We start from the raw sequence: 64,351 nt of genomic DNA on the forward strand, positions 1-64,351 counted from the left end.
TTAAAAATCACTTTCAGTTGTTTTTTTTAAGCAGTTGTATTTTCTCCATGGATGTCTTTTTTCGATTTCATTTTCATTTATTTCGTTACTCTTCGTAAAGCAATAACCATGGTTTGAACAGCTCCTCAACTCACTTCCACATAGTTCCTTGACACGTTCAAATTCAGCAGTCAGGCAGAGCTCTCGTTTGAGAAACAAAAAAAGCAAATAGGTGAGTTTCTCAACAAATAACAAAAGATGGATTTAGAAAATGTAAGATTTTTATTTCAATGCAATTCCAATCGAGCGACGAATCCAAAAAATTGGACAACAATGGCAGGTGTACCTAATGTAAAGTCCGACGCGTGTTTATTTTGTTTCCCGGGTGGGTTGTGGGGGGCGGGAATTGTTTTTTTTTTTTACTATCAGGGCGGGAGGAAGGATAGTTAGCGTCACAAGTAGTCGTCAAGTGTGGCACGAAGAATGAGGCGGCCACTAGAAGCGACGAGCTAACCTCAGGTTTTCCCGATCCCGGGTTCGGTGCCAGTCTGGCGACGGTGATGTTTGGAGAAAGGCGGGAGGAGCTGGAGGAGGAAGAGGAGGAGGAAGACTAGACTGTCCGGCAGACAGGTGCGCCTCTTCCTCCTCCTCCATACTACAGCGAGTATTCCTCCTGTCAGGTGCAGGCAGCCGCAGCCATGGATCCCCGCAAGGAGAAGGCGCGAAAAACCATGAAAGCCAAAACGACTAAGCGGAAAGATAAGAAGCACCGGAGCGGCGTGTTCACCCGTCGGAAATCTCTTCGTTCTTTCAGTCATTTCATGGGCAGGATTCTTAAAACTTTGAGCACTTTGGCGCACTTCGGCGAGGGACGACCGCCGGAGCCCGGGGAGGAGGACGACGACGGCGGCTTCGGTCGAAACGACACCGGCGGCTTTAAAGACGAAGCCCTTGCGGGCGTCCCGAAGGACAGCGTCGTGAAGAAGAGCGCCACGCTGTCGTCCCACGGTTCCGTCAAGGAGCGGCTGTCGTGGTGCTACGGCGACAAAACCCCCGGCGCTCTGGGGCTCAAGAACCACGGGAACACCTGCTTCATGAATGCCGTGGTGCAGTGCCTCAGCAATACCGACCTGCTGGCAGAGTACCTCGGACTGGAGCAGTACAAGCCGAACGAGTCGGCCCGGAGGGTGAACGGCGAGGCCGCCAGGGGTGAGGTGACCGAGCAGCTGGCGTCGCTGGTTCGAGCCCTGTGGACGCTGGAGTACACGCCGCAGCTCTCCGTAGATTTTAAGGTGACTAGTGTGTCTCTAATTCTTATTTTCACACGTTCGAACTTTTCACACAATCGTAGTTTGCGTTGTGTATTTTTTTATTATATTATATATTATCCTCCATCTTTAGTATGCGGAGTAGGTACGAGACTCCACAGGTGCGTAGGGCTGGAAGGGGAGTGACTAATGGGCGTGGTCAAAGCCGGAAGTAACCAGTATCACCTTCAACTTGTGATGCATTCCCGACATTTTTTAAAATCGGGATTTTCCGACTCGGATTGGAACCGTGTTCAGCCTAATGTAAACAAAGATGGCTGAACACGAGAAATGTTTTTTGTTTAGTTCCCCAAAACATTTTATTCGCTTGCCAATCTACTTTCATCATTTTCTTAATCATGAAAATAAACATATCTTTCAGCATTTTATACAATTAGCCCAATAATTTGATTGGTTATTAATGATCCCAAGCACTCTTAGCCATGGTTCCAAAAGCGCTTCGTGGCATTTTATACTTAAAAATACAGAGAAGTGTACTATCCCACTAGAAACATGTCGCTTATTAGGATTTAATTTCCCATCAGACTACAGTATGTGTGTACGTTAATAGTGCTTACACTTGAATATTAATTGGAGTCAGTTGTCAGGGCAGTCAGCGATACAGGCACAGCAGGGCCTGAGGGCCTGCGGCTGTAAAAAGCTCGCCTACGTCGTGTGTCATTAACTTGCCATTAAGTGATTAATCGGCCATTTCATGTGCCCGTGTAAACCAAGGCCAGTCAAACGGAAACAGTGGGCCTCTAGACAGCTAAGCAACTGTCATAATTTAATGTCAAGTTTGTGCCTTAATGGCTGTTGCACATCTTCAGGGTATTCCAAGTAAATATTATTAACAGGTAAAGTTGATTTACTCAATTGCAGGCATACTTGACGGAAGTAATTTTTTTTTAAAGGCGTACAGTATTAGGATGCTAAATATAAGATTATTATTAAAACCTAATGCATTGTGACCGCCAGTGTCGTTTCTGGCATGGCCATCGCAGCATGGGAGGAAAAAAAATGTAGGATAGGTGCTGCTGTTTTTGTTAGCTTGAGATTTTAAAGGGGACGACAAAAGTGTCTACGCATGAGACAATTACAGCTCCTTTGTTTTTCTTCACGTGGAGGGGTTGAGGGAGGCATTTATTTGTTTAAATAAGCACCAAACAGCAAATTGAGGCTCAGTGTCTATTAGAGCGATGGTCACTACCTGAGGAAAGAGGCAAGGGTCATTAGGGGCCCCAAAGCACTGGGCTCCCCTGTAGATTAATTCCACTCTGTACAGAAAATGAGACAGTTCTAATCTTAAAGGTAGGTGCATTCCGTCGCAACTCTCAAGTTAGCCACCAGACCATAAAAGTCTTCACAGAAGCAAAAAAAGTACTAATTGGCTATGACCTGACAAAATTGTGCATTTAACGGCACTGCAGGGATACAGTGTGCTGGAAAAACATCTATCCATCCATCCATCCATCCATCCATCCATCCATCCATCCATCCATCCATCCATCCATCCATCCATCCATAAACCCATTTTCCTGAGTTTTCGATGAATATCCATCCATCCCATCAATTTTCTGCATTATTAATCAACTTCGAATCGAGGCAATTTTTTTGTTGTTGTTATTGTGAACTTCCTCTGCCCCATTTACTTGTTCAGAAGTACAGTACATAGGTCATGTTACAACGGCGACGCTTGGTCACATGATGCTGTTCACGTGATGTTTTATGACGGAACTAGTTTGCATCGCTGTGACTAATTTACACGAGTGTGTCGTTTTGGCCTGACTCACCTGCGCGGCTCACCGGCACGAGGTGGTTAGACGACATTCCTCGGCAGTAATGTGGCGAGAGAAGACACTCGCACTTATCAACTCCAGCACTCTCGGCACATAAGACAACGGGACTTTTTCAAACTCAAGGCCGTTTAAGAGGTAACGCAACGGAATGCTCGTCTTTGTTCGGGCTCTGAGAGTGCACCCCCCCAGCCCATCTCCCTCTGGGATTATTGGATGACAGAAAACCAGTTCTCGCACCAAAACAGAATCGCTTCGGTGTGGGAAGAAGAATATGTCGGATATACGCTGGACACTCCTTCATTGTACACAATTGGTTCCACCAGAGCCAGATGTTCTCTGGATTTTAGATTTAATAATCCTCAACAATGGAGGTGTTCCATGGTAAACATGTTCACGATTATATACAACTACAGGCATGATTTTAACATTTTCCTTTTTTTTTTTCTTCCCCCCAGCACTTATATTCTCCATTAAACAGGTATCTGACAATATACACATTTTAAATGTGTTGGACTTTTTTTTGTGGTTCTGAGGAGTTGCTGTCTGATGAGCAATTGTGAAAATGTCTTCATTTCTTCCTCTGTCACCTTGGTGGTGCACCTCATTTAAAGCACTGTGACAAAATGGTGCTTACTGTGACTCACTTCCATTACCTCCTGCTCTTAATGCCTGAATGGGGGCAGCCACTTGATCTTCTCATTACGCCAGGCTACAATAAAGGATGATCAAGGATGTGGAAGATTTCCCCAGATGGAATTGTCCTCTTATTCCAAGAATGAAATGATTTCACTTGCGCCTGGTGCATGACTCATGTTTTGCCCCACACTAAGATAGATATTTTGGCTTGATCGCTGGGGCACCCGCTGGGGTCTTTCCTCTATGGTTTAAGAAAACATGTCCTTCATTTCCCCTTTCTTGCCTGGCCTCGCCCATTTTCACGGACACAGTGATTTGTGTGTGTGTGTCTGCTCACACGCACTGAGTCAAGCTGGAGGGAGCAAAAGAAGCCTGCCTAGAAGATGAGGACGAGGCGGGAGGGGGGCATGCTGAGATGTCTCCAGTGGTGTACACTAAGAGGAGGCGAGCTTGTAAATAAAAATGCTGGTCCTCCCTGTCCTGTCTCCATAGTAAAGAAAGTTCAGGCATCCGTGAAAGCTGCTTGTTAGCGGAACATCCCTCCCGAATTCCTCAAGTGTAAAATGTATGCGCTAAAACTGCTCTTGATTTGGAGGCAACACGGTTTGAGAATTCCTCAGCCACTGTTCTCCAGCCACCATCTTTGGACTCTTGTTTCAGACTTGTACCTCAAAGATCCTAAATGGTCAACTTTCACACAGTCCATTCATTAATAGGACTTGAAAACACAGCTCGTAGCTTAACACCGGCAGGCACAAAGATTTTTTTTTTAACAACACAGGCACTTCTTGTGAGTGTTTCTTTGGCGAGAGGGTGCGCGGATTCATCTTTTTCACGCTTGAAGGCCCGCGGCTCGTCCGGGCTCGAGGAGCTCAGGCGAGGAGATGAAGAGAGGTGTTTGAAGTGGTCTCCTTTGTTTGGGGAGGAGGGTATGGGAGGTGTGTGACATTGACGCGGGCTAACACTGATGGATTGTTTGTCTCATCCTGCCTCCCCTCTCCTTCAAGGACCTCTCATGACTCAAGATGTTTACAATGTTTGCACACGCTAATCTTGGTGGTGGATATGAGCCACCTGCTCTGTGAAGCCTGATTGTTTATTTTTTTTTGTTTTCTTTTTTCTTTTGTAATGGAACAGAACAGATGGTGCTGTGAGAATTTTTAGCAATATAATTACTTACTTTCAATTTGTTAAGTACATGTTGCAAAAAGCTGCTGGTATGAATGATGTGTGAAATAATTTGTACTAGTGGTGAGCAAGTCTGCCCAGCAGTCACAAGGTTCTGGGTTCAAATCTCTGCTTGTCACTGCGTGGCTCTAATTCAAGCATGCTTTCTTCCTCCCGCATTCCAAAAACATGCATGCTAGGTCAGTTAAAGACCACTGGCGGGAATACGAACAATTTATCTACACAGAGAACCGCAGCATACTTGCAATTCAGTTTTATTTTTTACTATTTTTATTCTTTCCCCCTCCCCTATTTTCCTCCCAATTACCAAAATTTTTGGGCATATTCCTTTTACTGTTTAAATTAAACTATTATTATATATTAAACTATCTCACTAGCTAGCTATCTAACCTAGCAAGTGAGCTAACAAGCTAGGGAGATAGCTACCTTGTGGTATGAATAATTTTGGGCTTGTTACACTACATACACTCCAGTATATTATATCTATATTGATATCTCTAATACTAATCCAGAAGCCAACAAATTTGTGCATCCATTGTGTGTCAGTGTGATGTTGTACTGTATATACAGTATATACAGTATATACGATATAACCATAAACAGCTCTGACATGGTATGGGGTGATCCCTTCTGAGGTGTTATTAGTTGTAACAGAGATGGATGACGACTAGTTGTGTAAATAGTCAATGTCAGAATGACATTTTGGGTAGAAGTCCCATTTTCTGTTGTTGAGACTATTAAAAAAAAAAAAAGGCAAATATTTCTTCATTTGTGTGCACATTGTGTTAGAGATGGCAGTGTGAACTCTCAATGAACCAAGCACCAAATTGCAAGTGAGGAAAATGATGAGGGCACTAAACAGAACTCTCCCCTTCCCTCTCCCTACACTGGTGATGGCGCTCTCATCTCACGTGTTCCCATCGGGTTTGTATTAATTTGACGAAAAAAAAACGATTCCATCTTCCATCTGTTTTGCCCGTTTTCAATACGGCTAATAAAAGTCACACGGTGTTCTATCACAGGCACACCAGATGGTCTCGCTTAGCCTGGCAGCTACTGTGACTCAACACCCGATGAGTCCGGCCGGGATTTGAGTTTGTCTGAGCAGCCGAAAAACAAAAGATTGTACACGACCACACTGTGATTCCATCCTCTCATTGGATCATCCAAAAATGTAGTTGTGTTGGGTTAACATAATCTCAATTTCATTCCATTTCATTCCCCTTTTTGAATAATTTCAAGGACCACAGTAGCTCGACAAAAAAATAATCATTTACTCTCTCTCTTGTTTAATGCAATTGGATTTGAGATTTCTTTTTGTTTTTGGTTTGTAGTTGAATGACATTGAAGACAATTTTGAGTCCCATCAGTTGTTTGTTTTCTTTCCTTACTGTATTTTTCCCCTTACCTTTTTCCAAGTTCATGTCAATTCCAGGAGAATGCCACATTCTCAAATAATCACTGTCGCTTACCTGGAGTTAGCTTTTTAACCAAAAGTCCGGAAATCACGATACTCCAAAGTATAGGTCGGTCTCTGCTTGAAACAACATTGATTGACTTGCTCATGATGTTTTTTGTTTTCCAGAGCATTGTAGCCAAATACGGCTCTCAGTTTCGGGGCAACTCGCAACATGATGCCCTGGAGTTCCTTCTCTGGCTTTTGGACAGAGTTCATGAAGATGCCAAAAACCCAAACAACAACAGTAGCAGCAGCAGTAGCAGCAACGCCAAAGCCAACGTCAAGGTGAGTCCCATTTGAAATCCAAATTGTGTTTGTATGAAATGCTTTTGCAATAACATGAAAGAGGAAGTGTCTTCTGTTGTTTCTTTATGCTGGCCATGTCTGGGGAATTTCTATCTCTTAACCTTGAACTTTAAGACTAGCTCAACCTAATGTAGCAAATGAGTAGGCCAGACACATCCTGACATTGTTTGAGACCTTTTTACCACGATATGAGCCGGTTATATATATAATAATATTTATCTTTTGTGGCACCACGCTGTCGATTGGAGATGAGGTCAATGTGATTTTATACATTGACAAGTGGGCTTGTCGGTGGGGGGGTAAAAAAAAAAAAAAAAAACAACAGACTCGGAGCACACTTGAGAAGCATTGCGTCTCGTTAATACAGGCTAGTTTTTTTTTTTTTTTCCTATTCATGGCATCCATTCTGCCTGAGAGCATTCTTTGTGCCAAATAAACATCTTAAGGCCGCGGCTCTCATTGGGCTGCGAATGAATGGCTTTTCATAGTTGGGATCATCTCTTATTCCCCCCCCCCCCCCCCCCTTAATGTTGATCCGCTTTGAAACAGATTTTATTGTATCATACAATAGTCTCATTGTCAGATTTCTTTTGATAATCGGACAATGTTCGGACTCCAGTTTTGGACCCTCATTCTGAGTGCTATGGATAAACATTAGCAATGTGCCTGTAACCTTTATTTGCTACACGCTAGGGCTAGCTGGGTTGTTGACTAAATATTTTCAAATATGATGAGCTAAGGGATGTGCATTTGCTAGAAATGAATGAAACCGCTCGAAATAATTCTCATTTATTTTTACAACGTAAAATTTTCAAGTAAATTGGTAGAGTTGCATGGTGCAGAAAAGGGATTAAAATAGTTTTTTATACTGCATATAAAACTATTTTATTTTATTTTTTTACCAAGAAGCTTTCTCCTGTAAAATGCAAACGCTTTCACTCGGATTAGAACACATAAAATTGATTCCATTCTTTAGGTATTTCTCTGGGGATGTGAGCCAATAATTGTGTTTCAATTTCCCTAGTTAAATTGTCCTGGTGAGCAAGACTGGTTACAAACGTGTTTATCTGCCTTCTATCGACGGCTGACCGGTCCGGGTAGGCGTTACGCGACCTCTCTGCCAAAGCGCGCCGGGATGGTTTCCAGCCGAGCCCCAATGCGATGAGCCGTTCAGCGAAAAGATAAATGGGGCCATGGATGTCATGATTGATTTGAAACCTCACTAGGGTGACTCAGATAGGCTGTGATTTTGTCGTGATCGATATCTATAATTTTCTCATATTGTCACTGCTCACTGTTGACATTTTAATTCACTACCCCATCACCATCCATCAAAGACACGCTATCATCACACCACGACTGAAAGGAGGATTGCCACTGATGTGTGTCGCTTCAGCATTAGGCTGTGCACGCATTACACGTCTTGCACCCGGTGCCACCAGTTTCACAACTCGGGCACAGCGATGTTATGTAACAAACACAAAGACAAGGCCTTCCAGTGGGATCTCGCTAAACCGGCTGGCTTTCCCTCCCTTTGTTTGCCTAGCACCGCATTTGTAGCATTCTTCGGCAGGCTCAAGTCAGACAACAACCCAGTTACGGTTTTGTTGTTTCTCTAAATTGGAAAAAAAAGCTTGATTGGATGAATATCAAGTGATTTTTGAAGTAATTTCTCCATGATACAAATGTTTTTTTTTTTAATTTTTTTATCAGTGACGTAAAAAAATGATGCAAGTAAAACATAAAATTGACTCCTGCGCTGACAGCTTCTGATGGATTCCTACTTCTTTGACACTGATTGCTAAAGCTAAGAAGGGTTTAATTGCGGTTTAGTCACAAATGTTTTGAATGTTTTTCCAACAAAGGTCGCATATAGAAAAGTCTCGGTCGGATGCCTTTGTTTCATGGGTAATGTAAGACGGCGTACACCCTTGTGCAACCACATTATTTCAGTTGCTTTCCCCTCTCAAAAAGAATAAACAAACGTAGTACCGCCACCTACTGGACTGGAATGGGACTGAAAGTTGTTATGTCAGGATGTTTTTAATCAAACAAGTCAGACATGTTTGGCCTTGACTGATGTCTGCTCTGTACTTTGTGTTATTTCCCGCTTTAAAAAAGACATCTGACTCAACTGCAACCTTGAAAGCCTGAAATGGTTCTTGGAAAAAAAGGGGTGGAGGGGAAAATTATGGCAAAAATATCCTGATATTTTTCAGAGAACAGAGCACAAAATGTTTGCTTTTATTTGACAGCCAGCGGCCACAATGTGAGCACAGAGACGAGTTACATTCAGCCTCAGGTCCAGCGTGAGTTCTATTTCAAATGAGCGCATTTGAAAACTGCTCCATCTCATCCCACCGACAGCTCTGTGGTTTGCCGGTGCGACACCACACCAGCGTCCTGGCATTATGTATGCATCATTCCGTTTTAAATGTCGATAGTGCTTTGGCCCTTTTATGCCGCGGGGGGGGGGGGGGGGACTGTGACGGGAGGAAGTGGCAACTGCGGGGACTTTGAAATCGGGTCAGTGAAAAAAAAAAAAAACGCCGTTGAGGCAGCCAGCCAACGAGGCCTTTTATCGACATGGACAGAAATAGTGAGTTTGATAGCTCTCCATGAGAGTTTGCCACGTGTTCTCCGGGGGAGGGAACGACGAGAAGGCAAATGTCGATGAATAAGACAAGTCAGCTGACAAGCGGCATTGTTATGGATATACCACCGCTAACGCTTGAACTCTGTCAATGTACCGAAAAAAAAACGGTCGATTCGCAAACAAACTGTGAAATGGAGCGTATTTAATACTAACAAAATTGTAGCTTTAAAAAAATACTATCCTTCTTTTTTTAATGTGCCAAAATGTGGCATTATTGACCTGGAAAACCTCTAGATGTGTCCTTATTAAGGCAATCACTGCAAGTCCTTTGAAGATAGACACTTGACGTCTATTGCCGTCAATGGCAGCGAACGTGTTAAAAAGCCCCGTACCTTGATTTTGACTGCCGACGGCGCTCTTGCTATAAAATGCGCTCCATCCATCATGCGAACTAATGCCCAGCCGCCAATGTCTTGGACAGGTTAAGTCAAAGAAGCATAAACCTGCCTCACTTGGCTAGTGAATTGATTTGAACAACTTGTGGCATTTGCTAGATGCCACACATTCCTGCAGATGGAGATTGAGAACAGTTTAGACTTAGAGAAACAACCAAGAAATTCTTTTTATTTTTTTTTCCTGCCCACCCTCACTTTCAAAAGACTTCTAATAAATGAACATTTCAAACCGCCGTTCATATTTACAACACGAGTGACACGGAAGAGCGATAGAAGCCAACGTTTAGAAAGTGATTTGATCTCCTTTTTTTATTTTTTTTATCATGGTTGGAATGGACAGGTCACGTAATTCCCCTCCCCAGTGCCCTCCTAGCCTCTTCTTAAGGGATTAAACCAGGACAAGTCTGAAAGAAACTTTCAAATAGCATTTGAGCTTTGTGATATTCTTCCCGGCGTACATTTCTGCCCTCTGGCTTCATCCAAGATTCACTTAGCTTATTCAAGTATCTTTTTTTTTTGGGTGTAATGTCTTGACTTATCAGCCAGTGAGGGATGACTGACTGAGTGCTTCTCTTCAGACCATCAACTTTGCCGCTTACGGCTCTACAGGATGGAAGCAAATGTGGGCTTTCCTTTTTTTTTGTCGAATGTGGTCAAATGGCAACACGGCTGGCAGATATGAAAAATTGAATATGTCTACTCAGATGAAAAGAGAGATGGAGCAATTTGGCTAGCAACAATCCCCAAAATTGATATTTTTAGGACAGATTGTTCTAGCTGTGAGATGGTATTGGCCTTTTCTTTCTGTCAATCCTGCAGATGTAATTACTCTTAACATGGTTAAAATAAATGACTGGTTAAATTGTTCCCTTGAACATCTAATGAGAAAGACACCAACTAAGCGTCATTAAGCATCACTGACTGGTGTAACGGCCATTGGTCTGCATTATTTAATTGCTGTCTCCTTGGGTTTCTGTTCAATTAACAAGATCATCTCTCTGGCAAGGTTTGTTGTTCAAGCGCAAAAAGTGGTTTTTCAAAGTGAATTAACTTAGACAAATTTCTCTCCCCGGGAAATGATGAAAGATGACTGAAAAAGAATGTTTAATTGGCAACATACTTCTGGTATGTGTAAAAGATATTACATTCTCATGTGGTAATAATTATTCGTCTGGTAAATTTGTTGTTGATGTGGCTGCAGGTCTGTATTATTTTTATTTTATTATTTTTATACAACGTATTTTTCTGTGAATGACTGCTGATCACAACAGTCTCAAGGTTGTGTGTTTGAATTTGGGGCTGAAGCTTTTTTTTTTTTCTTTTTTTTTCTGATTTTAGCTTGTGCACTTTATAAGAATAATTTCGAAAACGTTTGTGCAATAGCAGAACCGGTCCTGCTGGTGTGCTTACTGACTGCTTCCAAGATGCAGACTGGTTTTCCCATGCTCATGTTTCTAGATTTGTCTTCCTTAAATGATTTTTTGATGCTTGTGGACAGGTGGGACTTTTCTTTTTTTTTTTTTTGTTGTTGCCATTTTGTATAATGGTGACACGTTTCTGTCGATTTAACTATTGTACTGATGGAAGTCAGGCGCAACTCATGAAAGGTCATCCCAACTGACCCCCTTGAGTTACATCGGTCATCTTGAGAGGCTAATCAATCTATTCGCCCGTCAGTTTGTTTGGTCCTGAATCACTGCCGCGGGCTGGCAAGGAGCCGATCCACATTGGGCCAATTCTGGCACTCGTCAGCCACTCTTGTCTGAGGCTGCCTAATTTCTCTTGCCTTTTTGTTTTTTTGCCCCAGACAGACATCTCCATGGCAACAACCAGAGTGGCAGGTCTCACTGCACTCTACGCTGAAATGAAACTGGCACACATTTCACCAAGGATTGGAGACATGCACCTTTTTGTCTCAGCAAGGCGCAGTCTATAAATATGTTTGTTGTGTGTCGGACTAGTCAAGTCGAGCAAAGGTTTCAAATGCTTGCGCTTTCCATCATTATCTCGGCGGACATCTCGTTCCTCTAAGCTCCTCGTGAATAGCAGCGGCCGTCCGCAATTGAAAGGATTGTTGTGAGTCAGCCGCTTTGCTGCCCCGACAGCGTTTTGTTTCAATGGATGGAGAGCGACCTCACAAGACCTCTGGTTGTTTGCAAATAATGAAGGATTTCGAAACATTACGTCATAGAGTTATTTCTCCCGCTGTTCAAAATAAAGTTTTGCTATACAATGCTACTTGCACAGTACAGCACCCATAAAATGGATGCAGATCTGGGCTTTGTTTTGGTCTGGTCCAGGTCAGTGTGCTTCTCATTTTTGTTGTGCCATCCCTCAATAAACAACCTGACTTCTCGCCAAACTCCCACGCACTCACAAGTGAGCAGCACAGGCACGGTGAGTAGTGTCCCGCTTGAACGCCCGCTACAGGGAATCAGCTGGGATTTGATAAGAGCATATGTTCTTGTGTTAGGAAAAAGAGTGTCGACATCCCCGGAGAAAGCCATCACTCTGCTGGCGCTTTGTAAATCTTCAGTCAGAACAAGCTCACTTCTTTGTTGATGTCTTGGATTAGTACGTGGATCACAGCAGAATGAAACCTGCACCGAAGTTGGTCAGAAATCAGTGGTTTTAATGAAATAATTACTGCACAAACCTCAATCAGGAACTTGAGGACTGTGAGTCAGTGTGGCCAGAATATTTTCTGTCTTGTACTCAGCTCACTGCCAGCCACTTTTTATTGCAACGGGCAGTTCTTATGCTAAGCTAACAGCGTAGCAAGCTAGGCAGGAAAGATTGTTATCATCTCGTCACGATTCTTACGTCTCATCTTTTGAGATGTCTCAGTCGAGATAGAGACTTTGCGAATAGGTTTGAAATAACTCAATAATTCATGTCTGTTATATCAGCGAGGTCGTCACTGGAGATGTCCTAGAAAAACTATGGTTCAACTATGACTCATGGATTGGATAGATATGTGATATACTGATAACCCTGATGGTCTCAGTCGCTTCACTTCATTTCTTATTCTTTGATACTGCGAGAACTTGAGGTAAGTTGACCGCTCACTTGACTTCACGCAGGAACGGGATTCCAAACGGTGACGTTAAATGCCCCGGAAATGTCGGTGGAATTCCCGACACCTCTGAGGTCCAACTTTTAAAAATCTTTTGTTCTCTTTGTCTTCAGGGACCCAGCTCACTGGAGGACCTGACCAACACGCAGCAGCCCAGAGGCCGCCATAGCTTTGTCCAAGAACATTTTCAGGCCCAGTACAGGTGGGAACATCCGAGCGTTTCTTCCGCTGCCCTCTATTGGACGTAAAGACACAGACAGCACTTAATGTTGATTCCAAAATGTCTACTCACAAACACAGCAGACTAGCTTATTGTTTTTTGTTCCTTTGTACAGTATTTGCACAAAGGTTATTTGTGTTTACCTCACCACCAAAGAAGGGATGCTGAACTTTGTCTTTTCGGATTTCTCATCTGTCTTTACCTGCTGCCTTTGAGTTTAATTGTCTGCGGGATTGTTAATGATGCTGATATTACATTTATTTATATATACAAATAAAAATCACGTAAAAATGTCGAATCGACTACTAAGAAAACAAACAAACACGGCGTCGAGCGGTAATTACCTCCTGGTTTCCTATTGGTTTGTACAAGTTGCTTGATTCTGAAATCCTAAAAATCAATCATTCACCTTCCCGAAAAATTGAAACCCCTTTAAAGATGAGATATTACCTTTATCCGACACTACAGCGGAATTGTGCACATCAGTATTTTTTTTGGTTTGTTTTAATGTTCTTTCTGGGGACCGTTTTTGAATCACAGCAGTGAAGAGCTGTCAACTATTTTAAGAACGTATTTTAAAAAAAAGTTTCCTTTTCAAGTAAAAATTTGCCATTGATTGGAGACGTTTAAGAAAAAAATCCAACAAGTCATTTTTCAGTAAATAAGGGTTCAAGGGTTTTCTTATTCAGCTCTTCAGAAACAAAAAAGGAGAAGTTTTTGTACTGTCAACGTAGCCTTGAGTGGCAAGCAACGAGATTGAAATGCAAGAGTCACATTTGAGCCGGGGAAAGAAAACCTCCTGATTATGTATCCTATACCTTGTAAACAATCAATCATCAAATGAAGCAGTGAAAGGAACAACACACAAAAAAAAAAAAAAACATCCAGAGTGGGTTTGTAATCACTTGTTTGATTGACAGCTCTCGTTAAGTCCACAGCGGTGGTGAGTCGGTACTCTAACAGTTGGACATTCTGTCACTGATTAGCTGGTTTAGCGTCACGGCTAACAAGCTTATCGTGTAACTGCAAGACTGGAAATATTGAGAAAGACAAAGCAAAACGATGTTTTCCCTCCTACTTGATCGAAAGGGTTTCTTAACGACCAGCCTACAGTTTTTGAATAGATTCTCCCATTGTACCTTTTTTATCACAGTATAGCTGTGCATTAGAATTTGAGTGTTCTGGAGAGAATGAGGCCACATCTGAAGCATTTACATAATTCAACTAAAAAGCTGTTGTAAACCACAGTGGGAGCTTTTCAAAAAGCCATTACAGATTATTAATGAGCCGTTAGTTTGAAAAAAAAAAAAAAAGTCCAAGCACAATAATAAACAATCTATTCCATACGATCGCCATCGTAGGCTAACTCCTCGGCTAATTCCTTATGTAAACTAGCTACTTGTTAGACTTGACAAAGTGTTTGATGGATTTCCCCCATTGATAATGTAGCTTGTGTATGTTATTGGTGCCAAAAAGCCATGAATTAAAAGATCAGTGGGCGTGGCAGCCTCACTAACTTTCATGTTGCCTAGCAACTGAAAACAATTCAAGGCTCCATCCATTCTATGTGATGCTTATCCTCACCAATGTCACTTGTTTTTCATTTCATCTTCAATCATATTGCCGTCAACATATCTCGCTGCTGTGATCGTCAGTCGCAGGTGGCCATTTTTGTGATTTTTTTTTTTATTTCCCGGGTTTTGTTTGCGTCGTATTTGTTGACCCGCAACTGTCACTCAGTCGCTTCCGTCAGTTCACTTGGTCTCCCTTCCTCTCATCTTCCTTCTCCGGTCCTTTCATATCTTCCGTAGATGCTCCTCAGAGGGAGTCAGCCGAGTTGTCTGATCTGAATAAATGTTTGCGATTAGAGCCCGCGCTGTCTTGCGTGTGGGGATGCAAACGTGGGAGTCGCCCGTGTCTCCAGCACGCTTTGTGTTTGAAAGCATCTTTGTCGGGGCCTCGCTCTTCCTTTCTGTCAGTCACTCTGACTTTGTGGCGTAGACTGTTTTTAATGGCCTGTTGTCTTCGAGACATCATCCTAGCTAGTTTATATAATGTGTACGATGGATGGCCTTATATAATGCATGTTGGATGAAAGGTGCTCGTATATCTAGTATAAAAAAAAAAACATCTCAAAGGTTGAGTTATTCATTTATTTTTTTATGACTTAAATAGTTGTCAGTTTCCCTGTGCCAAATGAAACAGAACCCAAATAAGATAAGATGAGATAGTTGCAAGTTATACAAGTCGTTTCCTGTCCCTCGTTCCATTTGAGTTATAATAAATAATCTTAATTTGTAATGAACCCATAGTAATTCATTCAGAAAGTTTGCCTTCACTGATTACGGTGAATCTTTTGAGTAAAAGTTGAATGATGTTAATGATTAAGTGTGTGCGTGTTGCTTCCCACGGGTGTAATGATCTTAACTGTGTCAGTGTCCTTTTTGTGTTTTTCCTCTTTGCTCAGTCGTTTGTCAACTTGGCTGTCCCATGCTCGACCCCCGCGGTCATATTTAATGTAGAACCCCCCCCCCCTCTCGCTGGGGCTCCCTGCACTTTGTGTTGTCGCTCCCTTTGTGTCTTTTCTCACTCGCTTTTATTTTCCTATCAATTTCAGAGGCTAATGCTGCCCTCATCATCCTTTTTTTTTTTTTGTTGAAGTTCCGGTATTCTTAGACTAAAAATATGAATATTTTAGTAGGTCAAAGTCAAATCCTTTTTGCTATTTCTTTTGTTTGTCTCTCCCCAGGTCATCTCTGACTTGCCCTCATTGCCTTAAGCAGAGCAACACCTTCGACCCCTTTTTATGTATCTCCCTTCCCATCCCTCTGCGACAAACCAGGTACGACCCGCTGTAAATCCTTACGTTCAAGGTATGTCTATTTTTTGATCCGCAAAATAATTCCTGAGAGCAATTTGTGGTCATCCACCACTTGTGTATTTTGATTTATAAATTTGTGTTTATGTATTATTGCTGACTTCCGTGTCCTCACTAGTCATGTGCATACAAAAAGATACATTTCATATGGGATTGGGCGCTTGGACGTGAAGTATGAATCCAGTCTAACACCCTCGTTCTTCCCTCTCTGTATAATTTTATCCGAGAGTGAGCGAGTCATTCTCATTTTCTATGACAGGCCATGTTGACAAAAGATACAAAGCTGACTAATAGAATGTAGCAAATCTTTCGACTGTCCAATAAATACTTTCTTTCACACCAGACTGGGAGCGACAGAATTGTGTTTCCTTTGACAACAACACAGCGAGCTCACAGCCAAGTTGCTGCGATTCCATGCTTCTGCTGCAGCAGTATTTAAGTCAAAGGCCTGCTGAGTTTGAGCTCCCAAAAGCATGAGCAGACTAGCAGCAGGACACTGATGCCTGTATGCTGCCGATAATACCAATCATACAATTCCAAAAATACACGGAATTAAACTTTACCGCTTAGTGGAAATAGGAGCTTTGGATGAACTGGAAAGAAAACTTTCCAAATGTCCACAAATAACATACTCAAGACATGGATTTGTGTATATTTGTGTGTAGATGGATGGATGGATGGATGGATGGATGGATGGATAGATGGAATAAAGCTATAACAGATGGTGTCCCCATTTCCTGTTGGTCTCCACAGTCATCCCACACGCTCCCCCGTTTTTATTTCTCATATTTCTGTCTGACCCGGCAGCATCCTACATTATTAAAACAACAACGGATTAATGTCCTCCCTCCTAACACATTCTAGAGATGAGTTGTAAAGAGATGTGAGAATAATCCAATTAGAGTTGAAGTCACACTCAGACAAATTAGATTATCCGTGTCGGAGAAATTGGATTTACTACAACAGCGCCACAAATCAACTATTGCCACTCCCCCCCAAAACATGTTGCATATTAAAACATTTCAATCATAAAGAACTTCTTCATTCCATACAAACGCTGCTTGGATGGATGACACACTTTTGTTTTCCAACTCAAGGCTAACTGCGCATTTTGGAACACATGCTGGGATGCCGTCAACTTCTCTGACGCTTTTCTGTTTGCAGGCCAATGTGTGTGACGCTGGTATTCAGTACCAAGGGTCAGCGGTATCTACGAGTAGGGCTGGCTGTTCCTCTCTTTGGCTCACTCTCGACTTTGAGAGCCATGGTAGCCGAGGAAGGAGGAGTCTCTCCGGACCAGGTACGCATTTTCTTGGTGGCCGACTCTTCATGAGTTTCCGCTATGTTGAACTTTACTTGAACAAGTTGTGCGTCCCATCCCGTTCTCTTGGTGCAGGTCATCCTGGCCGAGTTGTACTCCACGGGATTCCAGCGTTCCTTCTCGGATGACGACGACCTGACAGCCATCGCCGATAGTGACGTCATCTACGCCTTTCAAGCGCCGCCTCCCCACGGTCGCGGGGGCTCCGCGCCGCACTCAGGTAACCATGGTAACGGGTTACACGCGTCATCATCGCTCCAGCCCAGATTTCCCATCATCATCATCATCCAAATGCCTTCCTGTTGTGCCCACGCTCCTTCTTCCCATTTTGATTGACGAGCACTCCCACAGTATATTTGCACCTAAGCGTCTTTGATTTTCCTCCATTTCTCAAAGCCACCCCGATGTGTCACATCATCCAAAACTACAGCAACATCTCACCTGAATGAGCTCCTAGGTCATTAAAACAAAGTAAACATGACAATACATTTCCTTCATAATTCAATTCAGGAGCTAAAGGGGTTACAAAAAAAAAAAATTGTGGAAGGAGAGCCCGCCTCCAAGTCCCCAGACTTGTTTGTAAAACTTTAAATAGATGTCTGGTCCTCTCTTTGCTCGGGTAGCTGTCTCCACAGGCCTTATGGAGAAATAACAAAAATGTAAAACTCATCTAATGTTAGCGAGTAAATCGGCATCCGGCACTCGAAATTAGATGGAATCAATTTGCTAAAGGCTTACAATATTGGCTGGAGGATTCCTTCACTGATTTAAAAAAAATATCAATAAATTGACCGCATTTTAGAACTTGGCTTATGAGGCTTAAATTTAACTTCATAACATTTTTATGATAAACAAACACTTGCACCATTGTACAAATGCACGTTGTCCTCCTTATTTTACATGCCTCAAAAAAAGATACCAGATATTTTTATATCAAAAAATGGAGACTGTGATGGAAAATCACCCAAAGAGCGAGAAGGCTGCATCTGGCTTCTTTCCTCGACCTAATCTCTTTCTTCACAGTCAGCAGAGAGCTCAGGTGGTGTGCGGCCATTGATGCTTGTTTACAGTCGTGACCTTTGATTCACGCGGGTTTAAGCTCAAAACCCTCTGGCTATTTTTACTCGCTGTGCAGTGTTGATGACAGAGCTCACTCACTATATCTGTTAAGGCACATCGTGTCAGAAGTCTCCTCCATCCAATGCGTAGCTTCTCACTTCTATACATTTGTGAGAAAAATGTTATTTACACGCTTCAAAATTCAAAGTGCAAGTCAACATTTCTAAAATCAGGGGCTGGATTCAGACTCCACTCAGCTCATGTGACTCCAGTCCCTCCACTTTATCCGTCATTGTAAAATACAATCAAGCGTGTGGCGTGTCCTACCTTCTTTAGCACTAAAGTGCAACATGCTGGTTCTTGTGCTCCAGTGAGAGTGACCTCATCTTCACCTCCTACAAGCAGGAGGAGGTGAAAATTGGCAGGAGTCTGGCAGGAGACACGGCACACGGTGCCCCCCATTATGCACCTTGTATTACTTATTCACTCACATACTGCTGGTGACAAAAAAAAAAAAAAAAAAATCAGGACTGGGCATACTTGGTAGAAATGTATTTAATGGTAAATATGCATAACAGTTTCTAAAAATTTAAATAAAAAATTGTTTAGCTGCCACTGTTTTTTATTCTTTGTTGTATATTTCAGCTAAATTTTTGTTGAACAAGGACTTAATTTGAAGTGGCATCAAATAATTAATGAGCCACTTCCCTGTGTGCCTTGGCCAAAATCGATCGGTATTTAAAAAAAAAAAAAAAAAGCACTGTGTAATTAAATCGTTCGGTAAAGCCCAAGTTTGTGTATCTCAGAAAATAAAAGGTTTTGCACCACCTCAAGTGACATAAAATTATTGTATTTCACAGTTGCATCCGGGAATAATCTGCTCTTCTTTCTTCAGGGTATCACCACAGCCTCCCCAATTCCCCATTCAGCTCCTCGTCTGCGAGGTTGCCATCATCCAGCGCCGTATCCACCGAGTACCTGAACCAGGGAGGCTCCTCCAAGGTTCTGCTCCTCATCTGCAACACATCTGGATGTGGTCAGCAGGCTGTCAGGTGAGCTGTGAATTTGGAGACTTGCTCATTCTATCATGACAACAAAACGGCAATATAAGGAGGGGTGAGCCCACCGGACTTGTAACAGGAATGTCAGAAATGTCGCTCTCCAAACGCCCAGGAATAATTAATTAGTTCATCAAAAGTTAAATCGTTGCGTTCTGGGAAACGCTCAATCAATTAAATGGAGCTCCATGATTTTGAGATTCATTGGAAAAAAAATCATAATAATTACTGTCCAACTTTATTTCAGTTTGAAGCCAAGACAGATATTAGGATGGATTATGTACACTTTACTGTGTAATTTACCCTTCAGGTCCATTATTGGATTTTCCTTTTCGATTGTGGATGATGGATTTAACCAGTTGTCACCTTCACTCACGCTTCTCACAGTAATTGTTTGCAGTTATGTGCTCATTGAGTTCTTGAGAATGTTTACTGAAAGCAACATTTAGACTCTCCCGGTCTGTTGACTTTACTTGTCGGATCATGACGGCAATCTCCATTCTGAGGTGTCGCGTGGGTTAGAAGGCCAATGTTTTATTTATTTATTTATTTATTTGCTTTGGCATGAGCTCCAGATGCCTCGAGGTATTGTTTTTTGTTTTGTTTTTTTGGTATTATATCTGCTCTTTTTTTTTCTTCCCCTGTTCTTATAAGGTTCGGGCCACCATTTCTCATGCTGGAAGACAGGAGCATCTCTTGGGAGCAGCTGCAGCAGAGCATCCTCACCAAGCTCTATTATCTGATGCTGAACAGATCTCAGGCTCAGGTAAATGCCGTCCGTCAGCTCCAGTAGCTACTTGTCCGCAAGGCTCAGTGAAGCCAGAAAACAAGTGTGATGGATTTTCAATTACAGTGGACTCTGCTGGAATGGGTGATTGTTGATTTGTTCGGATTAAGAAAAATAGAATCACTCGAGGGGAATGGTGCTGAGATGCTACAGTTGGCTGATGACAATTAAGTCACACAAAAAATCACCTCCGTTGCTCTCAGTACAGGACCAAGTATGAGCATGAAAAATTAAGCTTTGTTTTCAGTCTGTATTTAAAATGTAACTTAAAGCATTGTTTATGCTCTTAAGAGCTTTTTTGATATATATTTCGAATAGAAAAATATATGAAGTAGCATTTTACATAGTTCTCATGACTGCGTCAGCACGTTCCTTTTGGTCATGGTACATAACATTAGATAAACACTAAACCAAAACAAAAAAATACACTTCAGTGGTCCACTGTAGTTTGTTATTATTTAGTGGCTCTGGTGGTTTTACTGGACTTTTTTTTTTCTTTTTATAACTGAGTCAAGTTAGTCAACATATGAAACTCCTGTGCTGTAATTTACCACACACTGGGTTAATTATTGCACTGTTGACTTATGAGTCCTTTTGATTCTTGGCATGTGGTCACAGTGACTTAAAGCTTGTCATTAGACTCCTTTTTTTATGCATTGTGTTTTTCCAAAAAGAACACAAAAGCACTTTGCATCTTCCAACCACTTAGTCAATGTAAATTGGGACCTATTGTAGGTTTTTGCCGAATAAATATTGGAATCATTCAATCTCGTTTTAGGATTGAAGATTACAGTGACTTTACGCACATCGTTTCCGGATGTTTGTTTACCAGGTCGTACCTGCACCTGACAGCTAGTTATGCAGGTGGTATTTGTACAAATGTTTGCTTGCACTGATAAAGGTGTTGAGAAACATCTTGTGGTTCCTCGAGCTGTTTGCTTCGTTTTGCCTCTGGTACAGTCAGGAATTGTTTGGTTTTGACTCTGGCATGACTTTTATGGGGTGTTATGGCGCCACCCAGAGGTCTTTTTGCAGTGTTACCTTTTTAGGTTTTTTGGTCGTTGTTTGCATTGTAGAGTTAAACTCAAATGAGTGTTTTCAATTTTTGGGTCGTTGTTTGCTTTCTCAAGTTCAACACAGATTGGTGTTCATCAAATCATCAATTGTTTTGATTCAGATAACTTGAAAAGAAATCATATTTCTCCTTCACATTGATTTTTTTTCCCTATTCTCCTAAGCATTGTGGAGTTATAAAATATTCATTATGCTTGAGAGATAATTCAAACTTTCATTAAATAGTCCCTTTTTTTTAACTAAATAATGACATAGACCGTTTCATATTTGCTCAGCCCAATGGACTAGTGTACAATGATTTAAAGATACCAACAAATTTAAAAGTGATTTCCAGACAACCTTATATAACCTAGAAATAATGTGCTCTCTCTGTCTGGCCCTCATCAATAAATGTTGCGCTGAATTTTGCCGTAATTGAGTTGTTGTTTTTTTCTTGGCACACCAGAAAGAAAAGTGTTGCAGAAATCAATATGCCTGGAGATAAGCATGCATTTAGCGCCTGTGTGTTTTCTCGACAGAGTAAAAAGATTTTTGTGCTCTACTGTATCCAAAACTGCACTTTGCTCAAGTAAGGTGAAGACAGATAGTTACATAAGCACATAATATTTCTAAAATGGTCTCATAGTTTGACAAGTGCTGCCTTGGTACCGATTTGTCTGAAAGCCCAATTGAAAGGTTTTCTACAAATTGTTGGGGGAGTGTTTGAAAATCATGTAACTAGTTGAACGCAATCCTCTTTAAAATAGTATGTCAAAAGAAAGATCGGGCCCCTAATTTGTCAACTCTGCAGTGTTTTAAAATATTGGATTTGGATTCATTTCTTCCAGGCGCAAAGGTGGCACATATTTTATCTGAAATTTTATGAAACATGCAAACCTAATACTCGTTTCAGTGAATTAAAGAACTGTAATGTATGCAAAGCAACAGTACATTTTGATCTACATTTAAAATATATAAATATAACCATTTGATATATTTTTTTCGGCATATGCGAGTCCAGAAATTAATAAATTATAATATATTAATAACTAATAAGTGCAATTATCCAGTCAATTTTTCTGTTGGCTTGCGGCAAACTAACACAAAGGCTGCCCTGAGGCACCCTGAGAACATTTCTGAATCATTTACCAAGTGTGTCTCCAACCGCAGAACACCAGAGTGCTGTTTAAAATCCGAGTGGTAGGAGGATCAGCATCTTCCAGCTACCTTTCACCTCAAGACAGCAGACCGCTGCACCACCCAGCCGTCGACAGGTAGGGGTCACACAAACGATGACACCAAAAACAAAAACAAAAATATTCTCTGAAATGGATCATTTCGAGTCATCCACGAATGTTTTGAGATTGTTATCAATGAGCAATAATCGCATGGTCAGCCCTTTCATCAAAATGCACCCGGTGGAAATAACTTCACGCCTGAACTTGTTTTGAAGACTTCGCATCTCTTGAGGTGCTTATGAGTGGCGGTTCAACAGGTGAAAACATCTTGAAGGCAGAAAAGGTCGGAAGGAAAAACTTGTAGTGTGGATAAAAAAGAAAAGTAGGGCCAAAGGACACTTGCAATACACAGCACATAAATGGTGGAGGAGATGGGCTGCAAGAGAAGGAGAGCGTTTGGATTAGGGAGAGAAAAAAAAAAAAAAAAAGAACATATCTAGGCTGCTGCTGAAGGGTTTTCCACTACAAAATATTTTAAAAGGCTAGCTGCTTTCTTGAGCATTCGAATTGTCAAAATGTAGCAAACAAGTTCATTTGATCGACACTATTTGAAGGAAATGAGCGAGTACTTTCTGAGAAGGCTTTGCTGCAGATGGCCTTTAGTCCTACTTGAAAGCAGGTGCCGAATATCAATATTATAAGTTAGCTCACCTTTTGGTGTCGAGCATAATTGTACAAGTTTCACTGCAAACTATTCTATGATAATCATGAACCCATTGAGAGCAGCTTTGAAGGACGTCTTTTTCAATGAGCTGCCGTAAAGGTCACGCTGTTTGATGAAGACTGAATGTCAGTATTTTTTTCCCTTCTTTTTGACATTGAGGCAATAAAAAGGAATTCTTAAGTAAACAGAACAGCAAAGGGGTTGTTTTGAAAAGAATCAAAAAAAGAGAAGGGGATGTAATGTGCGAACGTGAGGCGCACTCTAATGCTCAGGCTCTTTCATACTCTGCCTGACAAGCCTCATGAGTTGACACATTAACTATCTCTTACAAAACCATGGTGGAATCAGCCCTTTCTTGATTTGACTCTAAATGTGATTCTACGTTTTACACAAAAGCACAAAAGCGTATCGCAGCATAGCTTTATAGATAGATAGATAGATAGATAGATAGATAGATAGATAGATAGATAGATAGATAGATAGATAGATAGATAGATAGATAGATAGATAGATAGATAGATAGATAGATAGATAGATAGATAGATAGATAGATAGATAGATATAATAGATAGATGTAATATGTCTTGTCACCGTGGGATAGTAGGAAACAAAATTTCCATCTCTGTGTGTGAAGAAATTGACAATAAAGCAGACTTTGACTTTAGGGGCGACATTTTTCCTGGCTGTCAAAATGCCAAAGTACTTTCGAGGAAAATGGCAACCACAAGTAGTTTAGCATTAATGATGCTTATTGCTGGCTTTCAATGCCAAGACCAATTGCCTCATAATCTTTTTGATTAAGCAAATGTCACTTGTTTTTTTTTCTTTTCTTTTTTTTTCCATAGTTATGTATACAGAAAAAAATTGTTTGTTGAAGTTGCTAAAACTTAAGGACAGACTACTGCCTAATTTTGACGCTGCGATTCAAACCGTCACAATTGGTTTCTTTCTCTGTCAATATCACCATGACTCATCATCATAAAATATATTCATGTTCAAAATCCCTTTGTCAACTGCACAGGCAATGATTGAATAACGTTCTATCTGCAGATTGTATTATTCTCATGACTTCCCACCAAGACGTAAATCCTTCTTTCAAGCCACAAAAAACCCAAGAGTTGTTTTTGTGAGCCTTTTGTGCCCCCCCCCTCCCAATTTGCATTAAATTCCAAATAGGACATTCCAGGCATTGAAATTTGGCAGTCCCGCTTTTGACTTTGATGCTATTTCTACTACTTTCCCATTTTAGAGCAGTGAAATCTTGTGGCCCGGGGGGACCTTCCCATGTGAAGGTTGTCATCGAGTGGGAGCACAAGCTTAAAGACTGGTAAGCAGCGTGACCGCCGCAAAGTCGAGTGGGATGCGCACAAACATCATCTAACGAGCGTCCGCCTACGTTTGTCACTGTTTGATAACAAAATGACCTGTCTGCTCCAGTCTGTTTGGCAGCATCCAGGAAGAAGTTGTTCAAGACGCTGAAAGCGTGAGGAACCAGCAACAGCAGCATCTCCAGCAACATAGCTGCACTCTGGATCAGTGTTTCCAGCTGTATACCAAAGAAGAGCAGGTGAAGTCAAACAAGGGCACAAACATTTGAAATGAAAAAAAAAAAAAAATATCCCAACATTCGCGTTGAATTTGATAATTGATTGACGACCAAAAATCTCCTGAATCACAGCTGTGCTGTAACTTTCTCAAATTTGACAGTAGTTATGCCACCACAGCACAGAATGAGTCATCAACACGCAATTCCATCTCCTTTAGGTTTGACAGCTGCCGCGTCTGTCAGACGACCTTGCCTTCTGCTCTCTCGAATGGTTTCAACTTTTCAGAGCGCATAAAAAAGTTGGATGACGTCTGTCGCTTTATCTATTTCTACTCGCATGATATCACATTTTGTGACCGATGCAAATGCTCATCTAGTCGCTAAACATTTAAGGGCGGTATTGCCATTAAATGCTCCATAATCGGCTTCATTATGCAAACCGTACAGCGCCAGAAGCATCAACTGCCTTACCATCTGCTGCAGAAATAATATTTCACGGTTCATCAGAGCATATCCTGTTTTTCTTTACTGAAAGGCTGAAATAACTATAAATTGTCAAGGGCATGCCAGCAAAAGGGAGCGTTAATGTCAAAGCTTTTACGACAGCCCCACAATGATTCTTTTATGTGTTTGTTTTGGGCCTTTTTATCGAGAGCATGTTCCAGATAAACACGATCCACGATGGCCGAAAAAAAGAGAGATTTGTCTTATCCTTGAGATGGAAATAAGAAATGGTCTTTATTACAAGCCTCTATTTTTCGTCCTCAGCGGCGAGAATTAGATGTAATCTGGTCAACTTGTTTCTATCAGACAAAGAGTGGCGCCTTGCGTTATTAGTCTTGCGTTTATGCTATGAAACGTTCGTCTTTATTCACCAAATGTTTTTGTCATATCCAATTTGCCAACATTTGTTTAAAATTGCATGAAGTGCGTCATGCTCATTTATGAGCTGACAACAGTCATATTCATACATCTTCCATTCCAGCCTTTTTTTTTTAATGTTAGAGAAGCCTGGTCCATAACAATGGAGAGAAAGACCATTGAACATCTTTTTTTTTTTTTTTTATAGCCACTGTAATATACGTCTTGCATTAAAAGCATTTTTGTACTATTAGCTTTGGAAATATTTTCTTTTTCTATGTAATATTTGCTTTTGCACTTATTATTCCTTAAATAGCTAGCATTTCCGAAATGGTAAGATTATTGTGAAACATCAAATTGAAAGTCTACAGAACAAAAGGGCTTATTTTTTGGGGGGTTGACTCAAACATCTCCTGCAGTGGTGTGTAAAATATGAAAAACCCTGTCACTGTCCAAAAGGCTTCTGGAGTCAACTGTCCATGAAAACATGTCAACTTGAAGGTCTGATTACAGCTGGCACCGGATGATGCCTGGAAGTGCCCCCACTGCAAGCAAATGCAACAGGGCATGGTGAAGATGAGCTTGTGGACTCTGCCTGACATACTCATCCTTCATCTCAAGCGCTTTCGACAGGTACGCACGATGAAAGCATCACGTGTCCACGAGAGACATCATACATTGTGTGTATTGCACATTTGGTCAAATTCCGGAGCGCTCGTGCACTATTGAGTATGGTAGCTTTAAAATGTCCCCCCTCCTCCTCCAATAGGTAGGCGAGCGCAGAAACAAGCTTTCATCGCTGGTGCATTTCCCGTTGACTGCCTTGGACATGGCCCCTCACGTTGTTAAGAGGAGCCAGAGTATGCGTAACCTGAACAGTGGGCCATGGCCCACATCCTGGCCAAAGTCCTCTGGGCAGCAGCGCCCACCTGCAGACATGACGCTCCCACACGACTACCTGTATGATCTCTACGCTGTGTGCAATCACCACGGAGGAATGCACGGAGGACACTACACCGGTAATGTGACACAAACACACCACGATGCCCAAATTAGCACTCGGGTAGTCTTCAAGACATCATAAAAATGCTTTTAAGGAGAAGGTGTCTGAATGGTAAGTCTGTCTGTCACCCACCTATGGATGGAAGGAAAGCCCGTGTTATTTTAGGATGAAACCAAGCATAATAATAATAATAAAGCAGTGGTCCTAAAATAGAACCCTGTGGAGCTCCAACGACAGAGACCTACCAAGCCAGGCTCAAACACATAATTCTGTGAGCCAGAAATATCTAAACCAGTTTTCCCCAACCTCAATTGAACCAATTTAAAGATTACATATCAGAAATAATTGTTATTGTGTCAAATACTTCTCCACAAAAGTCGTTGATTGATTCCAGACAATGCAATCAAGTGAACGTCTTTTATTTTTTGGGGGGTTGTTGGTGGGGTTTTTTTTTGTTGTTTTTTCTCAAGAACTCCTGACTGACTCTTAATCTATCATATCAACTGTTTGACACATTTACGCCGTCTCGCTGTTCTCCCGCCTAACTTACTAATCAGTAGCAGCATGCCTCTTTTCTCAGGTCATTCCGCTCCGAGCTGCTGCTTGAGAGCTAGGGGTAAGGCTAAATTGCTCAAATAATAACAACAACAAAAACTTTAGCTCTACCATTTTAAACTGGAAGGCATTCGGGACATCCCAGATATTTTCAGTGAAATGTTACCTGGTCATTAGTCTTAAAATGATACTTTACTAATCAACCTACTCGTGTTAATATTGGTCACCAGCCTATTGCCGGAACTCTGTGGACGGCGTGTGGTACAGCTACGACGACAGCAGCGTGGATCTGGTTCCGGAGGAGGAAATCTGCACCAGAGGGGCCTACATTCTCTTCTACCAAAGAAGGAACATCATTCCTCCGTGGTCGGCCAGCAGCTCTCACAGAGGTATGCTGTGGGACAGTAACAAATGTTCATAAAGACGCAAATGAGGGTGACATCACGAAATATTCAAAAGAGAAAATTAACAGCGCTGACAAATTTGAAAGTATCATGAGAAAAGCTGACTGATGATGTATTGCAAAAGTAATCCTCCATTCTGGAGCCTGAATGGAGTATATAAATGGAGATTGTATTTATTTTTTTAGATTGTTATGATTAGATTGATTTTTTTTTTTTCAAATCACTTGCTTTTGCTCAATTCAAAGAGTAGTCACCAGTATACTAATGTCCCTCTGTGAGTTGCTAAGATACTGCTGCCTCCCTGTCGCTGTGAGTCCGAGCAAATCAAAGCTACCACGTCCTAAAAGCCACATGATCTGGAACGTGACATATTTGCACACGTTCGTTTACAGCTTTTAATGATGTCATTGAGCTTGTATTTTTAGACACTGACTTGTGAGATGTATACAAAAAGATGAATTCACTGAAACATCTCGAGGAACCAAAATAAGAAAATATACATTTAAATACGAGCCAAAATGCTTTTTGTTATCGCAAAAAAATAATATTGTAGGTAGTGGTGCAACAAGAGATCTTAGCACACAACAGCAATGGAGGTTCACTTTTATTTACTCCTCGGGCATGTTTGCTCACCTTTTTTTATTTTTCGGGTTAGTAATAAGAAGTTTTGCCTCTTGAGAAAAGTGGAGTCTCACATAGAGGCCTCGCTCAAACCTGATGTCATTAAACTCTAAGCTCCTCATCTCTTTTCCAAGGCATCATTCCAAGTGCAAAGTGTTCCAGCAAATGTTTTGCATAATGGATTGTGTCACACTCTTCCTCCCCCGCTGCCTTGTGTCCCCCTCAGGCTCGACAAGTTCTTCGGTGTCAGACCACTGGTTAATCCGCTTGACGGGCGAAAGCAAGCGAGGCAGCCTGGTGTCGCGCTCCTCCACTACCTGCCCGTCTTTCCTTCCCGACTCCCCCGACTCTCCCGTCTTCCTTGAAGATGCTTCGAAAGAGGAAGGAGGTGAGTGGCAGGTGTCAGTGCGCCGAGAGTTGTTTACTAAGAGCCAGACTTTCTTCTCTGATGGCAATTCATGCTTTGGCATGTTATGGCTTCCTTCTGGGAGGCGGGCATACATCTGCACAAATAAAATGAAGACAGCTGTAATTACAGCTACCGATGATCGGCGTAAATGTCTGTTTGGTATCGGCATTTCCGACGGGAGCGAAACAAAAAATTGCAAAACGACAACTGAAGATCAACATCTGCCCCCCTGTTGTTCCATATAACTGTTGCTTGTACTAAATTATCGTCCTCTCTGTTGTCGCTTTTTAAGGGGGCTTTGAAAGTCGGCCTATTGTGAGGGGACTGCAAGGGCGGAGCCTTAGTATGAGGGCACCCAACAAGGACAAGGAGACCCTTAACAAGGTGCTACCCTTACGTTGGTCTCTTGGCTCCAGAGACCGCCGAAAACCTAACCCGGCGCCACCGGATGTTCAAAATGCCGCCCCGGTCGAGCTGGTTCAGTATTTGGAGTCTGGTCGACGGCCTCGCTGCACCAAGGATCCCATCGAGTCGTTAATGAATGAACCTCGAAGCGTCAAGGAGAACAATTCCGGCCGGGCGGTCAGATCCTCCAGTACGGGGAGGATCGGTAGCATTGGTCAAGCAGGAGATGAATCCAAACAAGTGCCAGCGGGTCAGAGACGGCCATCAGATCAAACGTCCAGCTTGAGGCGCAGAAAGGAGAGCCCGCCGAGAGAAGAAAGCAGTAGTAACACTCTTAGCAGGAGAAAAGACTCCAAGAGGCAAAGCTCCTCTAAAACCCAGCAGGAGATGAAGCAAGCATCCAGTTCTGGTGTTCACAGCAGCTCGAACACCTCCAGCATTCTCGGTGGTACTCTCCGAAAGCCCAAAGACAACCAGGCGGTCGTAAACCAAGAAAGTGTAAAGCCCAAGAGCCATGAGGGACTCCTGTCTTTTCTTAAAGGTAACTTCATGAAGAGATCCAAGGAGGGTACGAATGAAGATGGCGGAAGGAGGACTCTTTCCAGGCTGTCCGTGTCTAACGGAGCAGCCTTAAGCGAGCAGAGCAAGTCTCATGGCAAAGAACTCTCAAACGGCAAAGCTGGGCGGAACTCATCCGACATCAAGCGCTCGCAGAGCTCGTCCAGCCTCCCGACCAGGACGGATCAGAACTCGCGTAGGACGGCCTCGCTACATCGCAACGGCACGTCCGCGGCCCAGATCCGTAGCCCGACGACAGAAAAGACGTCTCACGGGAGCTTGCCGAGGCCTCGCTACGGCACCGGGTCTCTGGGACGCAAAAAGAACGTTCCAGAATCCAGCTTTTAACCAGGGGCGTCGAGTCAAAGCAATAGAGCACAATTATGAACTGACTTAGACTCCAATGAAGCAGGTTGGATACATTTTGTGTCCTCTCCAAACTACTAAGACTTGAAACAAGTGCCTGAGCAACTTCTATGCAGTTTTGACACAAGATGTCTTTTGAGCACTGAAAGCACACCTTACCTACCTAGCCACATTATTTTTGTAATCCTTTATTGGAGTTTGCTAAGAGTCACGACACACCGATTGTGTTCATTAAGGAGAATGTACAATGGCTTTAACGCTGCTCATCCACATCAGCTCGTTCATTCGTCAAACACTTTAATTGGCAAGTCGTGACGGCAAATTGCTGCATTCCCCGACCAAATTAAGAATGATAAGCATGTGGACTTTATTTGAGCAACTCCAATTGTGTGTTTGTGTGTTTGGAGGCAGCAATTCTTTTTCTGAATCGCCTGTCCTTTTTTGTCTTCTTTGGAAAGAGAGTCATGCTTTGTCTAATCACACCCCACATCATAAAGAGCCCCTCCCCCTGCCAAAAAAAATGCTTTCAATTACACTGGCCAACAAATTTTTACTCGTGTTATTTTCGTTATTTTTTTCCTTTATTAACATTACACAAACTAGCCAACTTGTGATTTTTAAAAAATTTTAAATTGACATTTTTTTCCTGCTGATTGAAAAAATATTTCGTCCAACACATCAGCTTTTTCAAGAATTAATAACAATAATAATAAAACAGTCGACATAATATAGTACAAATGTTTTTATATTTATAAATTAGGGGTTAGATACAGTAACAGAAGGATTCGGAATTGCACCCTGACACAAGTGGTTTTCCTTTGACTGCTGAATTTATTTCCTCACCACCACAGCGCCCTCTCTGGTGTGGCTGGCAACCCCCCCCCCCCCCCCCCTTTAAAAAAAACAAAAAAAACAAATAATCTATGCAAAAATGACAGACAATGTGGCAGTTAGAGACAACAATGTATTTTCTCACAATCAATAACCAATAACTGTAAAATGCTTTCATTAAAAAGCTGTAGAATTACAACACACATTTGTTTCCACACTGTAATTGATTTATTCGTTTTGTCATGCAAGTCAACTTCTCTGTACCTCACCCTGTATACAGATGGGCCGATGGATCTTGTTACCATGACAAATGGTTACGGAGCCTGACCTTTGAGACCACGGAGACATTGCGGGCAGCAAATATGTGAGTAACAGCTGCTACCTGTCAAGTGTAAACTCCAAAACTCCAAGCCCAGGGTGAAAATCGTCAAGCGTCTTCCCATGGCATGAAGACACGTTAACGAATTAACCAGCGCATCTAATCCGACAAAGCATATTTTGATCACTGCGGAGCGACACTCGAAGGTATCTCCCGAGCTGCCGGCTCCGGGTGAGCGCCTTCGGGCACCATCCTCACGCTCACGCTGCCGGCCTCTGTGGTGCTAGAATGGACTTTGAATTTCCTGTTAGCCGGCCTCACGGCTCTGAGGAAGTGCCTCTTGAAGGTCTCGCTCAAGACGATGTAGAGTAAAGGATTGATGCAGCTGTTGGCGTAACCCATGCTGATGGCGATATTGTAAGCGTAGGAGAAGGCCACGCTGGGGTTTTGCACGCCCAGGTGGACCAACTGCAGGACGTAGTAGGGTGCCCAGCAGATAAAAAAAGCCAAACAGATGGCCACCGCCATTCGAGTCACATTCCTGACGCGTACCCTCAGACTCTTCTGGGGCAGCGGTGCTACGCTGGTGGACATGTGCTGCAGGATCTTGAAAAACACTCGGCAGATGATGGCCAGAGGGATGGCGAAGGCAAAGAAGAACTGGTACAGCGTGAACCAATACGTGTCGGTGACCGGGTCGGGGAGGAGTAAGGCGCAAGCTACCAGTCCGCCGGGTAGGGGCATGAGGCCGGCGTACATCCACACGGGGATGATGGTGATCAAGGAGAGAGCCCAGACCACGGCGATGACAAGGGAGGCCACGCACGGCGTGCGGATGTAATTGAAACGGATGGGATGCACCGTGGCCACGTAGCGGTCCAGCGTCATGGCCGTCAGGATGTACGTGCTCACCATCTGACTGTTGGAGTCCAGCGCCGTGATGATGGTGCACATGGCCGCCCCGAAGCGCCAAGTGCCGTTACCTAGCAACTGGTGGATCAGGAAGGGCATCCCCAGCAAGAAGAGGACGTCCACCACGGACAAGTTAAGGATGAAGACGTCGGGGACCGTTTGCTTGGTTCGACACTTGTTTTTTTTCATAATGGTGTAGATGACGATGCTGTTGCCCAGGATACCAAAGAGAAAGATGACGCCAAAGATGACAAGCAGGATGGTGCTGCAGTGAGGAGGTCTGTCCGCAGCTGGAGATGCAACAAAGCAGCGGACAGGACACTTGGTAAAGTTAGCGTATAAAAGTTCGAAAAAAAAAAAAAAACTTTTGAACAGCAATTGTGTGTGGAGATTGTGGAATTATTTACACTTTTTTATTTACAGGTTTTTTTTTCTCTGAATCTCCAAACCAAACTTTTGCACAACAGTAATTAGAGATTGTTTAATTATTTACACTTCATTTGTTTTATTTTTTACATTTATTTCTGTAACGGATGACCTGAACACATTGTACTTTATGTTTTATATTATTTATGACGTAATAATCTTAAATAAATAAACTGTACAGAAGAAATGTAACTCAACAGAATTCACAGAAATCAAATTGTTCTTTCGATCATCCTTTGTGGAGTTTATTTGTTAGAAAAGAATCCAATCCATCTTAATTATTGAAGATACTGGTTGTATATTAATTTAAATTGTGCCAAATAAAGTGAGACAGCACTGTGGAGTAAAGTTATGAAATTATGATCTGAAATGAGAATAAACAGTTCAGGTGATATGTGGCGGATAAGCAAATAAAGCAGAGAGGAAAAGGCAGAGTTACAAAGACCCGGTTATGGACAGTATGTCAAGCAGATATGATTTTTCATTTATTTTTTTTCCCCCCAGAATTTATAGATAGAATACAAAACAGGCTAGATAATAGCAAGTGTGCTATTTCCAATAATGTAATAAACACAAATGTGCAAGATGGACAAAAGTTACAAATAACTTACCAAATAAAGCAAAAAGAAAATAGATTTGAGTCGTGTTGTAAAAAGACGTGATATGGATGATGATGTTTCTTTCTTACAGTGGGAGTGCTGTGATGCAGCTGTAGGAAACAAAAGCATGTTTGGTTTTAGATGGAAACCAGTATGACTAAAAAAAACAAAAAACATTTAAACCATGATCTAACAGAACTGGCTGATGATCCACCCACCTAATGTTGCATTGATGTACCCTAGAGAGAAATTGGACTCATTGAGAAAATCCATATCTTGAGCTAGTGTTAGTCAAAAAAAAAAAAAAAAAAATCCTTTCTCTTTGTTAATCCAAGAGCTCCGCTGCTCTGAGCGTTCTAAGAATGAGACGTTTGGTGTTCACACTGATGTACTCTCTCTCTCTCTCTCTCTCTCTCTTTCTCCCCCCCCCCCCCCTGAAATTGGAGGCAGCCACCATGCTACCTGGCAATTATTATTATTATTATTGTAGTATTTCAAGACACATTTGATGTCGTTGTACTATGTTCATTTTGTTTTCACTTGTCAATGACTTTACTGGTTCTTTTATCACAAACAAAATATATTAGGTTGAATTAATTACCTGACATGTTTCGGCTTGTACTTCCACCTTCATCGGAATGTCACTGGTGTGGTTCAAATTACATATTATAATTTAATATTATATATTATAATTTATATTATATAATGTCATTCATAATATAATTTATTTTAGTAATATTAATTATTCATATTAAATATATAAATTCATATTAACATTATATATCATATTAAATATATAAATACATATAAAATTAATATTATTACTATTAATTTATATGATATTATAATTTATAATATAATTATATATTCAAACACATTTGATGTATTTGTATTATACAATACAAAAGAAGTAATAGATACCACAAACTAAATTGAGAAATGTCAATCAAAGTTTTAATAAATATTAATCGTAAAAGTCCAAGGTCCATTGTCAGTATTTTGCCAACCACTGTCTTATTTTCATTCTTAAGGTTGAGTGGAGACTTTTATGCTTTTTAAAATCTCTATGCAGATCTCCCATCCAGGGAGCGGATTAAACAGAGGCTTTGGAGCACCGTTTAAAATGCTTGACATGTCTCACTTTTGGCCAACACATTTCTATCGTGAACAAAGCTTCCCTTCAGCCGGCCAATATTTGTGCAGTATGTGCCACTCACTTGATTTGAAACTGGATTTCAAATGATAATCATCAAATAGATTGATTAGAGATTAGAAACACCACCGTATCAAAATGGGAATGGTGCCATGCGATGGATGGATGGATGGATGGATGGATGGATGGATGGATGGATGGATGGATGGATGGATGGATGGATGGATGGATGGATGGATGGATGGATGGATGGATGGATGGATGAATGATTATGGTATTAAAAATGTGTTTTCATAATCACCAACACTGCCTGGAAGCCAAATTGGAAGGTCACACATCCTGACATGTTATATTTAGTTATTAGCCACGTTGTTATAAATTAATTAATAAATTACAGTTTTATAATCATCTACTATAAACCTACTTTAAAATGCATTGAAGGGCAGCGGGTCTCGACTCACGACACTCGTAATAGGTGTCAGCCATTTATCCCACACTCCTTGAACGCATCGTCACCAAGCGTTATTTTGCTTGCCATTGAATATGGCAGCTGGTGGCGAACCGCTCGAGTCCTGGCTAAGTAAGTCAACTTTCAAAGTCCGTTTTATTCATTTAAAGAACTTGTACGGAAAAAGGTCAAGTGGCTGTTTCGAACGTAAACGAGCACTTTGCTTTGTAAGTTGGGATCAGATGAGTTTGTGACACACAGCTGTTGAGTAGTCATTAAGAGTTATGAGGAGAAAAACTTTTTTGTTTTGGTTGTGTGCTTTACAGGACATAAGTGTTTTTACTTTGTCAATGTCATCACTTGTTAAGTCTTTGAGCTCCAATCATCTGCGGGCTTTAACTTTTAACCCAGAGGAGCACTGGCGGCGGGGTTGATTGACCCCTGTCTGTGTGGACTGCGGATGAGGTCAAACTGGAATGTAAATGAAATAAAAATAAGATTGAGAATAAATATAATCATCAAATAATCCAAATAAATTGTGTTCGGACGGTTGACACAGATGTCGTAAGTTGTCGTACATTTGCATGATCCTGTTTACTGTATTACTATGGTTAGCAGGATTTTTTTTTTTTTGGGAATATTTACCTTCAGAACATGGGGACATTTTTTTTGGGGGGGGGGGAATATTAACCCATGAATTGCACAATATTAGCAAGATCGTGGATGATGTATTTTATTGATGAGCGAGCGAGAAAGAGCAAGAAAGAGCAACATAGAAAGAACTGAAATGAAACAGGACCAGGTGGCTTTCTTTATCGGTTTTAAAGAAGAACTTTAACAGACGCATTCAAGCTTCCCTCCCTGTAGCTTCTGTTAACAATTTCTTGTTAACTGAGAAATGTACGTAGCTAAAGGCCTGTAACTGTCAAACATTGTTAAATATTGTATTCCTTCCAATATCCTTCTACGTCAGGGTTGTCAAACTCGTTTTTCTCGCGGGCCGCACCGTAGTCAAAGTTTCCCTCGGAGGTCAACGGCTTCTATATTCAGTATAGGCTACCAACAAAAAACTGATGAATAACTAGTTTTGAAATCTGAGAATAATATAACAGTTCAAATATTTTAAAAAGACAAATGATAATGAAAATTGCTAGCAACATCTATTTAAAAAAAAATAATAATTTAGTAATGATACAAAGTCGATGCAAAATTGGTCTCGCGGGCCACATAAAATAATGTGGCGGGCCGCATCTGGCCCCCGAGCCTTGCGTTTGACACGTCGTATGCTCGTACCATCACATCTGTCTGACCTCCTCCCACTTCCCTCAAGACAAAGCCACCAACCCTTCCAATAAACAAGAAGACTGGGAGTATATTACGGGATTCTGTAACCAAACCAATAAGGAGCTCGAGGGGTAAGATCACTTTTTGGACCTACTCATTATGCCTCACCCGGAAAGTGATCATTTGTATACGACGTGATCGTTCTGATCAATATCTGTCGTGTCGCGTTTTGCCCAGACCCCAAATAGCTGCGAGACTCTTGGTACGCAAGATCCATTCACCACAGGAATGGGAGGCGCATCAAGCCTTGATGGTATGGCTTACTCTTTCTTCTCAAACATGATGCCCTTGATCATCATCACCCTTTTGCATAGCCAGTGGATGATTTGGATTTCGACTACGAGGAAACCTAACGATCCTCTGTCCACGTCAGTTTGGAATCCTCTCGTGCTCAGCTTTATTTTTTTTAGATTTGTTTGTTTGTTTGTTTCCTTTTTTTCAATTGTAGGTTCTGGAAGCTTGTATGAAAAACTGCGGCCAGAGGTTTCAGAACCAAGTGGGGAAATTCCGTTTTTTGAACGAGCTCATTAAAGTGATCTCACCCAAAGTGAGTGTCGCGAAAATTGGTGTGCATTTTTCTACTTTTCCGTCATCAAGAGTCTCTCCCTTTTAGTATCTAGGAGACAAAGTGTCTGACAAACTGAAGTCAAAAGTGATTGAGATGATTTACAGTTGGACCATTTACCTACCAGAAGAAACCAAAATTTGCGAGGCTTATCGCATGTTGAAGAGCCAAGGTGAGTGTAATGGAATAAAGATGGCTGATTGAAATGAATGTAAATGTCCTTGCTAGTTTGAAGTCATCATATGTGTTTTTGCAGGCATTGTGTTAGCTGACCCCGAGATCCGCCTGGATGCGACATTAGTCCCAACGGCCTCGTCTCAGCGGCCCAAAAATCTCGTGTTTGACGATGAGCGTAAAAGCAGAGTAAGAGAAAGCATTCGAATCATTTCACACCTGTCGTGCTTCAACGCTGCATATCAAAAGCTGAATTTGGATTATAGTGGCCTGGGATTTTTATGCACTCAGAGTTAGTGTTACATTCTTTTTCTTCTGAATTTTGTTCTTTTTTTTTTTTTTTTCCTGGTCGTGATTCTTCAGAAATTGTTACTCTACAGAGTGTAAATTAAGACGCCGACCAAATTGGTTTTGTGCGTACGTGATCTATTATCAACGTTTGACAGTTGCCATAATTTCTTCCTTTTTTTTTTTTTTGTCACCACTGCAGAAGCTGGCAGAACTGCTCAAGAGCAAAAGACCGGCAGATCTGCAGGCTGCAAATCTGCTCATCAAGAACATGGTCAAGGAGGTAAATCAATCACTAAGGAACATGAAGCGATTGGCGTTTAATGAGCACCGTGGTCACAGGACGACGTGAGGACGCAGAAAATCTCAAAGCAGAGAAGCACACTGGATGCGGTCGATTCCAGCGTCAAACTCCTTAATGAGATGCTGGCTTACTTCAGCCCTGAAGACTCCACCGATGGCGACAAGGAACTTATCAGGGTTTGTGACCTATGCATGGTTTGACAGACATAGTTTTTTTTTTTTTTTCACATTCCAGCCTCATTACTAGCTACGTGATCTTTTACAGGAGCTCTACGCCGACTGCGACAAGCTGAGACAAACTGTGCGTCAGCTCGCTACGGAGACGGACGATAACGACGCCAACTTGGGTGAGTTTGTCAAGCTGTGTGGCGTGATGTGCTTTTGCTTACTCAAATGTTTTCGGAGACACAATTGTTGTTTTACCAGAGTGTTCCAACAGCAAGGCAAGACAAAGACGCTTTATTGTCACACAATTAAGCGAACTCAATTTGCCGTGCATGATTAAAAGCATGTGAGTAAAAACCAAGAACACAACTAAAATATGGCTGACTAAAATGATTTAAAGAACAGAGGCAGATCTTTTTTCAAATTTTAGACAAACGTCAGAACATACCATTAAGTTTCACTAATTCAATAATAAAGTCATAATGATGAATGACTTCTAGCCCATAAATATAGCTACTTGACAAATTGACTGTAAGCCACTAGTTAGCCGTCAGCATAGACGTACAGATTTTTCACTAACCTATGCTAGCACAGTCATAAAAGTCCAAATGAAATTATTTATTTATTTATTTATGTATTCATTTATTATTCTTTAATTTTTTTTTTTTATTTGATATATTATTTTATCTCATTTTTGGCCATGAATCTAAAACACTGGGTGTGCTTTCTCGTACCACACGAGTTCACCGGTAAGCTCAAAACATGGTAGGTTGGAACCATTGTCCGGTACTTATGTTTTTTTTTTTTGTCCTTTTTTTTTTACAAACTAGGAGACGTCCTGCAGGCCAATGATGACCTCAGCACTGTCATTAATTCTTGCAAGAACATTGTGGACAGCCAGTCCATAATTGCAGTGACTAAAACAGCATTTGCGGTTAAACAAGGTACAGTTCATTTGCACAATGTTTCTGTTCTCCGTCTCGGCCTTCCAATTGAATCATTACGATAAGATAAATACAAATGTTTTCATATTGTAGTTATGGCTGCGCCAACAGTAAGTCCAACAAACTTGACAGCACCTCGGCTAGCTGCCAGTCTCGTTTAATTCACACAGCCTCATAATGTGGAAAGTGAAAAATCGGTTCCCTAAAGTCATTCCGCCACCCACTCCGTCTCATTCCTGTCCGAGGTCAGCCAAAAGATCTCGTGTACAATGCAAATGCCACTGCTGATCTATTCAAGAAAATGCCATTACGTGCCGTGATATTACTTTTGACCTTTCGAACATTTCGAGCGAGTAAGAACATGAAGAAGTAATCAAACATTTTCTCCTTTCAGACAGCATTTTCACAACACAGTCGGAAAGTCTGATCGATTTGACCTCAGCGGCCGTCCCAGGGTTCTCCCGACTAGAAGAGAAAGATTGGGCACCGGACTCTGTTTCTTATGTCGATCTTCTGTGTGGAAGCGCTGTTGCCGTACCATCGCCTGCGAGAACTGCAAGAACATCTGCATCGTTTTCTCTGCTGGATGAGGAGCTGCTGCCTTTTGGTAGCATTCACAGGCAACGCTTGTCAGGCGATTTACACTGCTGTCATTGTGCTTCATAGGCTAGGCTAGGCTAGGCTGCTAGGCTTAGCCACTACACTAATGAGGAAAGACAAATGGAAAATGAATGTGAAATATAAATAATATAAAATATCAGTATGGCGCCCCTGGGCTTAGACTCCATTCAGCTCAATGTGCACCGAGAAGAATGAGGCAGAAGGCCTCATTAAATTTTGCTGGGGGGGCGTACATTTTTTAAATATGAATTGAACTGGGCGGCTAACCCGTCCCCATGTGTAGATGGAATGACTCGCAGCTTTACATTTTCTGACCAGTCTCGGTCAAGGCAGCAGAGATTGCTATCATTTTTTATTTACTGTTCTTCACAGGTTCTCCTGGACCCGTTGCAATTGGATCAGTTCTCCCTCCAATGAAAAGCAATTCCCTACCGCCGTTCCGAGTACGACATAACATTCAACCCATTTCAATGATGTGTCCTAATATTTAATGACCTGATTGTTTCTTTTTTTTAATTGAGGATATGGAACGTCCGGACGCCACATCCGCAGCCTCGGTCCCAGGGGCAACCACCACGCTTTCGTCTTCACAAGCCTCTGCCGATGCGCTGCGTTCTCCATCGGCTCCATCTTCTCCGGATCACGGCCTACAAGACCTAGCCTTGCTTGTTTTCGGGAGTACGGAAAGGTGAGCAACAGATGTGTTGTCGTGGGGGGGGGGGGCTCATAGATATTTTAAGTTATATTTAAATAAGTCTTGATGGAATATTTTTCTTCATTAAAATCAACATCACTATTTTTTGGTTTGGAGGGGAAGCCTGCAACAAATGAATTGTATTTGCATTCATTTTAGCGGGACGAGATGATTGGAGATAGAAGCATCTTGCGTAACGTGCGTGATCACGGAATAAATTGAACTGTCGACTTCACATGAACACGTCGTAATACATTTTAATATCACAAATGTAAAATGATCCATTACAGGCTCCAGTGTCATTCTTCACCTAATCACACCTTGTCGCATTAAACTCAAAAGAGTTATTTTGTGCACGTGACTCCAAAAGTGAGAAATATTAAGCGGGGCCCAAATTATGAATTGTGTCTGCACTTTTTTGAATGTTTATCTTTGCCGCCAGAGCGGTACTCAACCGCCGATCTATGTGATTCTCCCCTCAGCGTCCCCGGTGTGCAAATTGACAACACGCAAGCCAAGCGTGGAGCTTTGTGTTCTCCAGCCAATCTCCAGCATCTAGATGGGGCGCCAGTTGTGCCGACCAGAAGTCCAGCCGACAGCGTTCCGTTACACTCAGCCTCCCCGATCCTCACCCGCAGCCAGACCTCTTTTGGCGCGGTAGATGAGACGTCTCTGGCTGATGTCTTTGTACCTTTGGATGCTGTCAAACCAAGTGAGTTAAGTGTGTTTATTCACTTGAGTGAGATGAACTTTATTTATTTATTTCCTCAAAGCGCGTGCGGTGTCTTATTCCGTCGTACGAATAGCAACGGGCGGATACGGAGGTTAATTGTGTATTTTCTGCCATCTCAAAACCAAATGACACGGCCGTGTGATTGGCATTTAATGAGCTCACTTCGAGCTAAAGTGGAGCTGCTTTATTTTAGGTCAAACGTGTCCGATCACAGCATACGACAGAGACGGCGTCCGTCTGCTGCTGCATTTTGCCAGCGATTGTCCACCCGGCAGGCCCGACGTGTCGGTGATTGTGGCTTCTGTGCTGAATACGTCGCCACGTCCTGTTAAGGCCATCGTGCTCCAAGTTGCTGTCCCTAAGGTCAAACGTACTTGAATTGAGTTGGCTTCATTATCCTGCCAGAAAGATGCTAATGCTAAAAGCTTTTGAACAACTCGCAGTATGTTGCAGTTATACCACTAGTATGAGTGGAGCCGTCTTGTTTATTTGAGCTGTGGTTTTTTTTTTTTTTTGGGGGGGGGCTCACGCCCAGACTATGAAAGTGAAATTGCAGGCCCCGTCTGGGACACAGTTGGCTCCCTTCAACCCCATCCTGCCCCCTGCTGGCATCACTCAGGTCGTGCTGCTTGCGAATCCTCACAAGGTAGTGTTGAGTCTGAGGCTGACACAAACACACACACACTTACACGTCACTTCAAGATTTCTACTTTGTGCGTGCGTGCGTGCGTGCGTGCGTGCGTGTGTGCGTGTGTGTGTGTGTGTGTGTGTGTGTGTGTGTGCACGTGTGCGCGCGCGCCCAGGGAAAAATTCGGATGCGGTACAAGTTGACGTTCATGCTGGGTGAGCAGCCCTATACAGATGTCGGAGAAGTGAACGAGTTTCCGCCTGCTGACAGATGGCTATGACCCCAACATCGCCCCACATCACCGTCCTTTCTGGATTTTTAAAAAAAATAATCATTTCACCAAGGGAGGGGAACAGCTATAGGGAAAAGCTTACACTGGGGGATTTGAGTTATGCAATTTCTGATGGTGGCATTTTTGGGAATCTCTATGCTACATTGCTATTTAGATCAGGTGAAAGTAGCATTTTTAAAAGAATTGAAAGAAATGGCAAGAATTGAGGCAGAATGGGAGAAACAAATGGGTGGGTGGTCTCGGCCCCCCCTAAACATGGCAGCATACGACATTGTGTCATTCAAACACTCCGAGTGAGATTCCCTTTAATACTGTGCAGGGAAATCCTTTTGAAAATGTGATATCATCTGGGAGACCAATGGTTTGGAAGGTGTGCTACTTTTTTTGGACTGCAATAGGATCAATAGACAGTGCGGAAAGAGGGACAGTGTCAAATTTGCAAGTTGCTGCCCACTAAAATCGAAAGCTTCTCCGGCATCAACACCATTGCTGGCACGGCAACCGGTTGAAGTGCTAATCCAACGTGGACGGCCAATGAAAACTCCACTTGCATGTGGACCCTTTCCACACTGTCCAAAAAAAAAAAAAAGATACAGCAGCAACATGCCTGTCAAGGAGCCCGACCTTGGTGAACTCAAAACGAGCATCCTGTACTCTCATTTCTTGCATCCTTCAAGCAATGTGGCTTGGAAAGCTTTGTGAAAATCTATACATATAGGATGTATACAAATACAAAATAAAGCAAAGATATAGAATTTAACCTTGTTTTGCCAATTTGAAGGAAGATCTGGATTCTCAGAAGGGACCTTTTGGATCGCACTCAAATTCAACTTTTGCCATTTGTGAATGAGCTCATTCAAAACAAACAAGGACTGATCATTTTATTGATTATAGGGTGGGGGGGAAGCAAGCATTATCAATCAAAAGAAAAGCAAAATGCGCCTACCTTGACAAATCCAAGGCAGTGGCAAATCTCAGTTAAAAATGATTAAATGCGGCCGCCTACAGTCGCAAATCGAAGGTTAATCAATGACTAAATGCGCCTACAGTGGCAAAGGTTAATGATAGTGGCAAATGTAAGCTTACTAAATGCGCCGATAGTGGCAAATCAATGGGAGAATGCACGCAGTGGCAAATCAATGGCCGGCGCCGGCTTTTTCCGCCTCCACCTTGGGCTTGCTAGGCGGCCAGCTGAAGCAGCAGATGCACCAGGGTGACCGTCACCAGCAGAGCAGGTGAGCAGGACAGGCCGCCGTCGGCGGCGCTCTCGGTTGGCTTTTTGGCGCTGTCATCTGAATGGGAGAATGGCAATTGTGCAGTTTGTAAAACAAAAAGCGCCGCTGAACGAATGGGCTTGCTTTCCGGATCAATCCAAGCTTTTCGGGTCTCATACCAGCGAGCGGATTGTCCCGCAACATCAAACTCACCCACAATGCTGACTGTGAAGGACTCGGAGACTGCCGGGTCATTGTAGGTGGCCTTGTAGGTTCCCGCGTCGGTTGCCACCAGGTTCGGGATGGTCAGCTCAATTTCATTCGTTCCGCTTTTGACGTATCTGGCATCTGTAAGATCGACGGCGCCCTTGCTCCATTTGACCGCGGCGGTTGCTTCGCCTCCGACTTTCAATACGAGGTCTTTGGTCACCTTGCCCACGCAATTAACTGCGGTAGTGCCGCCCTTGCAGACCGGGGTCACTGCCAGCACGAGAAAAGCACAAGTGATCAAATGTGAAAGAAATGGCGCACAATGGCGAGCGGCTTTCCAAACCTTGGACGGTGAACACTTCGGCCTTTGCGAGGCCGCCTTCGGCGGTCTTGTACTCTCCCCCGTCTTTATCTTTCAGGTCCTTGATGGTCAGTATTTTGTTGTTATCGGCATCGAGCTCATACTTGGCGGCGTCCGCCGCTACTTTGGTAGTTCCTTTCATCCAGTCGACTGCAGCAGTAGCTGCGCCTTTGATTGTCAATTTGACCGTTTCGCCCTCCTTGCGCTTGCACGTCACGGTCGCGCCAGTGTCGTCACCAGTGCAAGTTTCGTCCGTCTGGGGCGCTCCCAGCACTACAAAAGCAGCAGCAGCAGAAGAGGGCAAGAGGGTCTATCAAAAGTCACTCTGGCAAAGTACACATTTGAGGAAAGACTGTTAGACGCTATTTGCCGTGATATTCATTTAGCCATTGTCAATTGTTGTCTTTGACTTTGTTAATGAGAGAAAAAGAAAGATGAAACTGCACTGGCGCCAAACTGTAATCCGCCATTCATCAGACCAAATTCAATGTGACCTTTTTTGCTTCCACGAGTTTTGTTTTCGACAGGCTTCGTTTGAAACAAAGAGAACATTTTGATCGCAACGCCATGTTGTGTTTTTAAATGCCAAATATTCCATTTGTCATTTGAATTGAACCCCCCAAAAATCTGAATTTATTCAATGGCTTTACCTTGCCCGAATTGCGCGATGGACAGGAGCAGCAAGCACATCAGCTTGGAGAAGTTCATCTTCTTTGGAGGAAGTGAGCGTTCGGACCTGCTGGAGCTGCGTGAAGAGGTGCGAGCGAGCGAGCGAGCGAGCGAATCCACTGAACGAGCGAGGCGAGGCGAAAGAACTCTGCGAGCGAGTCGGACGTAAAGAGATAGGATGGTTTGGTTATGGAGCTGGAGCCAGCTTCTTATAAAGCTCTCAATCGCCGTCATCTTCAAGGGTTTGCACATTGGTTGCTCGTTCATTGGCTGGATTTGGGAGCTTTATGTCGAGTGCGCGCGTGATTCACGCACGCACAAGCGGCCGCCGCCGCCGCGTAACCTTCTATCATCCCCTTTGCCTTACGCCATACAGCTGCTTGCTCGTCTCCTTGAAGTCTTTACGAAATGTCACAACTGTTGTCGAGCGAGTCACGACCAGCGGCACTTTTTGTCCTTTCAGAAGAATCCTGGATTCTTCTCCCAATCCCCTGGCCCCGCCTGGTTATGGACTTAGTTTTTATTTATTCGTTATTGATTGATCGATTTGTTTATTGAGTTGAAATCAAAACAAATCAGACAAACAGGAAGTCTTTTGCCTAACTAAACTAAAAAGACAAAGTTCTGCATCCCTTCTTTGGTGGTGAGGGATATCATGATTGATATGATGATAATGAAAATAATGATTCAAACAAATGCTCATGACTATATATGATGATCATTTATAGATAGCTTGGATGCTTTTGGAAGTTTCATAACAGCCTTTTTTGTGATTTGGCCTGGCCTGGCCTGGCCTGGCTTGCCACCCCACGCAAGTGCGCGTACTTCGTGTACGTACTCGGGGTGCTTTGCGCCGTTTGACACGACAAAGCGACAAAGCGCACGCTAACTATACGAAGGTGGAGTAGATGGGGGCTGACGATTGGGGCCTTGGCAACGTCATCACCGCAAAATGACAAGTTGTACACAGCACTCGCCACGTCTGCTGCATAATGATGCTACCTTTTCCATCGTCGCACAGCAAAAGGCTTTCTCTGTATGCTTTATTGCCTTTCAAGCGATGATAGAAAGGATTTTTTTTGGGGGGGTGGTTAATTAAACGTGCATTCAGAAATACAGGACGTGACAAGAATGGCTAATACATCAAATAGCAAATAAAAAGCAATAAAACTGATCATCAAAATACAATCAAAATCGAATAAAAAATAAAATTAGCCAGAGCTTTTTACGTAACATGCAACTTGCCAGTTACGCCGACAAGATTAATACAATTTATGTTTTATAAATTTAAGGGTCTTCTAAAACGAAACAAACTCTTCAAGAAAATAGACGAAATTTCGCTTCAACTTCAAAACTTTATATTTGTGAGAAAACAGAAGACATTTCGATTCACTTTCAAAACTTGATATTTGTGTTTAAAAAAAAAAGAAAAAAAAAAACCCAAAACGTTCAACGACAAGAAAAGGGTTCACCAAAAAGTCATCATTCAAATCTTTCCCAAAAAAATACTAGATACAGGCAGACAGAGACGTACGGACAGACAGGTACATAGATGTTGGATGTTTTAGAATGCACTTCTTTGTTTCAGGGAAGACCTGGAATGAAAGTTTTTTTTATTTTTTTTATTTTATTTTTTTAGGACATGATGGTACGTTCTTTTGTTCTTCCGTTCTACACCAGGTCAGCCCAGGTGAACTCCACTCGTAGAGGCTGGGCATCTTCACATCTTCAGTTGTGTACCTCGCCGTCATAGGGTGTTTTAGTCACAAGATAGATACTCTGGTCCATGGCATCCTCTGGAACCAGGTGCTGGTGTCCTCCTTCCCCCTCCCCTCACCGACGGAGGTTGGTGAGCAGGCTGCAGCAGGTGTTCCTAATGGTGGCAGTTCCTTTGGCCTGGATGGCTTTTGACACCTGGTTGTACCTCCCTTGGAAGAGAACTCACTTTGCTTCCAGTGAGCCTGGAACTGAGCATGCAAGATCTTGTTGCAGGTTTGTGGGTGAGGGCAGCACATCATACGTGGGTGGCTCACAGTAGGAAGCTGACCCTGCCTGCTTCCAGTTGCCACAGTTCTTTCCAGCTGACCTTCCTCTGTCGTCGGACGGCGATGACCACCGGCTTTCGCCGCTCTTTGTTGCAGAGAGGGTCTGTCCCGACCTGGACCCAGACCTCCTCCTCCCTGGGACCCGCTGTTTCAGCGTGCTGAGGTCCTCCCTGAGCTGCTTGAACTGGCCGCAAACATTGAGGCTGGCATCATAGCACATTTCGAGGCTTTTGATAACTTTCTCGTAAATGGTGGGAAGTGGTTCACCGTTAATGAAGAATCTTTGGTTTGCATTCCCTCAAAACAAAGTTACATCTTTTTGGGCCAGGAGAGCGTTGTCCCCATCATGATGTCACTCTTGACAGTTATCATGAGATACCCACAGCCTCCGGGAAGTTTGGAGAGGCACGTGGCTGCGAACCTACACTGTGAGGTGGATACTGGTGAAGGCTCCACTATCGGGACATGTCGGACATCTTTTTGACTTGAAATCACATGGCAGAAAACTAAATAATACACAAAAGTATTTGAGATGCTAAAAATGAGAAAGCAGTTCAGGATGGTGCTTTATTTCTTGATTTGGTATTTAGAATTAAAACACCACGGCTGTTTTTGTCCTTTCTGTGGAATCATACATAATTGTTGCTTTATTATTTGTCAATGTAATTTTGCGTGTTGAATAAAGATTTTAAAAAAAAAACTCGAAAAATGTCGGTCGCGCTTGAAGATGACCTCATGAAAGATTTAAACATGGATTGGTCGATGACGTTTTAGGCACGCCCCCTCCTGGTGCGGTTTGGGCCCTCTACGACGTGGAACGTCTGCGATACAGTCGGTGCTGCACAAGTTCTACATCAACCAAATCTGAATTTTTCGCACTTAATACACACGACGGTGTGTTGTAAAATTCAAACATCTCTTAATTGCGTTGTAGCGATTGAATTTGCTACACTGATGTAGTTTTAGCTCAATTGTGGCACTCGTGAAAAGTTTGGATGCTTTTGCCTCGCGTGGTTTTTTGTTGTTTTTTTCTTTTTTTTTCAAAAACATTCCATATCAGGATCGTTGTCGTTCTAAAACATTTCAAAGAGCCAGGAAAGAGAAAGTGCAACTTTTGGGGTGTGAAACAACATGCCAATAAGGCGTTTCGGCGGTCACAGGTCTATGGTCAAACGCTCTGAAACGCCCAAGCTCTCGTATGGTTTCTCCAACATGAACGTGTCAAGAAGTGGATACCGTGTTTTTTCCGCCAACTCCAGCAGCGCCTGTTCCGAGTTAGCCAAGAAAATCACAGAGTAAGTAACGTCACAGTGTTTTGTAATCCAGGTGAAGGCAAGTTTGATAGAAAATCGCTGGATGGAGTATTTTAAACATTCATCCATCATCCCTCTTTAATCCAATCTTCGGATAGCAGGTTTTGGTCTGTGCCCCCTTTTCTCAGTTTACCTGTGAGACCTGTCATTAAAAAAAAAAAACTCCCGAAAATGTCAATCCCTCGCGTACAGGTGCCCCGAGATGATTCAGAAAGTTTGCAGAGCACAGAATCTGGGCTTGTTTCAACAAATTGAATTGTTTATGGGGGTCGGCTCCAAAAGTTGTGGATTTTGTTTTAGGCTGGTGTTAATATTTGGCAGAATCATTTCCCGATAAGCGATCAATCACCCAATGAATTCAAAAAAGTATCCATTGATGCAATGAAGAAGATTTACTTATGGTCCCTTAGATCTTACAAACAATAAAGTCGTTACTCGTCTCACCTGACGTTTTGCAACTTTGTCGAGACTTGCTCACAACGTTACAAATGCCATTCGATCAAAATATCTCGACATGAACCTTCAATGTTTCGACTCGCTCGGCTGGATTCTTGAATCGGATCTTGTTCCGTTTGCGTATTCGGCAGAAGCTTGTGAACAACTTTTAAATTCTGCCGTACCCAAACAACGGGAGAAAGGTAAATAAGGACAATCTTCCACTGCCAAACCAGCCCAACGACCGGTTTGTGGAATCCGATTTCTGTTGTGACGTTGAGACTTTCTTTTCTTCTCAGACGCTTGGGTGTAGAGTTGGGCAAGTCGGTGGTATACCAGGAAGGAAATGCAGGTACGGCCGAGCTCTTTCCAACTTCTGGCTTCCATTTTGTCGCCACGTTGATTTTGTTTGTGCGCAGAAACCCGAGTGGATGTGAAGGAGTCTGTGCGGGGACAAGACATCTTCATCATTCAGACAATTCCCAGGTGAGATGTGTTCCTAACGCTGAGGGCAAAAATGTTCTGGAAAGTAAAGAAGACTTGTCAGGAGCGTAGATTAGCCGTACACAAAAGACCGGTATGTTTTTGGTTTGCAATTTGATCACCTTGTCGTTCAGCAGAGATGTCAACACGGCCATCATGGAACTGCTGATCATGGCGTACGCCCTGAAAACGTCCTGCGCCAAGAACATCATCGGGGTCATCCCTTACTTCCCTTACAGCAAACAGTGCAAGATGAGGAAGAGGGGCTCCATCGTTTGCAAGCTACTCGCCGCCATGTTGGCTAACGCCGGTACGTGCGCTGCGATAATTCGCCATTTCGGATTGGCTTTGATGCCGTCTTGTTGACGTCGCAGGATTGACGCACATCATCACCATGGACCTTCATCAGAAGGAAATTCAGGGTTTCTTCAGCTTCCCTGTTGATAACTTGAGAGCTTCGCCCTTCCTCATCCAGTACATCCAAGAAGAGGTGATGCCGGAATTTTTTTTAGCTACGTTAGCACAGTTTTCTTCACAAACTGTGAAGGTAGGGAAGGATGAGTATTGATACTGGGTATCGGTATCAACTCGCGATCAGCTGCCCTCTTACGGTCATTTTACAACCAGGAACTAAAAATTGGAATTAAAAATGTTTGAATTACATGTGAAATTATCTTAAAAAAATCAACTAGGTCTTTATTTCTCATTTTTTTGAGCGGAAATTTCATGACCCTGATATCGGCACTTTATCGATAGATTTGAGTGATATGATAAAGCATGTAAATTCAACTGCGGTCTGTCTATCTGGTCTATTCCCACATCTCACAGATCCCAAACTACAGGAACGCTGTCATTGTGGCAAAGTCCCCGTCAGCTGCCAAGAGGTACTCCTTTTTTTTGTTGTTGTTGTTGTTTGGCTTCTTTGTCGTTTTTTACTCGTACGTCACTTTCTTTGCCGCTCGTGTGTCTCAGGGCTCAGTCGTACGCCGAGAGGCTGCGGCTGGATTTGGCCGTCTTGCACGGCACCGCTCCCAATCTGGAATCCAACATGGGCGACGGGCCGTACTCGCCGCCGCCTGCTCGCTCCAGCGCCGGACACACTGGCTTGGAGCTGCCTTGTAAGACGCCCCCTCTCCTTCGTTCACACAAGTTCTGTGATTGTCAACAGTGGCAACCGTGGCCCATTTGACACTTTATGTACCATATTATCTTATTAAGAAACAATATATATATATATACACATGTAAAATATCGATCTATAGATGTTTGAAAACCTTCTTTTTACACCCCAGCCTCGTTCTGCATGTCGTTCACAATGGGTTTTTCGCCAACATAGGCGGCAGCAGGTCTCGTGCGCCGTTTCCTGGGATTGAGCTTCCAAGTAGGAATCAATGACTCCATTTTCCCTTCCCATTTGTTCCGCTTCCCTGGAATTTGACAGTGGAGTTTATTTTCTTGCTTCTTTGTCTTTCGGCTTAAATTTGGTGTCTGGTTTAATCTAATATCTGAGAATTTCTCCCTCTTTGGACAAAATGGGGTCGAATGGCATGAAGTGTAGTGCAACTCAAGATACATTGTTTTGGACGCTATCGTGCCTATCATATTTCTGATTTGTGATTTTCGCGGTCGTTCATTTTTTTCCAAGTTGTAAAACCCGCAGTGAGGTTTTGCAAAAGCGCCTGGTTGGTGTGTGCGGGCGAGGGCAGGTGTGGCGAGTTGTCGCTTGGGTTGAGGATTATTTGAGATTCCTTCATTTGCTTGAAGCAGAAACACTCTTCACGCTCTCTTTTTTGCAGCATAGCAAATCACAAAAATATTTGAATCCGAATAATGATCGACTCCCGTTTGTAACTACTCAGCATATGTTGTTCTGGATGACCGATGAGTGCAAATGATTTTTCCTGCGCTAATGGATTGTGCTGCGGAAGTCCTTTTGCGGGTGTCACCCCAATTCCCCCCCCCCCCCCCCCCCATCAAATCTCAATTCCCTTGATTCGACTTTAATATTTCTCCGTGGCTTAACTTGCCCTATTTGTGTCTTTACAGTGATGATGGCTAAGGAGAAGCCACCCATTACTGTCGTCGGAGACGTGGGAGGAAGAATCGCCATCATTGTTGTAAGACCGTAAACCTTTAAAGGATTTGCATCGACTTCTTGTAACTACCGCAGTTTGTGAACTCAGCTTTACGTAAATGTGACTCTCATTACAAAATGTTTCACATTGCGTCAATTGATTTTTCCTGTTGCAATACAGTTTTATTAATATATGTAAATTTGTAGGGATTTTTTTTTTCCCCCTCTTTTATTATTCTTATAATTTTTTTTTTTTTTTATCATGTGAAACCCATTTATGTAATCAGTGGTGATTGGAGAATCTTAAACAGACCCTTTTGTGAAAACAATGAAGACATCCGTGTCTATGCCTTAGGATGACATCATCGACAACGCCGAGGAGTTTGTGGCCGCCGCAGAGATCCTGAAGGAGCGAGGCGCTTACAAGATCTTCATCATGGCCACGCACGGCCTGCTGTCTGCTGAGGCACCCAGACTCATTGAAGAATCTGCCATTGATGAGGTAAAAAAAAAAAAAGATTTCACCTTAAATTTGCCCTATAGAGAGAACATATAAGAATATACACATTCATGCAAATTTCCAGTGAAACAAATTTGACCCTCTCTTTAGGTCGTGGTTACCAACACAGTGCCCCACGAAGTGCAGAAGCTGCAGTGCCCAAAGATCAAGACGGTGGACGTGAGCATGATCCTGGCCGAAGCCATCCGCCGCATCCACAACGGGGAGTCCATGGCCTACCTGTTCCGCAACATCGCCCTGGACGACTGAGGCGACGGACAACTGACGACATTCGGTCACCAAGTACGTGTCCCGTGCCAAATAGTGGGAACAGGACTTGATGAATGTTTGCTTTTATGTAGATACACTATTGCATGGGGATTCTCACCATTTGGTTAATAAAGACATTCCGTTTGTATGACATTGTGATTGGAACAGTCAATGGGAAAAAACTTTGACCGATGACTGAGGCAGGGACTCGTGAGATTGCGGCGGCGTGTGTGTGTGTGTGTGCCTGTAAAGTGATCAAAAACAAGACTGAGGTTTTATATTTAATATGAATACTGTAAGCCATTTGAACATTCCCCCAGTGCTTAGTAGATCGGAAAATCAAAGTTAAAATGATGTAAATCTAAAATGCAGTTCAAATTAAAGCAGGTAAATATTTGTAAAGAAAATAAGCTTGCCTCGATACCTCTCGCATTATTAGTGGCACACTTTGAGAATCACTTCTTCAATATATGCCTTTCCAGAATTATGTAAACTACTATTTGTTCAATTTTGAACAAATAGTTTGTGATATTACTTTCCACTGCTCATTAAAAACCACAGAGAGTTTCTAGCGCCGGAAATGAAATGTTTCAAGCAATTCAGTCTCTACAACTTGCATGTCATTGACTATTGAAATAAAAAAAATGGAAAATGAATGGACAGACTTATCCGCATTCAGGTTGTACCATCAAGCTGAGTTTGTTCCAGGACCTTGAACTTGTTCCAAACGCCTCAGAGCCTCTTTACTCAGCTGAGGAGCTTTGACCAAGTCCAAGGGCGAAGACTTAATTACAATCTGACTGACTACGGGATACTCGAGAGCAAATGGAGCAACGTCTTACTTGAGGCGTAAAACAGGCAGAGGTCCAAAGCTGGGGGCTGGCCCGCTCCGAGACGACAAAACACCTGTGAAGCTGAGCGCAGAAGAGCGTTTTTAAAAGTGGAGCGAAAGAGGAACTGTGGACCAACGTTTACCAGGCTGTTTCCTCAAAATAAAACAGGAAACTCGCTTGCGTCTATCGCGTGAGCTGGTCGAGTGGGTTCAACTTGAGCAGGTCATGGTTAAAGGGGAACATCTGCTTCAGGAACCACTCAACGGTCCCACTTTCAAACCTGTTCAACCACTGAATGGTTGCTTTATTCAAATCACACAACTCTGGTTATGTTTGAACTTGTCACTTCAATTCAACTTTTCTTAACGTACAAACCTGTCAGACCATCTTTTGTTCGAGGAACCACTTTTGCTAACGTAGGCCAAAAAAGCCTTGATGGATTCATACCAGGGGCTGAGAAAACAATCTATAAATATATTTTAGAATGTATAATAAAATGCAAAACTGAGCTACAGAGGGGTTTATTTTTTTCTTTTTAGGAGGTTATTGCCCCCCCTATATAAATTGTACATAAAAATACTCAAAGGTTAAAAAGGAAATAATTTAGCATTATGGATCCCATTGTTCTTTTTTTAAAAGCGGTGTTTAGTCGATAAGGCGTCACGTGTACCTAATAATGTGGCCTGTCAATTGTGTGTAATGTGTGTTGTTCACCAACAGATGTCATCCAAAGAAAACATGGTGAAAGACTTGTTTAATAAAACTCAACAATTCGGTATATAGTCAGAAAACACCTAAATATTTATTCATGTACTTCTTCAAATTGTATTAATTACATGAGACACTAACATGATGCATATTAACACTGAATTTAAATGTAGAAATACGGTGAAGGGATGATTCAAATAGATTGCACCTAAAGGTTACATACATTTGTACGTAAATATGTCAAAATAAATAAGTAAAAACATTAAAACAACATTCATATGTGTTATTCTAATACGTTAAAACGAACTGTACGGAGCCAGTTTTCTTTCGCCTAACAGCAGAGGGCGCCCGTGTACCACTAGGAGCGACGCGGACTTGTGGTACCGGTCGGATACTTTTTAACCCGATCCTCAAGATTTGTGAACGCCCGATATGCGCAATGTTAGTAATAACATAATTTGTTTTGGGGATCAGGATTTTTTTTAATGTAATAAATAATAAAAAGCATGTATTTACAATTATTATTTTAAGGTAAAAAAAATTTTTTAAACACTCTTAAATTTTTTAAACAATCAAGTGTCTGCATAATAAAGAATGTGAAATAGAAAAAAGAAACAATTTGGTTGTATTTTGAATGAAAACTTGAGTTACCGTTCATTTAGAGTCAAACACCATCTTTTATTTGCATTTTTTTTGTTTTTATGATGCATATTTAAACTTACAATACACAATAGTTTCATTTACCACAACGGCACAACAATGAGATGATAAAAAAATACACAAAAAAAACGTCCTTTACGAAACAATAAACTTAAAAAAGAGCTGTGTATTTACAGTGTTAATGTGCTTTTTGAAACATATTACCAATGACTCTCATGCACAATTAGAAAAAATGATGTACCTTCATAAAAATCTCACAGATAGGTTACAACATGATGTATATTAAGTACAACAGTTAGACAGCCTTTTAAGTCTTACATTGTTCTCAACAGCAGCAAGTACGAACCAACCAGCACTACAACAAAGTGTTTTTTTTTAAATCATGAGTCACTTCTGCTGGTGTCCTCCACTTAAGGGTTAAGAAGCCTGGAGGAGAGCGCTCTTCACTTGCCGCCCACTTTTGAACATGTCCTCTTTTCATCTCTGCCATTAGGACAGGATGCAGCTGTTGGTCTTGTTCATGGGGGGCCTGAAGCCGGCTTGTTTGGGTAAGGTCTCCCTGCGCCGACGCAGAGCCGGACTGAGGCGGCTCGGCAGGTTGGCTTGCTGCAGGAGTTCCTTGAACACCTCCACCACGTTGACGTTGTCCTTAGCCGAAGCCTCCAGGTAGCTGTTGTTCCAGTCCGTCTCCACGATGGACAGCACATCATCTTCAGACACCCGCCTCTCTCCCCCGCGATCATTCTTGTTGCCCACCACCACGATGGGCGTGTACTTGTCCTCCTTGATCTCCAAGATCTCCTCCCGCAGGCTCTTGACCGCCTCCAGAGACTCTGGGTCATCCACGGAGTAGACCAGCGCAAAAGCGTCGCTGTTCTGGATGGAGAGCTTGCGCATGGCCGGGAAGGAGTAGCTGCCGCTGGTGTCCAGGATCTCCACGGTGATCTTGACGCCGTCTATGTCGTACTCCCGGCTGTGGAGCTCCTCCACCGTGCGCCGGTGTTTGGCTTCAAACGTGTCCTGCAGGAAGCGGCGGATCAGGGCCGTCTTGCCCACTCCGGCCGCCCCCAAGAAGACAAGACGCACCTGGGTCTTCTCCTTTACTCCCAGTGACATTTTGGACGCCTGATTGGAAAGAACTGAACGGACGAATCTCACAAAACTGTCAGTCAACTTCTCTTTGGTCAGCATAAGATGCTGGCGTCTGGGTTGTGTAGTCTCAGTGAAGATGCACGCCCTCCTTTTATGCTTGTTTTGGAGAGAGAGGGAGTACGGCCTCCCCGTACTCGCAGCCAATTGGCACGCAGAAGCTCGCGGAAAGGCAAACAAAGAAGAAAAGGCATGCAAACATTCTGAAAGGTGTCATGCAGCGAGGCAAGTGCGACAAAAAGAAGAGGCTACAACTCGAATTCAGTCTTTCGCAACCTGTATTGAGTTTCAATAGACAACTGTGACTCGACTTTTGTTTTGTTGCCGGCAAATTTCACATCAGCATGAGTTTACAGTTTACGATTGTGAAACAGACTCCAGTGTTTGTGGAAAATTCTTCAATACTCTTAAATGTGCTCCAACACTTCACAAAAGTATGCAATATTCAATAAATGTGACTTAAATACACTAAAATATACCCTTGAAGTTTTCTAAACTGGAAATACTACTCTTATACTCTCAAAAAGATCCCTTATTGCCTTGGATTCTGAAAATCATGAGTAGAAATATCAATACTACTCCACTGCTGTGCTTTAAAATGTGGGTCATGATACTTTGAGCCCTCTGTATTTTTTTTTTTTTTTTAGGTGTTACTTGGTGTAAAATTGGAATATCGACGTGGTAAACTAATGACAATCTCATCTCCGTGTCCTCACAAAATGCACTCTGATGGTGTGAAATGTGCCTATTGAATGAAGTTGAACACAAAGCTACGATTATTCTGTGGAATGAAAGGCAATAGGTCCAATTGACTCATCTGACATTTCGTCAAAAGACAATTTTTTGTGCTTTCCGTCACAATAGGACACTGTCGTAGATAGACAAACAAAAATATGTGATGATTTGAAGTCGGAAGTGAATCATTTGATTGGCTAATTTCCTGTGGCACACCCGCTAATCTCAAACAGCAAAGTCATGTAAAGTTGCATGTTGGTTTCGGAGTCAACGTTTTTATCGTATATTTGATAAAAGTAACTCAATCTTTGTCATAAGTATAAGTTGTTCAGATAATGGATTGCTGAATGAATAGATTTTATATTCTGTGCAGCCCAATTTATCGAAACGTGTTTTGATTGATGATAGAGGGTGGCCATTTTGACACTTGCCGTCGACTGATCATGACATCGCAACTGTCATGTTATTTCGAGTCGACGACAAAATGGACTTGTGAGAGTAGTGCTTCTACATTCAAAATATGACTGTTGAGAATTTGGGGATGTAGACTTCCCCTAAAAAAACTAAACCCCCCACAAAGGTTTTCTAACAATCTATTTTCTTTGCCAGAGCTAGTCAAAAAGAAGGTATTCCGAATAATATTACCTTGATGCAAAAATAATTTGAATGATTTATCAGTTTTTATTGACGGGGAGCCACCATGTTGGACATGATATTGGATGTTTACTGTTTTTTGTCTGTTGCTAGCAGCCTGAATTCAAGATCTGAGCGAGTCTCGTATATCCCGCCAGCCTACCATAGCAAAATGCAAAACATATTTGTTATAGCTCCCGATGCCACCCATTAGGCCACATTCCTTATATTTGCATGTTGCAGTTTAGATGTTGGCATCAGCCACATGCAATACTTTCATTAATTAGATCAGACGCTGCCAATTTTTCTAATGGGCACCATTAGTTGTGAACTCCACCCAGCAACAAGCACATTATGGATCATATAATACAGGCGTGGCTGAATTTCAATGACATCCTTGCTGCTTAATTATATGTGATGTATTGCTTCTAAATAACCCGAAAAAACAAACTGACTTTGCTTCCGGGCACCACTGCGACGCTTCTAGAATTCCTCTGAAACAGAAGCCATCAAACCCTGAGGAACACCTCTCCCCACCCTGTCCCGTAAACGCACGGCAAACGTGCCACGTGATAAACGCTCAAGTGTTTGAAAGACTGGGTGACCTTAATTTACACTGGCTGACAGATTAGACACCTTTCAACACGTGGCTGTTTAAGATTACAAACAAAAACTTGAAATTCTATATATGAACAATTGAATGAGTGTGTCAGAGCTATTTTACATACAATACACAAAGTCATACATGTTAGTTGTCAACAAGAGCAAGCATGCAAGGTATCCAAAGCACCCAAATGTACTGGGTAAAAATAAGAATGGGAAAATGTAGTGCTTCAATTTCAAGTGTCCTATATTTTGCACATTGACTCATTATTTACAATGACTCACTGAAACAAATGGACAGAGCTCCTACACTACTCATATTATTTAAAGCAGTGGTCCATAAAATCTGACCGAAAAAAAATCATACAGCACTTCCGGTTTATTTATGAACCGGGATATTTTATTTTGAAAAGTGACCGGATTCTACCTATTCAAGCCGTCTATATGGAAGCTGACAGATGTCAAATCGCCGTATTAAATCCACGAGCTAGAAAAATCCGTTTAATAAACACGTATTTCTTTGCTATGAGGAAAAGGAGCTGCGAGCATTCAACATAATGCCCAAAAAGAAAAGTGCATTTTACAGACAATACCAAAAGGACCCACAGAGGTGATAACCCACGCACGATCAGTTTGTGGTGAGTGTATTCAAAAGAGATTTGTCCAAACAAAAACATAAAGTTTCTTGACAGTGTCATACTTGATGGTTAACAGCATTGCTAAGACTAGTCATTTAACATTATTATTATTTACAACAGTTGATTCGCGTTTATTGAACACAAACCTTTCAAGTCAAGTCAAGTCAAGTCAAATCACTTTCCTGACAGGAATAACTCAGCCTAAACCTTTTCGGGTTTCCTTGAGTACTGGCCATTTACCACATGTCCCATTTGGTCTCACTTCCCAGAAACTTGTGTATTTTATGACGAGGCCATTATGTTGTCCAGATGGCTCCATGTGCTGGACTGAAACTAACGTTGGCAGCATCAAACAGCAAATGATGTTGCATTGCTTTCCTGAAACTTTGCGCAACTCATGATGCATCAGAAATGGATAAATGCTCACAACATATCCGCCTTATTAATTACTTTTAGATATTTTCTATCACTTTCTGCTAGTTTGCACAGTGTAGGATAAGTATTGATTTTTAATTGACGGTACATTTTGCTGTTTGAACACAGTGATGCCTTGAGACACCAGGATCAATATTTTACTTCCATTCATTAATTTTTTTAACCCGGTTGTCCCAATACATGTAAATTTGTTTGCAGTTGCTGCAGTAATATTGTTTTTTCACAGAAGAACATTAATATTTTGTGTGCTCTGTCTGGACTTCTTTCTACCAAGGGATGAAAAATGTTTTGTTCATCCTTGTTTGTGATATATCTTCTCTTTTATTAATTCATTTTTCATTTCCAATTTTCAATTTTTTTTTAAAGGAGTGTGCTATCAATCATAGCTATACAAATAAACTTGACTTGACTTAAAGATCACCAGTTTGACTTGAGGATTAAGTAGACATTTCATTGACCATGATTTGAACTGATACATGCAATATCTAGTTTACTTCTTTCTTCGCAATACTTGCGCCTTTGGGAGTGAAATTTGAATCTAGAAAATGAGTCCGAATAAGAGTCATTAATTAGGTCTTTAATTGCAGAAAGCATTTGAATTCCTCAATCAGTGTTAGATTAGAGCTAATTGAGACTGGGCCCTTTGTCACAACTTTGTAGCTACTCTTCCTTTTAGCTCACAAAACCTGTTTAGCAGGTTGCGGTATCTCAATGATCCTTGTGGTGATACAGTGTGGGTGTGAGTGCACGAGTCGTTGCTTTTTTTTTTGCCTTGACTTGCAAACCCAGACACGAGATAGAGAAGTACTGAATGGTGCCAGTGTATTCAATTAAGCAGTGTGGGGCAGTTTGGCAAATAAAGAACAATTAGTCCACTCAAGTCCAACCAGGACATGGCCCACTGTAATATGGTGAGTTTAAACGAGAATCATAATAATGTCTCAGTGAGCCTTTTTGATAAATAAATAAATAAATATATATAAATATAATATAAATATAAATATAAATATAAATATAAATATAAATATAAATAAATAAATAAATAAATATAGACAATTAGATGGGTTGTTCAATTGTTACACTTCTTAGTAGTCTGTGTTAGTATTGAAAATTGAGTTTTGCCTCCTGGTTGGATCATCTGCACGCACGCACGCACGCACGCACACACACACAATCATGTCAAGGCTTCGCCACGAGATGATGGTGTTCCAATGTGACACATGCCAAATATAAAATATTGCCTCTTGTTGCAAAATCAAGCATCATGGCTCAAGGAATGTGATCTGGTTGTCTGTATTCAGCGCAGAGCTACTCATGCAAGAGTGTGCACTGAGAATCAGAACATTTGATGGATTCTTTTTGTTTTTGTTTAGTCTCGCGGTACATTCTGACCTCTTGACTGTCTGCCGTCCTCAGCTCGAAGCGTTCAAGTCCCTAAGATAACTTCAAGTTGCACATTCTTAGCCTTAAAGGAAAAGCATCAAGATCAGGTTGCTGATGCTTCACTGATTATTTCCAATTGGTTGCGCGCAAAATGCGCAAACTGATTTATTACTCAGTCACTGGTTTGATCCCTGACATCAGATAATTGGCAAAAGTGCTGATGAGTGGTTTCCAAAATTCAAGCAGCTGGGTGGATTTGTATAAAAACCAAAAAATAAACCACCATGATAGTTCTTGCTTTTTCAAATGACGTCAGTCTGTCAGGCAAGATCCGCATTGCATTTCGTTTGAAACTTTCACTGGCAGGTATGCTGCTTTGGACCTGGGCCGAATGTTCTTGCGAGACTTTATTTTATCGTGCCAAGGTTGTGGAAAGATTGCGGGAAATCTTTAGCGTCTTTTATGACTCATTATTGGCTTCTTTACATTTCTGAGTTTTATAAATCTCTTTACATTTCGGAGTTTTATAAATCCCTACCTGCAGAGCCACATTTATCCCCTGGAGGAAAGATTTTTTACAGCGTGTCTATTTGGTTCAGGTCACAGATTAGGGATGTGCCCCGTGGCCCCTTGCACTCATTTGCTTCGGTAAAATATTTCGTTTTCTCCGTAGCATCCATCTAATTTCACAGCCGGTGGTGTGTATGGCTTCAACGGTGCGTTTTGTTAAGGATGTTTTATTTTGTCACTGATGGAATGTTTTTCTTCAACCTGTCATGGTCTGCCACCAAAGACCAGTCAGACGAGTCTAGTTCTGGAAATATGCTGTCTTGCCTATTTTAGTGTCTCTCTTAAGCACACCTAATTCAAAAGATCTGCAAGATCTGTAGATTCTTGAAAATGACCCAGATTTGACGGTTAAGGTTACGGTGTAGGGATTATAGTTAAGGGTCAGGGGTCGGTTCATTAAGCACAGACTACGACTGGAGTTCTGCCTTTACAGAATGAGAATCATTCTCTTACCCCCCTTGAGTTTAAAGTAAAACAAACTGTCGGTCTGCTTCACATTTAACAGAAGCTAAAGCGAACATACTCCGAGAACAGAACAGGACAACCCAGATGTGTCATGTGAGAACTTAGATTTTGCCATGTTCAACAAGCGTTGCATCTACGCGCGCACACACACACACACACACACACACACACACACACACACACACACACACACACACACACACACACACACACACACACACACGACATCTTGCATCGTCTCGTAGCTGGCGGCGGCGCGTGCATGAATCGCAAGGCTTCCTTCCTTCTTTCTCTCGTCTGTCTCTTACCCAAGCAAAAAGTCTAAACACTTTTGATAGGATGATAAACCGACAAGGCAAGCCGTGGAGAGCGCCTTTCACGAGGGCTGACAATATAACGGCATGAAATCTTCTAGTGTGACATCAGTGTTGAGTGAATCACTATATGAAGCTTCAATTTGCATCATGAACCAATTGGTGTTTGGTTTTAAAAAGGAATGTCGTTTGTGTTGTCTGTATATAAATACTAGTGGTATGGTGATGAGGTTGCGTGAAAATATTTTTTTTCTTTATTTTATTTCATTTGTGACATCACTTGTGCCGCAAGTCAGACAAAACTAGTTTAAGATAGCTTAGATAAACTGTTCAATTGTATTCGTAGGAGCCTACATTCAATTTAATGAATGGCTATTGGCAAGAAAAGATTCTCACAAATGAGTCAGCAAATACTCTTTGTGTTACTTCTGTGATTGTTTGGTTCTCAGGGTGTGGCTAACGCATTTTGATCTGCCACTGTTACCATTTGCATCAAGTTCCAAGGCATGCGTCTACATGATTATTATTATAGAATATCTCGAGTTAAAATAAATAAATAAATAAATCAGGTCATTTATGGATAAAATATCAAACGTGCGTGACGCTGAACATTATACATATGGCCGACATTGGGCCGTAATGTCACAAACTGGTCAGTTTCATTATTGGTTGGGTAGGTCGATCGCAAAACGTTTTTTATAAAACATCACTTTGCCAGATAATGGCCTTTAAGTCCCGCCCATTAAATTTCGACTCGTCCTCATTCCCCATGGAGTCAATTTTAAATCACCACCACCTTCACTGTCTCATCCCTTCATTTGTTTCTCTCTCTCTCTCCTATCCACACTTTCTGTGATCTCACACAATAATCTCCAAGCACTTGTTGTCTATATCTCAGAAAGGCCTCGACAGCTCTTCCTTGCCCGCTGGGATTCATCTCCAAGGTTATTACCTTCATGCTCCGGTGCATTAGTAACATAGACCCCCCCCACCCACAACACTTAGGTGTCACTCAGGTGACACAACACCGTGAGCATGGAGCGCTACGCTAGCTCCATCTTGTCACCTGATCTCACCTTGTGATTGAACACTCCTCCACATTATCTGAGGTGCGAGCCCACCCTCATTCAAGCATATAGCGAGACACGGAGATGACGCTTTTGAAGATGAATGTGATAAAGTTTCCCTTGCGAAATTCTTTTTTTTTTGGATTCCCCACTTTCCTGTGTGGAATGAAAATGCACGCCACTCCTGTGAGCGGGTGGGGACTATTTAAAGCCGTCATGTTAATTGCATCTATACCTTTCGACTTGCTTGTTGCGGGGATTTACATTAACTCTGGGAATTGTGTGGAATCGAACACGCACCCTCCTAACTGTGGGGCGAACGTGCTAACCAGTGCGTCACCGTGTTCCCATTTATTTAGTTGTCTGTTTATTTATTTATTTGTAAATTAAGCTTTTTTTCCCCCCAATGTTTTTTGCTTTAATTTTCTTTCACCTTTTTCATCCACCTATCCTTTAAAAACTGGAGGATAGATGTACTTTTTATATACATATATACACCCTAGTGGATGAAAACTTTCTGTCTCTCTCTCTCTCTCTCTCTCTCTCTCTCTCTCTCTCTCTCTCTCTCTCTCTCTCTCTCTCTCTCTCTCTCTCTCTCTCTCTCTCTCTCTCTCACTCTCACTCTCAAGCTATTAAATGAACCAAAAACAAAGATGTTAGTCGTCATAGTAAGCAACATGCTAAAAATTTAGTTGATGCCAATAGCTTGGCACACAAATGCTGCTCGACAAGCTGTGCAGCTTTACACGTGCCGAGCCACAAAATAATGGCTGAAACAAAATAGATATAGAAATGTGTGTGTGCATATGTGTGTTGAGAGCAGTGAGTCATGATCTATCAGCAGGATGCGACGGAGATCCAATTGCATTACTCTGCATGATGACCTACTTCTACATGTGCAAATGTCGGTTTTGAAGAAGACAAAGGACTACTTTTGATCTCATTTCCATTCCAGACGCAGGATGAGGGAAACACTCATTGCTCCAAACACCCTGTTCAACTATTTGTTTTCATTTTGCGTCATTACATTTATTCATGCGTGGGCAACACTGCAAATATTTACCCAAAATATGCTGTACGAATAAAATGACATTGGAAAATAGAATTTACAAATGCAAATGTTTTCCCGCTCCAAGTGAGAATATGATCAAGTAGTGTCATGTTTTTGTCTGCGTGTGGAGCGCTCCATATGCGCACATCTTTTTTTGTGCAGTGATGAGCGTGGGAAGTGTTTGTCCACTCATCGCAATCAGCATTTTAAACACTGTTGGTGGCCTCCTCATCTTGATTAAATTAAGTTTCTCCTGTAGTGGTTTAAAAATGACGCACACTAAGGCTTGACAAAAAGCCTGATGATATGATTATATTCTGGTGCAATCTTTAAATCAAATTATTTTATTTTCCCCAATTATTTTTTCATCAATAACAGATTTTTTTTTCCCCTCTTAAATTGTAACTCGTTTTTATTCAAAATATTACAACCTTTTTTTATTTCCCCCTTTCACTTTTATTATTATTATTATTATTTTTATTATTACTTGTATTCCTCAACCAATGTCATTTTCGAAAAGAACGACAATAAATGCACCCTTAAAATGTTTGGTTAAAAACAGCCCAATTAAGGTTGCAAATTGCGCCGAGTTGGGTCAATTTGGTCTCAGCCATTTCATGTACCACACCAGATGCGGGTTGAAAATTGGACCGAGTTGGGTCAATTTGACCAAATTTCCTGTTTTTCTTTTCATATCTTTTTGCAACAAGACGCAACAAGAAGTCAGGTCAGTTTTCCCCCAAAAAATTTTCACTATCTATTTCAGAATCATTCTATATGAAGGTATTGCGTCACAAACCACATTACACAACTGTACCGACACAGATAACGCCAGTCTCGGAACATGATTGAAAGCGCTAATGAGGTCCCGAAGGTCAATGTGGGCGTGACTCAATGTTCCTTTTTTTCCCGACCACCCTCTGACCAAGCTAGTGATGATAGGAAAAGGATTCATAAGCCCTCAATGGCCTCAAACATTTCTCATTTGGTGAAACCCTTAAAGCCAAAGGCTCCCAAGGTCGTAGAAAATAAAATTGGAACACCTTTTGCCCAAAGTCAATCGGGATCCTTAATGCCTCATGACATCATCGTGACAGACGAGCTTACGCGTTTGGGATCATAACATTCACATTTTTTCTTCCTCCATACTTTGAGCTTTCATCTTTTGTCCGATCAGTCCGTAAAACTTTGTTCCCAAACATTTGTGGCTAATCCGAAATCCAATCTGCATAAAATCCAATCACTTGAAGTTAACTTAATAGTATTTGTTCCGATACTTTTGTTAAATTGCTCATTCGAAAAGACACAAACACACACACTCGCAGAAATGGGATTGCTATTTCCATTTAAGTCCTCGTCTAGTATGCCATCTAAAGATGGGAATAAAACCAATTGTGTTTCCTTCAAGCTGAAAACAAAATGTAAAACCAAAATCTCAACATTCATTGCTTCTTACTGTTTTGTTGTGATGGTTTTCTACAGGCACTTTTTGTCATTTGGCCTTTGTTGACGCTTCCCCGGCGGCCGCGCATTACTGGATCTGCCACCCAAATTGTTGTTTGCGCACATTTATAGCTTCCATCCCCTGCTATTTTCTTGCTTTTTAACATGACAGACGCTCTCTCACTTATTTCTGTACGTGAAAGCAGCCTGGGTGTATAGCTTGCTCATCAAGCACCAGAAGATGATTTCCGAGCGATGAGTCACTTATCTAACATACATGGTACCCGGTGCGGAGGAGTGTTTTGATTGAGTCTACAAAAATGGAGCCTACACAGACATGATGGTGCATTTGGGTTTTGACTCACTGATAGATGTGACCCACCGCGAGCACATGCCGCGTTGGATGGATTGAGTCGTTACGAGAATGTCGCTGTGGCCCACTTAGGTATTATTATTTAAGTGCTTTAGAGCGTAAGGGTTTTTTTTTTGGAGGCAGCCGCAGGTCGAAGGGGGTGTTTGCGCTGTTGTGGGAGAGAACGCAGACATGTATTATTATGCCTTGCTTGCAAAGGTTTATTTTGATTACGTTCAAACTGGGATTCATTGTGGCTCATGAAACCAAGACACAGTCAAACACCACGAGAATGAGGATGTGCTAGTTTTTTTTTTTTTTCCCCTTTAGTTCCGTGTAGAATTCTTTTTAATGATCTGTCCTGACCCCCAAAAAATGTCGTATGGGCTGTTGTGTTAATTTTTCAACCATACTCAATGATTGACATTATGCTACGTGTAAAAAGATTGGCCAGAAAATATCTGTCAAGTTCGAAACCCTCATTTTTGAAGAA

At 42.0% G+C, this 64,351-nt stretch overlaps 6 protein-coding genes across 11 annotated transcripts; 3 read left to right on the top strand and 3 right to left on the bottom strand.

Annotated features, from left to right (window-relative positions):
- Positions 1 to 421: 421 nt before the first annotated feature.
- Positions 422 to 30,691, top strand: usp43a (ubiquitin specific peptidase 43a). The gene is made up of 16 exons (XM_085911474.1): positions 422 to 1,271; positions 6,495 to 6,653; positions 12,915 to 13,003; positions 15,771 to 15,863; positions 17,064 to 17,199; positions 17,296 to 17,440; positions 19,175 to 19,331; positions 19,992 to 20,103; positions 22,348 to 22,451; positions 24,329 to 24,406; positions 24,517 to 24,646; positions 26,000 to 26,119; positions 26,256 to 26,505; positions 27,275 to 27,433; positions 28,296 to 28,457; positions 28,771 to 30,691. The coding sequence occupies exons 1-16, from the start codon at positions 678 to 680 to the stop codon at positions 29,787 to 29,789; spliced, it is 3,507 nt and encodes a 1,168-aa protein (XP_085767600.1). The 5' UTR covers positions 422 to 677; the 3' UTR covers positions 29,790 to 30,691.
- A 449-nt stretch (positions 30,692 to 31,140) lies between these two features.
- mchr1a (melanin-concentrating hormone receptor 1a) lies at positions 31,141 to 33,167 on the bottom strand. Its single transcript, XM_085911475.1, has 2 exons — positions 33,113 to 33,167; positions 31,141 to 32,159 (listed from the first exon to the last, which is right to left on the bottom strand). Exons 1-2 carry the CDS (start codon positions 33,165 to 33,167, stop codon positions 31,141 to 31,143), a joined length of 1,074 nt encoding a protein of 357 aa, XP_085767601.1.
- Positions 33,168 to 34,498: 1,331 nt separating this feature from the next.
- LOC147057108 (ADP-ribosylation factor-binding protein GGA3-like) lies at positions 34,499 to 42,006 on the top strand. Of its 3 annotated transcripts, none has more exons than XM_085912547.1 (17): positions 34,499 to 34,627; positions 35,826 to 35,910; positions 36,017 to 36,092; positions 36,288 to 36,386; positions 36,453 to 36,576; positions 36,661 to 36,767; positions 37,069 to 37,149; positions 37,209 to 37,346; positions 37,435 to 37,516; positions 38,165 to 38,278; positions 38,673 to 38,885; positions 39,272 to 39,342; positions 39,421 to 39,587; positions 40,076 to 40,305; positions 40,520 to 40,696; positions 40,862 to 40,972; positions 41,130 to 42,006. In XM_085912547.1, exons 1-17 carry the CDS (start codon positions 34,591 to 34,593, stop codon positions 41,171 to 41,173), a joined length of 1,956 nt encoding a protein of 651 aa, XP_085768673.1. In that variant the 5' UTR covers positions 34,499 to 34,590; the 3' UTR covers positions 41,174 to 42,006. The 3 variants fall into 3 exon arrangements, with proteins under 3 accessions (XP_085768673.1, XP_085768672.1, XP_085768674.1); XM_085912546.1 differs by having other exon boundaries at positions 40,520 to 40,689; XM_085912548.1 differs by lacking the exons at positions 34,499 to 34,627; positions 35,826 to 35,910; positions 36,017 to 36,092 and adding an exon at positions 36,139 to 36,207 and having other exon boundaries at positions 40,520 to 40,689.
- Positions 42,007 to 42,110: 104 nt separating this feature from the next.
- LOC147057109 (uncharacterized) lies at positions 42,111 to 43,949 on the bottom strand. Its single transcript, XM_085912549.1, has 4 exons — positions 43,682 to 43,949; positions 43,014 to 43,304; positions 42,674 to 42,940; positions 42,111 to 42,538 (listed from the first exon to the last, which is right to left on the bottom strand). Exons 1-4 carry the CDS (start codon positions 43,932 to 43,934, stop codon positions 42,426 to 42,428), a joined length of 924 nt encoding a protein of 307 aa, XP_085768675.1. The 5' UTR covers positions 43,935 to 43,949; the 3' UTR covers positions 42,111 to 42,425.
- Positions 43,950 to 46,518: 2,569 nt separating this feature from the next.
- Positions 46,519 to 50,967, top strand: LOC147057110 (phosphoribosyl pyrophosphate synthase-associated protein 1-like). Of its 4 annotated transcripts, none has more exons than XM_085912359.1 (11): positions 46,519 to 47,040; positions 47,793 to 47,845; positions 47,913 to 47,979; positions 48,111 to 48,286; positions 48,351 to 48,466; positions 48,805 to 48,860; positions 48,949 to 49,094; positions 49,313 to 49,357; positions 50,023 to 50,093; positions 50,406 to 50,552; positions 50,661 to 50,967. In XM_085912359.1, exons 1-11 carry the CDS (start codon positions 46,877 to 46,879, stop codon positions 50,817 to 50,819), a joined length of 1,200 nt encoding a protein of 399 aa, XP_085768485.1. In that variant the 5' UTR covers positions 46,519 to 46,876; the 3' UTR covers positions 50,820 to 50,967. The 4 variants fall into 4 exon arrangements, with proteins under 4 accessions (XP_085768485.1, XP_085768486.1, XP_085768487.1 ...); XM_085912360.1 differs by having other exon boundaries at positions 48,114 to 48,286; XM_085912361.1 differs by lacking the exon at positions 49,313 to 49,357.
- Positions 50,968 to 53,017: 2,050 nt separating this feature from the next.
- LOC147057111 (ras-related protein Rap-1b-like) lies at positions 53,018 to 54,381 on the bottom strand. Its single transcript, XM_085912238.1, has one exon. It carries the CDS (start codon positions 54,209 to 54,211, stop codon positions 53,510 to 53,512), a length of 702 nt encoding a protein of 233 aa, XP_085768364.1. The 5' UTR covers positions 54,212 to 54,381; the 3' UTR covers positions 53,018 to 53,509.
- Between the last annotated feature and the right edge of the window lie 9,970 nt (positions 54,382 to 64,351).

Source organism: Syngnathus leptorhynchus, chromosome 5, assembly GCF_054491065.1.
Source record: "Syngnathus leptorhynchus isolate UIUO chromosome 5, UIUO_Slep, whole genome shotgun sequence".
In the NCBI taxonomy this organism is placed as follows: Eukaryota; Metazoa; Chordata; class Actinopteri; order Syngnathiformes; family Syngnathidae; genus Syngnathus; species Syngnathus leptorhynchus.

What these genes read in the sequence shown, in the direction of transcription:
- usp43a (XM_085911474.1), top strand. Translation starts at nt 678, where the DNA reads ATGGATCCCCGCAAGGAGAAGGCGCGAAAAACCATGAAAGCCAAAACG. An exon ending in ACGCCAAAGCCAACGTCAAG is followed by an intron (nt 6,654 to 12,914) that starts GTGAGTCCCATT and finishes CTTTGTCTTCAG; the next exon opens with GGACCCAGCTCACTGGAGGA. An exon ending in ATCCCTCTGCGACAAACCAG is followed by an intron (nt 15,864 to 17,063) that starts GTACGACCCGCT and finishes TTCTGTTTGCAG; the next exon opens with GCCAATGTGTGTGACGCTGG.
- mchr1a (XM_085911475.1), bottom strand. Translation starts at nt 33,167, where the DNA reads ATGGATTTTCTCAATGAGTCCAATTTCTCTCTAGGGTACATCAATGCA. An exon ending in GTACATCAATGCAACATTAG is followed by an intron (nt 32,160 to 33,112) that starts GTGGGTGGATCA and finishes TTGCATCTCCAG; the next exon opens with CTGCGGACAGACCTCCTCAC.
- LOC147057108 (XM_085912546.1), top strand. Translation starts at nt 34,591, where the DNA reads ATGGCAGCTGGTGGCGAACCGCTCGAGTCCTGGCTAA. An exon ending in TTAAAGTGATCTCACCCAAA is followed by an intron (nt 36,387 to 36,452) that starts GTGAGTGTCGCG and finishes TCTCCCTTTTAG; the next exon opens with TATCTAGGAGACAAAGTGTC. An exon ending in TCGCATGTTGAAGAGCCAAG is followed by an intron (nt 36,577 to 36,660) that starts GTGAGTGTAATG and finishes GTGTTTTTGCAG; the next exon opens with GCATTGTGTTAGCTGACCCC.
- LOC147057109 (XM_085912549.1), bottom strand. Translation starts at nt 43,934, where the DNA reads ATGACGGCGATTGAGAGCTTTATAAGAAGCTGGCTCCAGCTCCATAAC. An exon ending in CATCGCGCAATTCGGGCAAG is followed by an intron (nt 43,305 to 43,681) that starts GTAAAGCCATTG and finishes CTGCTTTTGTAG; the next exon opens with TGCTGGGAGCGCCCCAGACG. An exon ending in CTTCACAGTCAGCATTGTGG is followed by an intron (nt 42,539 to 42,673) that starts GTGAGTTTGATG and finishes TCTCCCATTCAG; the next exon opens with ATGACAGCGCCAAAAAGCCA.
- LOC147057110 (XM_085912359.1), top strand. Translation starts at nt 46,877, where the DNA reads ATGCCAATAAGGCGTTTCGGCGGTCACAGGTCTATGGTCAAACGCTCT. An exon ending in TCCCCGTCAGCTGCCAAGAG is followed by an intron (nt 48,861 to 48,948) that starts GTACTCCTTTTT and finishes CGTGTGTCTCAG; the next exon opens with GGCTCAGTCGTACGCCGAGA. An exon ending in TCCTGGGATTGAGCTTCCAA is followed by an intron (nt 49,358 to 50,022) that starts GTAGGAATCAAT and finishes GTGTCTTTACAG; the next exon opens with TGATGATGGCTAAGGAGAAG.
- LOC147057111 (XM_085912238.1), bottom strand. Translation starts at nt 54,211, where the DNA reads ATGCTGACCAAAGAGAAGTTGACTGACAGTTTTGTGAGATTCGTCCGT.